We start from the raw sequence: 72,089 nt of genomic DNA on the forward strand, positions 1-72,089 counted from the left end.
GAACTAGATCAATTGAACATAACTTCAATGATTCTCTTTTCACACTCCCAAATCCTTACTTCAAATGCAAGAATTCCAAATTCGTGTCATTCACTGAATTTGTTAGATTCTAAACTTATATGCATTGATCCTCTTGTAATGATTATGCACAAAGTCAGAAAGACTTGACAACAATCATTACAGAGTATTCCAAAGGAGATCAGCTCCTTGGAAAGATCCTTCTCGCATTAAGTTTCCTAATCTTAAACAGATTGAAAAAATTCTAACTTTGAAACATTTCCAGATTCCATTTTGACTATCACTTCTGAACAAGAGTTGCCTCCTTACAGATTATGTCAATATGGTCCTTCCAGAATTATCACTATACTTCCAACTGTCCTTGAGCAACCAATCTTTGGTAAACCTTAGATTGTCCTCGACAATTGTTTAATCCTTTTAGTCATATCCAGTTCTAAATCTTTTCCCTTCTTAATGCCCTAGGCATTTGGAAAATTTTAGAAAGGATGAATATAGCACATGTAATCGATCCTATATCCGAAGCATATGGGAATCGATTCACGATGTCTCACATAAAGACTAAACCAGTCTTTTGCTATAACATTTCCATTTCAATTTGCCAAGTTCTCATAATTCAGATTATGAAAAGGGATGCCGTAATCATAATCGAATTTTAGAACGCAAATAATGGACTCATATACAAAATTTCCTTATGTTGAGCCATTCCAACATGAAATTCATATATATCCTTGACTAAATGATTAAATCCTCACGATCTAAGCTTATAGATTTGAGATGAAGTATAATTTCCTCTCCCTTAATTATAGCAAAACAACTCTTTCCAAATTGAAACTTTTGTTTTCTATAATTAACATTGCTAACTTGCAATACTTATCATAATTATAATGCTCCCACTAACATGATGATTATTAGCATAACATTTATGCTCCCACTAGCTTTGACATGTACTCAGAAATCAGCTGGATTTCTAGAAATCAATACTTCATTGACTTTCTTACCAAAGTTCATATTTCTGATGCTAGATTGTTTTGATAAAACTTTATCAAAGTCATACACCTTCCCTTAGATAGCACACTTGTGTGTCTAAACAATTATGAAGAGGGATGCCGTAATCATAATGGTTAGACCTTTTTGCTACTTCTCACAAGTCCAGGTTAGTGTGCCGGTAAACCACACACGCTCCACTAATGACTTTGAGAATGCAAATATCATAATTGTTATCTAGCTAAATTCTACTTAGTGAAAGTGTTTCCTCACCATCATTTTCATGAATCGGAGAGAAACCTTATGACACTTATATTTAATGGTGTATGTGTTCTTATCCATGTGAATTATCAAAACCATAGTCACAAGACAGGGATAATGATAAATCCAAACTCATATGGACTGAACTCAATCTTAATTTCTTGCCACCTGGCAGCTCAAGGGACTGCCATTGCTTCCAAGTTGTTGTGCAACCAATTGAGAACTCTAAGAACTCATATGCAAAGCCAACTTTAACTGGAATGGGCACAGAATATGTCAACACGATAGGTTATAAACCGCAAGTCGTGTGCTAGTGAAGAACTTCAGGTTCTATTCTTCATTAGTTCTTGAGACTTTCAAGACCTTTAAGACTCCCACTGTCCTCTTGACCTATAAGACTCCCTTGTCAAATATCCAAGAGATAGTGTGGATTCTAATCAAGACAAACACTTCACACAATTGGTCTTAGTTGGTCTTTGTTTTATCCAAAACATCACAACTTACCAATTTCAAATGTACAAGAGTAGAAAACTTTTACTCTTACATTTGACAAGTGTTTTAAACCTTCTTTAAGACATGTCACTCAAGTTACAATCTTGGAGTATGACTCTCAAAATTGTTTTTGGAACGAAGTATGACTCATCTTCATGATTTAACCATTTCAACAATTCAAGTTCCTCTTCTTAGTCATAAGAATGCACTAAGATTTCCTTAGAGAACTAATTGTGCTATGGTTTCTTAATCATTAAGATGATCACAAAAACTGATACTAAAGTACTCTCCCATCTTTTCAGATTTGAGAAACTTTTATCCTTCTGCCTAATTTGATTCTTCTTATTCGCTCTGCCATACATTGGAACCTTTTCCAATGTCTCAGAGTTACACTTAAGCTTGTGTGTATAATCATATTTACTGAGCTTTAGTAAACTATGACGAATAGTCTTATCAATCTTTTGTGGTGGACTTAATCAGTGCACAGGACTATGTACTCGATCCCTTAGTCCATTACTTGACTCACACATCCATGTGACCAAGTAATTAGTCTTAATTTTTCCAATACTTGAAAGTTCTCATTCATCATGCTATACAACTTGCATGATTCCAAGTTTCGGTCCAATTGAAACTTGGGTTATGAGAATCTTTCCTTATTTGGTAAATTTAGACATTACCACAAATGAAAGAATCAATTTCATATTTCCACTTTTGCTATTAATGGAATCATATAAGCAACAATTTTTCCTCAAATGCCATTGTAAGGATATTTTAAAATAAATAAAATCAAAATTTTTCTTTTATTTTAAAACTTTGCGGAAAAACTTATCCTTACAATCCATATGAAAACTTGTTGTTATCTACTCCTAAGCAATATCTCATAACTCCTAAGAAGTAGCTCAAGAATCCGATCTTCAAACTATGCGATAGAAATCCATCTACGCCATCAGATTCAGCATATTCTTTCTTTAAGTTCCTTCACCTTTCTTTGATTCTTAAAACATCACCATGTGACCCAGTCACATCATGTATCAAGAATCTCAGAATAGAAACTTAGCAGAGTTAGATAGTGGACTTTACCTGAAGTAGAGTCAAACTTATTGACTTTAACTTCCTTAGGTAAATTTGGCAGCTACGCAACCAACGCCCCTTCCTTTGGCAATATAAACATATGGACCCTTTGATAATGGTACACGGGAGTATCACAGACTTAGCTTTTCTCTTTACCATTTGGTCAACCGAGTTGACTATGGCCGATCCCTTTCCATTGGGAAGAGAATGCTTTCTCGGATTTCCTGTGTCACTATTGTCAATGTCCATCAAGTTTTAAGGAAGTTGATCTGAACAAATAGATAAGATCATTAAGGGTCTTGTCATAGCCTGTTTCATAGGTGTCCCAAAGGAACTCACTATGTGACTTAGAAAGTGATTGAACCACCAACTTTCTCAAGACTTTGACACCCAACTCTCCCGGCTTGTCAATATGTGACTACATCTCCAAGATGTGACCACACCTAGACCTTTCCTTGCCAATAGGGCCTGAGTGACCTTAAACTTTTCCAAGAACTTGTGGGTTAGGGAGAATAATTGGAGGAGGTGAATGAAGTATGATTTCCATAGGACATCATCTTCATTTAGGAAAGCTTGTTTCAAGAGATTTGGGAAGATCATATATGTCTAAACCAGACATCTTTTGGGAGATATTCAAGATAGTTGATTTTAAAGTCCTTAATATGACACCCAATATGAAATATTAAGGCTAGGACCCAACAAACTATTTTATAACTTAGAAGAGGGATGCCGTAATCCAAGCTATAAAATATTTGAAGGTAGGTGAATGACGATTCACCAATTTCCACCAAGATAAACAAAATGTATTATTAGGTTTTAATTGGATTTGAAACTCCTAGATCTTTGAGATTCATTGAACTGTTCAATGGCATGTTTCAATCTCGAGTGTGCCCTTCAGGTTTTGTGACTGGGATGCCGAGGATCGCAAAACAAGGTGTGAAGTAACCATGCAAATTACTTGGTACCCTTAAGTGTTTACCCCTTAATCGATGTGTCGGTAAACCACACACGCTCCATCGATACTATGATAAATATTAAGTCACCCTTTACCTACCTTGTTAAGTCCAAGTTAGTGTGCCGGTTAACCACACACGCTCCACTACAAAGTGTAAAGTGTAATTTCATGGATTAGCACCTTATTCACATTTTCCTAAGTAACTAAGATTGGGTATTATTAAGAGTTTAGTTACTTAGTATTTATCATTAATACTTTTAATGAAGGGAGAATTATAGTCCTGTCAAACCCGTTCGGCTAACGACCCTCCACCAGTCAAGCAAGCGGTGGGTGAGAGTGGACACCCATTAAGTGGCCATTTTATAGGCAACAACCTTATACCCACCTTATAGACCGGCTTCGTGAATGAGGCGTACTAGCGGTAAGACTGACTTTACTCTTATACATATATATATATATATATATATATATATATATATATATATATATATATATATATATATATATTATTAACTTATAATATTATAAAGTATAAGGTTTGAATTTTAACTCTTTAAAATTCTAAGGGCTAACTTGGAATTAAAGTATTCATAAGTGAAAACTTTTCAAATTTCAAAACTTGAGGGCAAGTTTTGAAACTATTCCAAACTAATTAATTCCATAACTTATGTGTTTAAAGTAGTTTTAATCCAAAAACTCTTCGACTTTAAACTAATAAAAGAATTAACTTTTCTTTATTTTATAACTTATGAAATTAATTCAGGTTACACTTTATTTATTTATTTATTAATGAAGTGACTCTTGAACCTCCATAACTTAAGGACAAGACTCTTCATCTTTTGTAACCATTGCCAACTTTTATGAGTTTTATGAAACTTAAATGTGACTTTTCATATAACTTGAGGACAAGTTACAAAAACACATTTTAGAATCAACTCTTAGATTAATTTGGATTGAAAACAACAATTTCACATAACTTCTATTAATCTAAGCAACTCATATAAACAAGATAATTCAAATCAAACTTTTCCATGTAATTAGAGTAACACTTTAAACTAATACAAAACATGAATCTATTGACAATTATCTTTAAAATTGGATTAGCATGAACATTACCACATCAAAAACAAGTTTATAAGTCCAAAACATCTTTGGGTAATGTTCCTAGTCCAATTCCAGCCAAAAAAGTTGAGTTTATGCTGTCTGGGGGTCCAACTCGTCGAGTGCATGAACCAACTCGGCGAGTTGGATCGATTTCATCACTTTTTAGGCATGGACTCGCCGAGTCTCCTGATCAGACAGCAAGAAATTCGATTTTTTTAAGCAGTTTTGCAATTATAACAAGAAAACAAGCCTAGGCTCTGATACCACTGTTGGGTTTTGAGCATTCTAACACTCCTATGGTGTACATGCAACCCTATAAACCTTGGATCTATGTTTTCTCTATTATACATGCAAATAAGAACTTTCCAAGGCTTTAATCCTAACTAGCATATTATGATGTTCTTAATCTACAAAGTACTAGTTAGATGACATACCTTTTGATGTAGCTTGATGTCTTCAAGATTTAAGAGCTTAGCCCCAATAGTGTGGAAGCCTCAAGTGGAATCACAAATCACCAAGACACCTTGGAAGACTTTAGAGAATATGGATACTTGGTTCTCTCTAGTGAAATTGGCTAGCCCTTCTTAGTGTACCACACTAGTGCCAATTTCACCAACCAAGGACATCTTTATATAGTGTGGAGGATTAGGGTTAAACCCTAATACCCATGACCTTTCATTTCCTAGGATCCATGGGTTAAACACTCCATGGACTATCCATGAAAGCTTAGCCCAACCTAAATGAACTTGGCCCATTCCATATATATAAGAGTCCATATTTAATTAGTTCCTTTTGATCACTTAATTAATTATAAATTAATTCTTGATCAATACTAATTAAATAATATGATTCCATAATAATATATTAGAACTTATAATATATTAATATTAATCATAAACATACTATTGTCAAAAGATTATCCATATAAATTGTGTCGGTGAAGTGCAACCCAAATGGACCATGCCGGGTCGGGTCAAGTCTTACCAATTATAGTTATGGACTTAGACATTAATCCAACACCTTCTTCTTGACAAAAAGAATAGGCGCTCCCCATGGCGAACTGCTTGGCCGAATAAACCCCTTCCCTAGCAGCTCCCTGAGCTGCGAGGATAACTCCTGCATCTCTGGAGGCGCAAGGCGATAAGTCGCCTTGGCGATAGGCGCAGCTCCCGGAACCAATTCAATACCGAACTCTACTTGCCTCTCCAGAGGCACACCCGACAACTCCTCTGGAAACACATCCAAAAACTCACGAACTATTGAGACCTCATCAACTGACCTCGGTCCATCTGAATCAACCCTCGCCATACACCGTAAGAACTCCCACACTAGGGTCTCGAATCGTCACCAATTGACGCTCGCAGTCTATCACAGCTCCATATCGGCTCAACCAATCCATACCCACTATAACACACACGTACCCCATCACGATTGGAACCAGATCTATCAGAAACTCCACACTGAAGATCTCAAGGACACATCCTCGAATCACATCCGAAGCATACACTGCTTGCTCATCAGCTATGGAAACTCGCAGAGGCCGATCCAACGCCTCTCGACGGATACTAATATGTTGACAAAAAGCTACTGAAACGAACGACCGACTCGCACCCGAGTCAAATAATACCAAAGCAAGCACATAACTCACAAGAAAAGTACCTACGCACATCATCATATAAGCATAAAAACTCAACTCAAATAAAAGATGAAAAGAGAATACATACCATCCACTACATCGGGCGCCGCGCGGACCTCTTCCGCAGTCAAATGAAATGCTCTCCCACGAGCCTTCGGGGCCTCGGCCTTCACCGGTCGAACCTCGGTAGCCCTAGCTGCAGGCGTAGATCCCTGCGCTGACCCTTGAAGAAGCTGAGGGAACTCGACCTTCCGATGGCCGGTCTGGTTGCAATGAAAGCAAACCGAAAATCCCTTGGGGCAATCCCTCGCGATATTCCCCTCCTTCCCACACTTGTAGCATAGTCCAGCCCTGCACGACCCCTCATGACTCTTACCGCACTTCCCACAAGTGCGGCCCTTTGCGCCCCCAGATCTCGAATCAGCGGGTCTAGCCCGCTTGGCTGCCGGCTGAGACTGAGCCGGTCGTCGATCTGCCCTCTGTGACTCGACCTCCTCCCTGGCCTGAGTCTCCAACTCAATCTCCCTCTTCCGAGCATTTGCCTGGAGCTCAGAAAATGTCCGGTAAGTCGAGTTTGCCATGAACTCCCTAATGTCTCTCCTCAGCACACTCAGATAACGGCTCATATGAGCCTGCTCAGATGACACCTGCTCAGGGCAAAACATCGCCCTCTCATGAAACTTCCTGGTGATCACTGCCACAGAATCAGTACCCTGCTTGAGGGTCAAGAACTCCTGAATCAACCGTTCCCTCTCCACCGGGGGAACATACTCCTCTCTGAACATAGCGGTGAACCTCTCCTAGGTCACCTCGGAAATCTCAGCCAAAGTGAAGTTCGCCGTCACGAACTTCCACCAATCCTTTGCTCCCAGGCGGAGCTGGTTCAGGGCGAACCGAACCCTCAAGTGATCTGGACAAAAACATGTATAGAAACATCCCTCGATGTCAGAGATCCATCTCATAGCGGAAATCGGGTCTTGCGTCCCGTCGAACTCTGGTGGGTTCGTGTTGCTGAACTCCTGGAACAACAACGAGTCACCTCCGTGAGGCCTGACAGCAGCAACAGCAGCAGTAGCTGCAGCTGCAGCAGCCTCAGTCAGCGCGGCATACCACTCATCAAAAGTCTCAATCAATGTGGTCTTGATGTCCCCAAACATCTCAGGAATCTCAGTCTGGATGGCAGCAGCCACCTCCTCGTGAATCAATCGACGGATCTCCTCATCGCTGACACCACTACTCTCAGGTGTGTGTCAAGTCCCAACCATGATGCCTCTGAAATACAACAAAAATTATCATAGACTCGATCGAGCATACACATGCCCAATGACGTAACCCTACTTGTCCTTCGTTTTCCAAAAGATTCTTACTTGGAATGCCCACTGATCCGTTGTCTTCAGTAGTATGGGCCCAATACTACTGACCACACCGCATTAGCATTCACTCCAAGTCCTCTTCCTTGGATCTTGGATTACAAGTACTCTATTCTCATGAGCTCCTAACTACTATCTACCCGCTCTCAAAGCATCTCAGCAACAGAAATCTCCTAGGCTAAGGCATCACAAATCAGGCCACTCTAGTCCTAATATGTATATCTAGCCTACTCTAGCATGCATAATGTAACATAACATATCTCATAACACATAATGTAAGGGTACTTTTGGGGATTCACCGTTCGGGCGCTGGCTGATCGTACACACGACTCTGCTCTATTTGTCTCAAAACTCTTTTTACTCTTTTCAGAAATTTTACCTCATTATTAAAATTTTCCTCAAATCCTCAGTTTGAGTTCAGATACGCCCGAAGATGCATCCGAATCCCTCAAACCAAGGCTCTGATACCAACTTGTAACACCATAAAAATTTGAAACAAATTTTCACTTTTGAAAACCATAAAATATCATTCACATTCATTTTAAAAACATTGTATCAACATTGTATCAGTACAAAACCCCAAGATCAGAATATATATAAACTCCAATGTGTGTGTGTACGAATCATGCCGGCGCCTTCCCATGCTCATCACTGGTACCTGAAACACATAACACAACAACTGTAAGCATAAATGCTTAGTGAGTTCCCCAAAATACCGCATACAACACATACACCACTCGAGGTTATAATACGACCCTCCGGTCGATGTGTCTCAGCGGGACCCTCCAGTCCCGTAGCTCGTTGGACCCTCTGGTCCGGTCATAGCTCATTGGACCCTCCGGTCCGGTCTATATCATCATACAACATACAAATATCACATAGCACATAATCTCATACATAACACATAAGACCCTCTGGTCATCGCATAATACCACTCTAGGTAACGTATAGTGAGAAGACTCACCTCGGTGTCTCGGTAAATATCTGACTCGGAAGAAGTGTGATTTAGCCTCAGTCTAATCACATAAAGTAATACTCTTATAAATACAACTGTACTCAACCCTAAAAGTCAACAAGGTCAACAGTCAAACTTTGACCCGACTCGTCGAGTGCATTAGGGCGACTCGGCGAGGCTACGCGTGTCCACTGACTCTCTTAGTCTCTCTCTTGGCACGTCGACTCCTCCCCTTACTCGACGAGTTACACCTGGCATGAATCGCGGGACCACCCCGACTCAACTCGCCGAGTCTCAAGAACAACTCGACGAGTTCTGCCTTGAACTCCAGTCCCCTGACTCTCCCTGACTCACCGAGTCATTCCCCAACTCGACAAGTCTACTCACTGAGTGATTTACGGGAAACCCTCATCCTACTCGCTGAGTCTGTTCTTCGGACTCGGCGAGTTCATGCCATGCACAAACTCCATAGGCCTCCTGAGGTCAGATCTGTTCCTTAAATTCATAGATCTGGCCTTCCCAAGCATGATAATCACGTAAAGTTCAGACCTTGACACTCATACAACATCAAAATGGTCTAACTTGGTGATTTAGCCCCAAAAATGACATCCCAAGCTCATGGCTCCCAAAATGACTCATAGGGCTCCAAGGGTTAAAGTCTCTGGACCTCTTTGGGTCCAGATCCAAGACATAAACTCGAGAAGGGACCAAATGCTCCACTCATTCAACCTCTAAAAGGGTTAGAAAACCCTAACACTAAGAATCAACATCAAAACTGAAGAAGGTCCGAGCAAAATACCTCAATATGGTCTCTAAGAACTCAGAAATCACCACAATCGCTCCTCCTCCAGCCTCCTCTTGCCTTGGTCACTTCCTTCTTGCAAAAATACCCACAAAAGGATCAAGAATGGCCTCTCATTCCTCACAAACGCTCTAGATCTCTTAGGGTTTCTCTCTGGGGGTTGGTGGCCGCAAATGACGTCCCTAAGGGACTTTAAATAGGTCCCAAACCATGGAAATTAGGGTTTCATTAAACAGCGTGGACTCGCCGAGTCCACTAATGAACTCGCCGAGTCCAGCTGTGAACTCGCATCCGAAATCGCGACCATACTCGGCGAGTTTAGACGCCAACTCGCCGAGTCTCCTCACAATTCCCAAAAATAAAAGAACAAAATAGGGTACCTGGGAATCCGGATGTTACACTACTAGTGAGTAAGTGGAAAAAAGACATTAATTGGACTGTTAAGACCTATGAAAAGCAACATACATGTCTTCAAACAAGGAAAATTAGGGCATGCAACTACAAGTTTCTCTGTGAACAGATTATTGACACAATGGAGTCAAACCCAGAAATACCACTTAGAGCATTACGTGAGATGCTTGAGAAGAAATACCAAGTTGGATTGTCAGACATGAAAGTTTATAGGGCGAAAATGAAAGCCTTGGAATCAATTAGGGGAGATTTTGCTGCTCAGTACTCGTGTCTAAGAGACTACTTACAGGAGGTGCAAAGTAGAAATCCAAACACCACAGTCAAACTTCAAGTGCAAAGTGAACCATGTTATGCATCTGAGACCAGGGTATTTGAACGAGTATACATTTGTCTTGGTCCTCTGAAAAGTGGATTTGCAGTAGGGAAAAGAGATTTACTAGGGCTTGATGGTGCATTCATGAAGGGTCCATACCATGGTATGATCCTAACAGTAGTGGTATGTGAATAATCATATTCTAGTATTTGATTAATATTTGACCATAGTTAATTGTTTGCTTATTACTATGTTTGACATGATAATTCAGGGTTTAGATGGGAACAACTGCACATACCCTTTAGCATATGCAATTGTTGAAGCATAGAACTTTAATTCATGGACCTGGTTTTTAACTAACTTAGGAGATGATCTTGGTTTGTATGCAAACTCCAACTTCACTTTCATATCAGACAAACAGAAGGTAAATAAAGTTCTCCATTCATTTTCATATGTATGTTTTACAATTCAATAAGCAAGTTCACTCTTTTGATGATTTAGGGGTTATTGCCTGCACTTGAGAAACTTTTCCCAGCAGCAGAGCATAGATATTGCCTAAGGCATCTTCATGAGAACATGAAATGTAAATGGAGGGGCAAGTAATTCAAGGATTGTCTTTGGAATTGTGCAACATGTACCACCATACCATAATTCAACAGTGCCATGGAAGAACTAAAGAAACTTAACAGTGAAGCATATAACTGGCTTAATTCTATTCCACCTAAGCACTGGTCCAGATCCTACTTCTCAGGTATATAATATTATGTTGATAAGTGTATAATTTTTAAATATAATCTAATACAATTATGTTTTATCAGGGAGGGCACATTGTGATGCTTTGTTGAATAATATGTGTGAGAGTTTAAATAGCAAGATAGTGAAGGGTCGTGATAAGCCAATTATCAGTTGCTTGGAGTTTATTAGGGAGTATACCATGAGGAAAATTGTCATGGTTCAAAAAGAAATTGACAAAGCTAATGGCCCATTAACTCCTACAGCCACTAAGACCCTTCAAAAAATTAAAGAAAGGGCAATACATTGTAGGGCAGTGTTCTGTGGCAATGGGAAGTACCATGTTGCAAGTGAAGGTACTAATCAGTGTGTGGTTAATATGGACCAACAAACTTGTTCATGTAACAGGTGGGAACTGACAGGCATACCCTGCAAACATAGTATAGCAGCTATATGGGATATGAGGCTCAACAATGAAAATGTTGGCATACCTGAGACATGGGTTTACCCAACATATTGGCTCAAGACTTGGAAAGAAATGTATGTCTTCAAAGTTGAACCTATTAATGGGAGGTTTTTGTGGGAAAAAAGCACATGTCCTACCAAGTTGGTACCACCAAAGTATCATGTCCCTATTGGCAGACCAAAAAAAAAGAGAAGAAGATCTGCAACAGAAGGTGATGGAGTGTCCACAAAATGGAAATCTGTAACATGCTCAAAATGTGGAAATTTGGGCCATAATGGAAGGACCTGCAAGGGATAATCACAGGCTGGGAATGGAACAGAAGAAGGTGCAGCAGGGAATACAACAGGAGAAGGTGCAGCAGGTAGCAGTGGTGGTGTAACAAAAGGAGTTGGGAAGAAGGGAAAAAGCCCCATGATTTGAGAATTTGTAGTTTGGTATCATGATCATGAAGGATAACTGTGCTTTTTTTAGGTATTTATTGTCGTATTACTTTGTTGTTATGTTTTGTATTTTGATACTTTGTTGCTATGTAGGATAACTATCTGTATGCCATAACACTATGTTGCTATTTTGGATGTCCCTTTATGTTAATGGTAAATGGTTATCTTGGATATTTAAAGTTTTGTCCCTTTTTATTGTTATATTGGATGCTACATGTATTGAATGGTATATTGCACATGTTGCAAATACCACATTTTCATTAAATTTGAACACCAACTGATAACACCACATTATGATTACACAACATATTGTAACTGGAATTGAAGGTTTTTCTTAATACAAATAACAATACAAAATACACATAACAAAATACTAACAACTTCATTACTAAACCTACACTTTATATATAAGGAGTGAAACAAAAAAAAAAAACCCAGCTAATAACTAGGTAAAGCTTCAATTTGCGATTTTGTTCTTCAAGTTTCATCCTAAACGCCATACAATCACAGTCCTGATCATAATCATTCACCCATCCTATGAACTTGCATAATGGTCCCTGAACCAATTAAAGTAGATGAAGAATTAGGGCAAAATTAGAGAAGATGAAGAACGAAATTAAAATCATTAACCTTACCTTTACTGTACAAGCATAGTAGAGTTTCCCATGGTTTCTTTTGCTATAAGATGTGCGAATCACTGCAGTGGCTCCACAATTGCATTTGATATCGATCATTGTTATCTATTTGGAAGAAATCGATCGAACGAGGGGAGGAGACGAAGGAGAGGATAGCAGAGGAAATAGGGTCGCAGTGTTTTCTAAGATTTTAAGGTTCAACGGCATTAAGAATGGACACAAACCCTGAAAAGACGAAAATGCCCCTGCGTGCAAGGCATGTGGGTAGCTTAAACGGAAGCCTTTAACGGTTAACGTGCATAGGGACTAACCGTGCAAGATAAATAACAACGAGGGACTGCCCGAGTTAAATTTTGAAAATAAGGACTAAACACGCTTTCTGGCATGTGCACGAGGGACCAACGGTGTAATTTACCCAAAAAAATATATTACAAAATTTAGTTACAAAAACAAATAAATTATCGGTTCTCAATGGATTGCTTTTCATTTATGTAAGAAATGTGTATGTATTCGGATATAGTAAAATCCTCATTTTAGAAATTCAATATGATGTAACTGTGTTTCTCTATATTTATATGTATGGGGATGCAATATGCTTATATGGACATAGTAAATTTATAGACAGTGAGAATTATAATGGAAATTGTCTACTGATCACATTGCTTTGTAAAACACAAAATGAACAGAAAGCTATTGATTTAGAGTTGGAAGAGAATTCATTGATGTTTAAAGATGAATTTTAAATAATATTATGGTCTCGTAACCATTATAATAGAAGAGTTTCATTTGATTTGAATCGAAGAATATATATATATATATCGGTTCCGACGGTTATCCAACAGGTAGCGGTTCTGAAAAATGAGAATCAGAACCGGTTAAGACGGTTCCAAAAGTTTTGGAACCGGAACCGGAACCACATAAGACAGTTTCGGTTCTGGAACCGGCAGTTCCGAGGCGATTCCGATTTTGAGAACGGGTACCCTGTTCTGTTGCTCACCTCTAAGTGTGAGAGGTTAAGAAGTCGTCCAACTGTTCAAGTATATAGCAAACGAGTTGAATTTACCCACTTTATAATGTAATATGATTATAAAATTATTCCATATAGTACACTATAGTCTAACATTTTTTTTTATTTTTTTTATTTTTTTTATTTTAAATATATTTTACACCTAATTTTTTTTTCTCAAAAGAGCCTCAATTTTTACTTATTTATTGTTATTTTATTAATGAAATCGGTTGCCACAGAATAAATTGAGTTTATTTCATAAATAAAAAAACCAATAAATGTGTCAAATCGAGATAATATATACATATCTAATTCATAGACTTCGTTAAAACCATCAGAATTTAAACAACTTCACTTATAAAGCTTAGGAAAAAAAAAACATCAAACAACTTATTAGTTTTTTTAGAAAAAAACTTAACACTAACAACTCCAAAACCACAAATTAGTTTACTCGTTTCATCGTTTTATAGCTATTAAAATCGTAACAAGAAATTAGTGTTTCATCATTTTATAGCTATTAAAATCGTAACAAGAAATTAGTGTCGAGTGAATTGACCCATAATGCGAAAGATTTTATTGTATTGTTCCGTAACAGTGTAATGTCCCAAAAATTAAGAGTAAAATTTTCATTTTTAAAACAATAAGTCATACAAATAAGTTTTTCCAAAACCAATCAAAGTGATTACATCATGTAAACATCAGAGTAAAAGTCATAAGTAGTTATTGCAGAAACTTTGCGGGATGCAATAGTCACGTCGGACCCTTCCCTCTAGAACCGAAAGTACTTGAAACCATAAACACGAAACCGTAAGCATAAAGCTTAGTGAGTTTCCCCCAAGATACCACATACAACATATACATACATAAATATAACAACACGTGGCTATGACGGGTCTGTATCAACCCCGAGTCCATAATGACTCTGTGTAACAACACGTAGCTGTGTCGGGTCTGTTTCAACCCCGAGTCCATAATGACTCCAAGCCCCGATTGGCTCCATGCATATAACATACAATCATACCAGTAATAGTCACGTAGACACATACAACCTACATATACAAATCAGTGGGCTGACATCGGTGCCTTCGACCCACAATTATGGTGAAAAGACTCACCTGAATCACAAAGCCGACTAAAACCCTAGCTCAAAGTCGTGCCAACCACAACTATCAACTGTCACTACCAAAAGATGGGTGATAAACACCTCCTAACAATCCACACAAGGTATACCTTAAGTCTACCTTCTAAAAATAGAAAATTGACCAAAAGTCAACGCATACAAAAAGTCAATAGTCAAAGTCAACGGACAACGTTGACTTTATTCAACCACCACGTCATGGCCTTCCTTGGCCACATCATAGCCCTTATACTACCAAACAAACGGGAAATTCCCAATCGCTACGTCGTAGCAACATATGGCCATGCCATTGGAGTTGAGATTCCAACAACTTAATGGATTAAGTTGTTTTATAAGATTTCAAAAGCTCCAAAGCTCAGATATGGGCATTCTATGGTCTAGATAGATAAAGTTTCCAACTTTATCGATCAAGACACCCAAAGAGATTAAGACCTCCAACCTTAGGTCCAAATAAGGCCAAATACCACAATGTCTTAACCATAAAGCTCTTATTCTGAAAAAGTCCTTAGCCCAACCACTCCAGAAGGGTTAATAATGTCAGATCTCTCATAAAGGTGGAAGCTTTATAGACATGTATATCCAAAACAGCTTGTTGTCCGTTTGCCATCTCACTCATTGTACAATGACAATTAATACATTAAGATTTAAATAAAAAAATCGTAAAATTTTCTAATATGAAGATGCTTCAGACTTCAAATGGTAATATAAAAAAAATGTAACACTTACCTTTTGATATGTTTCTATTTTTAGGTTTGTGTGTTTATGTTGTTGTTTATACTACACCCATTCTCACCTCTCATTGTTTCAGACACGAGCCTATTGTAAGCTAACCTCCACAGTATAGTTACGCATACTTTCTAATTTCTATAATATTATTATTATTACCATTTTGTACTTTTGGGCTTTTTTTCTAATCATGGCATTGCATTTTGAAAATCTACTCAATTATAGCTTTATTATTTCAATCTATTAGCTTTAGTTTCTCCAATCGTGTCATAAACAAAATTCATAATTAAGGCAACAGAAACAAATCAAATCGTTAATAAAACTTGGATCCAAATAACAACCAAAGAAAGTAACCTGAAGGATTGATCTCTGTTGAAAATGGGTTTCTATTTGCAGCGAAAAATGAATATATGAGTATCATTTTGCAATATTATGATGCATCAATAACCTTTCCACAGGAAATACTAATGTTTTTAGAAAGCCATAGTCATACAAAAGCCATGATTTATGCATAAAATAAAAACAATAATAGTAGCAATGTACTTATATGATACTTGCTTGAAAACAGTCTCGAGATGATCAAACAGGGGTAAAATGGGCATTTTTGTAAATTTAAGAAACCAAAGACAGCAAGCTTAGGAGTTAGGACCAAGTGCAGTTTTTTTTTGGATTTTGGTCCAAAGTGGGTTTTTTTTAGTTCCTGTTTTACCTATAAATCAATCTTCCCATTTTTATACTCCAAATTGCAATGGTTGGGAGTTGGGACTTACTTCCTGACTTCATGATTGAAGTAGGATTTCTTTTTGCATTAATGTCAAAGAATCATCATCATCATCATCATCATCATCATCATATTATATAATTAAGGGTATAAAGTCATACAAGGATCAATAAGATGGAGTGTTAGGTAAAATTCTTCACAAACCTAGACATCAGTAAATATGTATTTCTGTATTTATAACAGTTGTAACCTCCAGAAGAAGCCGGTGGATAAGTACACCACCATTTCCACTGTTGTTTATCAGCTGAAGGTCTCCATTTTAGGCGATGAAGGTAATCAAGAATAAATAAATAAATAAATAAATAAACAAATGAAGATTTTGTTACCATGTAAAAACAAGATCTTGGTGTGAAATCCATTTTGATTTTCAAGAACCACAGATCAACTCAAGATGAATATCTTCTACCTATCAAAATGAATTCAAATGTTTTTGGGATCATTCAGCATACACAATATTTGTAATGAATCCAAGAATTAAAACAATGAAACTGCAAGATGAATATATATTATTACCCTTCTCTTTCTTTCCCTCCCTCAGCTGCAATATGCTTTTCAAGATCCTTCTTTCTCCATAGTTGCCTCATTTTCCTTCATTAATTTCTTCAACTTCTTAACCCCCTTTTCAACCATACACCCCCTTATCTGTAACACTCAGTAGACTTCTCCCATCACATAGTAAAAAGCATCAAAAGTACATAAATAAAGAACTAATCATACCTCTGCTCCAAGTCCAAATCATGTTGCATTGTTTACTTTTTGATTTTAGATTTTTGGTCCCTCTGTATAGCTGATATTTGCAAATTTGGTCCCAAAAAGTTATCTTGCAGTTTTGGTCCTCATTAGAGATTCTTGTGACATTTTTGGTCTCTATTCCAAGTAAAATGCCAATTTTTGGTCCCCAAGTGGAGCTAAACTTTGCAATTTTGTTCACAAAACTATTTTGGGACATGGACCAAATATGTTACAAAGTCTTCAAAATAAGGACCGAAACTGCAAGGAAAGCTTTGAAAAAAAACAGCTTTACTGAGGGACCAAAAATGTAATTTACTCTTGATCTAAATTAATGTAAGAGTACACTGCAAAAATGTTCCCTTTGATTTGGGTCCAAAAAAAATTAGGCTTTCTTTTCACACTGTTAAATTCTTAAAGACAACCAATTTGCCCATACTTTAATTATTTGTATAGATGCACACCTGTCTATTCGAATTAGAAAATATTCAGCAGCTTTATGGGCCTCTGTAACAATGTGCATATGTTACCAACGCTCTCAGAAGAAAGAACAGAGTGTAACTATATGAAACTTTTGTTGCTGATTTGATTTATCTTTAACTAGAAAACTTGAAATGGGTACCTTTACATTCTTATCTAAAGCTTTAGCATATAACAGTTGTAATATATGAAAGATAATTTATAGTAGAAAATGAATCAAGCTATAAATTTTGTTACCATGTAAATAGAAGATCCTTGTGTCAACCAACTGGCATGAAATCCATTTCGATTTTCAAGAACCATGGATCAACCACATCTTTTTTACCTATCAAAATGAATTCAAATGACTATCTTTGTTATGAATTCAACAGTTAAACAAGAAAACTGCAAGATGAGTGATAGATTGGACCTTTGCTATTAGAATCACAAGGTTTGAGAACTGATCAATCTTAGGCCCAACCTCCATCATCTCGTTCTTTTTCAGAAAATAAACGAAAAAGACTTGCCACAATAAACTGGTAAAATACCCCTTTTCTTTGTTGTGATATGTCTTTGCTTTGCTGGAGAAAAAGTGTAACCATATTAACTATGAGACAAACGTACAACATAAATCAGAAAGAAAAAAAAACTATTAAAAGCCGAAATAGAAAGAAAGTGTAAGAGGGTTTTGGTAGATGTCACCACAGACAAAACTCAAGGGAAAAAAAAAGTTGCTGGTGAGAAAGTTTATCATTTTTCATCACCGCATGTTATGTTCAAAAGTTTATAACTTTTCAGATAAATTTCAAATGTTACAGGATATGGCAATCATGAAAGAAGTGACAAACCTTGTTCATGAAACATGGTCATTATCAAAATGGACAAAACAATACCTGCATATCTTCTATCCCTGTTAGAAAAGTAAAAGTTAGACAAACGTGTTTAAAAGTTGAAGCATTAATTTACACAAATTTGTAGTCCAAACTTGACAACCTAATTAAGGAACATTCAGAATGCATAAACTAATTAACATCTTATGTAATAAAGTAAGGTCGATGACTAACTATCTTACATAGGAGAAGGATTCATCTTCCTATATGACACCCTCAAGCCTTCAATGCGATCATTAAATAATATATCACAAACAAACGGAATAAGCAATTTAATTCTCATTGCTATTTCTTAAGTTGTGAGAGATATCAAGAATTGATTAACTGTCGTTGGAAGCCCTGAAATTTTAAAATCAAAATACATTTAAAAGTACAATGCTTCTATAATAAAATCAAACTCCAAATCATAATTGTTAACAACCTACCCATTGATTCTACCTGCTTTTACTCTTTATCAATGCCACTCCTCCCACATAAATCAATCACAAGGTTAAGTGAAGAGAAGATGTTTATTTAATTGTCTATTTACCTGCAGAAGAAGATTAATTGATCATTAGAAAACTTAATTTAATGCAAGATTCCAACCACTAAAGATATCTGCAAGCTTTCCCATAACCTCTATCACATGGTAATCTCACTCCATCAATATATATATATATATATATATATATATATATATATATATATATATATATATATATATATATATATATCAACTCTCAATTCAAATTTCCATTTCAAAGTAGAAATCATAAAAGAAAAAGAACCGAGTAGAAGAAATAGTACATCTTCCATACTCATAGACCAAAGTGACTTTTCTTTACTTCCATTGGGTGTTTATTTGTAGCTTAAGAAACTAAGCTCAGGACCTGAAAGACACATGCATGGTAGATTTAAACTTTCAAAAGCTATTTCCGTAAGCATCATTCTTCGATTAGTAAGATTCAATGAATATTAAATTATAATATAATTTAACTAACCTAAATTGTAATAAAAAAGATCACATTTTGGATATGTGTATCCAAGACCATCAAGAAAAAAAAGTTGGTTCCAAGATATCCTCCTAATTAATAAGGGAAGAAAATAATGAGTAAATCTTGTATGAAGTTTGATTTCAAAGCCAAAATGATAAATCTTGAAAATCTTATATGAATTTTTTGTCAATTTTTTTTTTTCATTTTTATCATTGTAAAAGTAAAATTGATAGGAAATGAGTATTGCTGGACCCAAATACCATTTAAGCAAGAATTTTATACGTTTTGTCTAGAAGGCCCAGTAAAGGGCAAAACAGGAAATTCACCTAGGTGGGCTAGGATTATAATAAACAGAGAGAGAGAGAGAGAGATTCCCTGGGCAATCTTTTTAGATTGTGTTGATCGTTTAATCAATTAGTCTATTTCATCATCTTCTTTCTTTTCAATCGTTCTCTGTTTGATCAAACCCTAATTTCTGTTCTTCATTAAAAATCAACTCTGAGAACAATATTATGAAAAAAGAATAACTTAAACTGTCATAAATTGAATATGCTTGAGACTTCAAATGCTAATATAAAAGGATGTAACACTTTCCTTTTGATATGTTTGTATCTGTATGTGTTTATGTTGTTGTTTATACACCACACCATCCATTCTCGCCTCTCATTGTGATGTACAACAACCCTTCAATACCTGCATATAAAATTAAATCAATAAAAATCTCATTTATTCATTTGAACTCAAAAGTAAAAGTACAAACAAACATCCTTTCATTCGAGTGGTAATGAGATTACAAGTTGCATCAAATGTCCAATTTGACATTTAAAGTCTAATCTTTAAGCAAAAACAACTTATAAAGCTACCCAAAAAATGTATAATTGTTTGTTGCTTTCCCTTGAATTCATAAAGTTAGTTTCTATTTATTGTGGTTTTGTCTTTGGCTGTTTCCTGTGACTATGTTGGTGATCCAAACCTGGTTTTCTTTGTAGAAATCAACACCAAAGTATTTTAAATTTGGCATATATAAATGTAGTCAGGTTCTAGATCTTTCGAATAAAATTGACAAAGCAAAAGAAAAAAAGTAATTAGAAGAGGGAGCCTTCCTTTTGGCATTTGACCTGTTCTAGTGTTAATCAAAGAGCCTTTTAGTTGTTCCCAGATAGCTCCTTCATCAACTATTAGAGTGTCAGGCATAAATTGTAAAATTATATCATCATCTGCAGCCAAGGGACAAATGGTTAGCATACGGGTTTTAAGAAGAAAAATATCTACCCCTCTGAAGTTGTTAATCTTAAAACATATATACTCTAGCAGCAATCAAAGTCAAACAAGTGTGGTATTTTAAAAGTAAAATGTCTGGATCGGTTAGATTTTCAAAGTGAAATTGTCTTAAGAGGACGAAAAGTAAGAAGTAAATATTTGTATAGGATAGATATGGAAATTATAAATGTTATATGTGGTTAGATTAGAATAATATAAATTCTCAATAAGGAAATAAGTAGATGTACGGTGTCTTACTCTTAATTGATTAAAGTTCAATGCATATACCAGGTTAGATTTTTAAAATATAGAGTTACAACTTAGAGTACGATGCTACAATTGGTTGTAATGCTATAAATGAAAACCAAAAACAAGCATGTTTAGTTTTTCAAAGTACAATAATGACTTAATACAACAAAATTATAGTACAATGTTTAGCTTTTTTCTAAGTGCTCTAAACTCAGATAGCCACAAAAGGGATAAATACATAAATATGAGCCTAATAACAATAACCCATGATGGCAATGTTGTTGTTAGCCAACAATAATATTGTAATAAGACTAAAATCGAGTAAACAAACAGACTAAATGCAATGGCAATGGATGAGAAACAATAACTTACCTAAATTGTAATAAAAAATTCACATTCTGTAGAAAACAAAATTGAGCAACTCATGTTTATTATATGCCACCTGTATACAAATCAAGCAGATACAAAGTCTAAAGCAACATAAACATCCATCCATGAATCCAAAATCCAATAAGATTACAGTAGAAGACTCACATCACCAACTTTTAACAGCTTCTGGTTGGCCAATGTGACCTACAGTTACAACCAAAGACAAAATACATTAGCACTTTTTATATCTATAGGATTCAGTTACCCCATCACTGAAGGTAAGAATTGAAGAATTGAAGTTAAAAGAGGACAACATAAACTATACAACCATATCATCATCATCATCATCATCATATTATATAATTACGGTTAGAAAGTCTTACAATGATCAATAAGTAGAATTGTTAGGCATTTCCTGTGTGATGTTCAGTTGCAGTAGTGTTTGCATATTATCAGCAGCTGAAGGCCCAATGCCCATCTATCTCCATTTTAGGTGATGAATGTAATAAAGAATAACAAGTGTGAACATAAAAAAGTTGCAAATTTTGTTACCTTGTAAATAGAAAACCAATATGTGTGATTGTGAAATCCATTTCAATTTTCAAGAACCACAAGCTGAACATCTTCTATCTATCAAAATGAAATCAGAAAGATGCTTTTAGGATCATTCAGCATACACTATCTTTGTTATGAATCCAACAATTAATTAAAAAAGAAAACTGCAAGATGAGTGATAGATTGGACCTTTGCTTCATCTCTGCTCATATCATCACAGCCATCAAAAACACATAAATCTGATGACCTGACATTTACAATGGAAAAAGGTTCTTTTTCAGAAAATAAATGATAAGACTTAAACTGGTAAAATACCCCTTTTCTTTGTTGTGATGTGTCTTTCCTTTGCTGGAGAAAAAACGTACACAGAACATCAGCTTCTTCTATGTGGTTCAAATCATATATAAATTTTGATAAAAAAAATCCAATTTTTGTACCCATTTTGCCGGATTTCTACATTTTCTTCAAAATCATAACAATCCTTGTGCCCAGCAGTCATATTTGGCTCTTTCTCCAACCACCCTAAAGCTGCAGTATATAAAAACACAATTAAATTTTAAAAGTAAATGTTAAAAAGTTAAATAAAGAAATATAAAAAAATAGATATAATACCTCTGATCAGTACCCTGTACAATCATCCTTCCATTAGAGTGGCAATGAAATATTTGACAGGTATGCCCCTCATCATCATGTGATATTTGAAGATTCATGTTTACACACCATTGGGTTGTTAGGAGTCTCACTACTCCAACTGGACCTCATGCAGCCAACCTGTTAACAAAAAAATGTTTAAAACATTAAAAAAAACAGTAATCAAAAGTTATATTTATGTAGGAAACTAACACCGTAACTTATTAAATCTAAAGAATTTATACCTCTGCTCCAAGTCCAAACCAAGCATCATCAAAAAATATTGAGTTTGCCTTGTGAAAAACACATCACTGGATCGATACAATGTTTCCTTTGTTTTTAGATTAAGTTACATTTTTTGGAGAGGTGATTTTTGGAAATTTTGTCCTCATATATTAAAGGTTGTTATAACATTTTTAAGCTCAGTTCCATGTGCCCTCCATTAGTCAAGTCCTTGTGCACAAACCCAAGTTTCCAAAAGTTGTTTGGTATAAACTTATAGAATAATTTCAATCTTGTATAAAAACATGGAGTCAAAGCTCTAACATCCATTTTTTTCAAACCTAAAATTATTAATATCAAGTGGTCACTCCCATTTGTATTTCATGTGTTGAGATAGATATCAAGAATTACCTTCATACCACCCAAAGCCATGGGAGATCTTCTAGCATATCAACTGATTAACTGTTGTTGGAACCCCTGAAATTTTAAAATCAAAATATAAAAACCCTAATAATATTAGCTTTTATGTAAAGATGTATTATAATAAAAACAAATTCCAAATCATAAATATTAACAACCTCAATCTACCCATTTATTCTACTCTTTATCCTATGAAGAATCAACAACTCCCACAGACATCAATCCCCAGGTTAAGTGGGAAGAGAAGATGTTGGAAGCCCTATTTCAATCAAAACTTCAACCCATAATTAGACAGTCTATTTACCTACACATGATTAATTAATTATTCATTAAAAATTAACTTAACACAACATATTTCCAACCACTACACACTTTTTTAGATAGATGCAAGCTTTTCCATACATGCTAATTAATTAATCTCACCCCATCAAATATAATTCAAATTTCCATTTCAAAGTAGAAATCATAAATAAACAAAAATAAGAACTGAGTAGAAGAAATAGTACATCTTCCATACTCATAGACCAAAGTGAATTTCTTTACAAGTTTTAGTTGCTTCCTTTGGTTGTTTATTTGTTGCTTAAGAAACAAAGCTCAGGACCTAGAAAACACATGCATCGTAGATTTAAAGTTTCAAAAATCATTGATCATACATCATTATAAACTAACTATATGAAGCATATAAGAAATACATGTATACCATAAGCATCATTCTTCAATTAGTAGGATTTAATGAATATTAAAACTTTTAAAATAAGTTGACTAACCTAAACTGCAATAAAAATTATCACAACAAGAAACAAAAGTTGGTTCCCAAAGACCCTCCTAATTTAGGGAATAGAAAATAATAACGAGTAAATATTATTATATGAAGTTTGATTTCAAAGCCAAAATGATTAACCTAGACATCAATAAATATGTATTTATGTAGTCATAACAGTTAAAAATATATAAGTATATAAGAAAATGAATTATGTTGTAAGCTAACCTCCAGAAGTACACCACTATTTCATGTGTTGCACTATTGTTTATCAGCTGAAAGTCTCCATTTTAGGTGATAAAAATAATCAAGACTAATTAATAAGTGAAGATAAAAAAAGATGCCGATTTTGTTACCAGACAGAAATATCCAATTTTAATTTTCAAGAACCGAATCATCTAAGTACAAACCCTCTACTCCATGGATCATCCACAAGATGAACATCTTCTACCTATCAAAATGAATTCAAATGTTTTATCTATTATCTATCTTTGTGATAGGATAGTTAAATATACTTAAAAGGGGTAAAAGGGTAATTTTCAAAAAGAAGTTTGTTAGAGGTTTGCTAATAAATAGATTAGAGGGGAGGATTGCATTGTTAGTCTCTAAAGTGATATTGGCTCATTGGCTAGGCCTTTGAGAGACGGATTCAACCCTGAGCATGCAATCATCCTATCAGGAGATTGTATATATTCTCCATTTTGTTTCATTCAATCCTCAATATCAATCATCCATTGATTCCTCATCACTTTGTTATGAATCCAAGAATTAAAACAATGAAACTGCAAGATGAATATATTATTACCCTTCTCTCCCTCCCTCTGCTGCAATATGCTTTTCAAGATCCTTACTTCTCCATAGTTGCCTCGGTAGACTTCTACCTGCACACAGTAAAAGCACCATCAAAAGTACACATTAATTACAGCTGCCTATCATTTACAATGGATAAAGGTTTTTTTTTCATCTCCTTCTTTTTCAGAAAATAGTTGACGTAAACTGCCAAAATACATTTTCCTTCTTGTGTTGTGTCTTTCTTTCCTGGAGAAAAACACCCATTTTGCCTGATTTCTACATTTTCTTCATAAGTTCATAACAATCCCTGTGCCTAACAGGGCATATTTGGCTCTTTCTCCAACCACCCTGAAGATGTATATAAAACGCAATTCAATTTTAAAAGTAAATGTTAAAAACTTAATAAAGAAATAAAAAAAAACTATACAATACCAGGAGCCAAATTGGATTCATGTACGAACACCCTTCCATTATAGTGGAAATGAAATGACACATATGCCCCTGATCATCATGTGATATTTCAAGACTCATGTTTACACACCATTGGGTTGTTAGGAGTCTCCCTACTCCAACTGGACCTCATGCATGGATTTTGCTTCCAACCTTTTAACCAAAAAAATATTCTATAATCTTTAATCAATAAACCAGCATAAACTAATTCAGAATAATCAAAATTCATCTTACTTTTTGTACAAGATCCAACAAATCCATTGCATAAGCCACACCCACAATGTTATCAATCCGATCCTCAAATACTTGCACCCTATCAGTCCAATTCAATAATTGTTGAATAAATCTTTCACGAAAACTTCCTTCTTTAACTAATTGTTTCAAGTTTACCCAAAATACTTCTGATGAAAATATACCAAACTTGCACCAGAATCAACCACATCCACATCTACAAGAGGAGTCTTATATAACATCCTTCACATGGGTTCCTTTTATCTCTAACACATGCATTTTCAGGAAATACTAAAAATTGGAAACAAAAGTGACATGAAATTTATGCATCTTGCTCCTCAATAGCCCATCTCAACTCTGCTACTCTGCAACCCTCAACATCAGCTTGAGTTCATCTTCTGTCACAGATGGCTCACTGGTGCAAAATTTAATTGGAAATCATTAATTTCAATGAAATTTAAAGTATTTAAGTTGAAGTAAATGGCTAACCTTTTCCCTTTTAAACCAACAACTTTAAGTATTCCCATTAAAAGAAAAGTTACTACTCTTCCAACTGGATATACTACAATTAAATTCCTATTTATTACTTGAGACATTAATTAATTTAATTCAAGATTTTTTCTGATTTACATTTGCTACAAATGAATCCCTCCTATAAAACAAAACAGAACACAAGGAACTATTATATTATACCATAACTCAAACAACTTTTGTTAATTAGAAAAGCATAATCACAATCAAAACAGCAAAATAGAGCAGTGAGATAAATTATTTTGATTACTTATAGAACCCTAGATCACAAGTTTAGAGGAATTCTCCCAAAACAACACACAAATATGAACATATTCCAAACAGATTCAGGAGAAGTCTCATGAAGAAAAAATTCGTATCTTGTATATTAAAAACTAGTTGTTGAAAAATTCAAACCTCTGTTTGGCTGTTGAAGACGTCATTAACTTCTTCTTGTTGTTCTTGATTATGACAAAAAACTCTCTCCGGTTATCCTATCATATAGCCATAGAACAAGATGTGTTAAATGATATTAATTTCACAAATCTAGAATCAATCCATGTGTTGATAAAATTAGTTTTCTCTTTTAAGTTGTAATGCGTCCGGTAAATTTAGTTAAACCGACATAATCAAAGTTTACAAAAAAAAAAATACGTCAACGAAAAGATAGAAGAGGAATGCAGGGTAATACTAGAAACCCCAATGAGAATAAAAAAAAAACAATTAACCTATGATTCTTTCTTAATCAAACATAAATTTTAATTTTACAAGAAAATTAAAATATCATAATCACTACTAGAAAACCCTAGAGAAAACTTACATCGATCTTGATAATTTCTTGGACTAGACAGGTGAATGAGAGTCTACTGAAAAGGTTGGGGGTGTTTTGGTCTGCTGCAGTGGAATTACATAGATCGCCATGGGTCTCTGAATATTTTAATTAGATTTGTTGAGAGCGGAATTACCGAAGAACGCAACCCTTGTGATTTCCATCGGTATTTAGATCTCCGGCAAAGAATGGCAGAGCTACTGGAATCGCTATGTGTCTGTGCCTCTTTGGGGTGTTTTGGGTTTGTTGGGAGTGGGACACCCGAAGAAGAACGTATAAATAGCGGGAATACTAAGCCAACCTTTCAACTTCTAACGGTTAAATTTTATAAAAGCTTTCCAAAATTAAGATCAAGATCTTGCTTATAAAGAAAGCGATATATTAAATCTTAGACTTATTAATATGTTAATTCTTGTTTTGTTGAGAAGAACTTAAATGAAATAAAATGTTTATTTATAAATGGTTTTTGGTTGTTGCAATGTTCAATCAAAGATTTTTGTTTGATTAAGAAAGAATCATAGGTTATATATACATTTTTTCAATCAAAGATTATATGAAATTAAATATATAAAAATTTACACTTATTTTGTTATTTATATGAATAAAATATTGAAACTTCTTTGCAATCAAAGATTATATGAAATTTTTTTCTACATATATATATTTTTTTCTGAATGGCAGCTTGATTGGTTAGGTGTTAGTATTACTACTCAAATTTTTGTTAGCACCAAGGATCAAACTTGTCATCCTTATCCTCGCAAACTATGAGGCTATTACCAATTAGGCTATTCCTAGTTGGCTTCTACATGTGAATTTTGACTTAGTGAGTGTAGTTTTTCGGTCACATACGGTGAGTGAAAGAGTGTCCAAATGGATCCATCAAAGGTTGAATGATATAAAGAAGAAATTAATGTTTTTCCAAAAATGAATGAGTCCTTATGCATTTTGGTCCTTCTTGTATAAAGTAAAACTCAAAATCTTAATGATCATGAGAGGTTGAAATTCTGAAATAAAATTGAGATTTTATGTAATATGTTGAATGTGTGAATCTCATATATTTATTCACATTTTCAAGAAACGAGGACCAATTCCCATTTCAATGTCATCTGACAGGAGCTCAAGAAACCACTTCTAGGTTTCCTTATTTTCAAGTGCTGCCACAGCCATTCAATATGATAGATATGATTGTTTGTAATGTTGCAAAACTCGTTAGGTATTCCCAGTGCGGTCGACTAGCGTCTAATGAGTATTCGATCTAGGCGATGAGCACTCGATTTTGATAAATTATATGAAATTAATTTTAGAAAATTATATATATATATATATATATATATATATATATATATATATATATATATATATATATAAAGCTTAGTAAAAATTATAACAAACTGGTTGAATATCAATAACAATTATAGATATTTTCTAAAAACCAAATCGAAATTTCCGAGTTTTCCAGTTATTTTCAATTTTGTCTGATTTTGATCGAGTTTGACTGATTCTGAATTTTTTGGACGATTCCTAATTAGGCGCCTAGGCCCATACCCGATTCGATTAATTGGTCGCCTAGGCCATGTTTTTCAACACTGGTTGTTTGCATCCCTACAAACAACTGCTAGCAGTTGACCTCTATATATACCCTTCAAAAAAAATAGCCATCTACTTATATTACCCTCATACAACCTTTAATCCAACCATCCTTCACTCCCCTAAAGCAAACATGGAATTTAGAAAAAGTAAGTTGTAACCCTTCTTTACTGCATAACTTGTCACAGGGTTCTTCAATTATAAAGGGTTAGAGAATTTCATATCTAAATTTGGAACTATTTTATAACATCCATGGTTCTCATCATCGACAAGAAACACTGGGATATTGTAACAACGCGTTATTTCAAAATCAGTGTATTAGTATAGATTAACTTGTAACTAGTTATTTTTAAAGTAATAAAGAGAAATTTTTAAATATTATGTACATTTACATAATCGACCCTCAAAAATGAAATGTTAAATAAACTTGTATGGGATGAATAAATTGGTATAAATTGTATCAAGGATTCCAAAAATATAAAGAACTCCCAAATCCGAGTTATAACGAAGGAGTTATGACTAATCGAATATCCGCGACAAAACTGACAAAACAATGTAAGCGTAAAAATTAAGTTTTCAATAAAATATTTTCTAACCTTAACTATCTAAATGAAAGTTGTATTATACGCTAAACCATGAAATTTTGTAAAAAGAACATCAAAATCTGACTTTGTATAAAGAAGTTATGATTTTTCTAAGTTTCGGAATGGCAGTAGACAGCTAAAAACTCGAAATAAAGATCAAGTGATTTTTAGCCGACACAACCTAAATGAGAATCGAAGCTCTCATCAATAGTAGTACAATAGTAAAAAGACAGACGAAACAGACTTCGGACGAAGAAGTTATGAATTTTTAATGGATTTTCCTATCCCGGTCTGTTAAAAATAATAATATTAAAAATAAAGTCAAAATTAGTCGACGAAGTCTAAACGAGAGTTGTAAATTATATTCTCGCCTACGTGTGCATATAAAGAACGTCAAAAACGGAGCTCATATGCAAAATTTATGAATTTCGGAATTTTTGGCTCAAAAACCGAGAAATAGTGGAAAATCGGGAAAATTCGCATGGACAGCATCCGGCCACGTCACCTCGCATGCGAGGCTGACTCTTCCCCCCCCCCCCCTGTGTCCTTCTCTAATTTGTCTGATGTGCTGTCCAACCGAAATCCGAAGAGTGCCAGACGCACGTCGCCTCCTCCTCTCACCCGAAGCGCAGTCCACTCCAGCTCCGACGCGTGGCTTTGCAGTGGCCCTTCCGAGCGTGCCTCGTGTCCCCCTCATCTACGAGCCGCGTCCCTATATAAGGATACGAGATTTCCCGATTCCTACACCTTTTCACCCCAAATTTCACACTTTTTCACACTTTCTACCCCCACAAACTTATTTACACCCCCCCCCCCCCCGAAGCCCCGATATCATATTCAACACTTAAAAGATATCCTGGGGAAAAACATGTTACACTTTTCAAAGGAATAAACTACAGATTTCAATTACAAATATGCTTATAAACTCACCAACGTAATTGTTGACACTCTTTTCAAAACTACTTGTATTTTTAGGAAATCGCTAAACAGGTATCAGCAGGTTTTGAGGAAGGCAAAGTTTATTTAATTATGTTTGTAAATTATACTTTTTGGTGTCAAACATACAATAAGTTAAACACAGATGTAAAGTTATATTTCATGAATGTAATGGATGTTGTACTATGATTACTGTTATGCTTTGTTGTGATATTGAACATGACGTCCTCCGCCCCCGAATGTTTCCGCCATTTCGGTTTGGGGGTGTGACAGATTGGTATCAGAGCATTGTATATAGTGAACTTAGTATATCAAACTATAAAATATATATAAACTATAAATACTTTGGGGCTAAGAGCTCTGACTACAAGTATACTTTTAAAATATAAGTATTTTATAAAGAAGTATACTAACACTTACAGAAATAGTATCACAATAATAACTACATAAAAGTATTTATATGTTGAACATTGCAGTCAAACCTGAGCAGTTATGTAATCATATCTAGGATTAATATAGCCTGATCAACTATATTGATTTGAGATATGACCAACATGTGTTTGGGAGTGATGGTAGTGTTACAACAAGTCTAAAACTTACCCACTACATATACAGAAGAACTGTAGAACAGAACATGAAATTAAAATACTATAGGAGTATTTTGTAAAACTACATTATTTTTATGCATCTTACCTTTAAGATTCTTCGCATAGACTTCATGGTTGCATACAATTTACCTGGAGATCCCTACAACCAACATGATGCAGGTTGGAATGAGGATGCACCTCAAAGAAGAGCTATTTGTTGCTCGGTATCTCGTAGTCGTACCTCCCAAACTAACCGTCTCACTCGGGAGTCTCTGTTCACTTCCTATGCTTGTCTCTCATCTCTCTTAATAGCAAACCGCATTTGTCCCGTTCGATTTGGGGTGTCCTGAGCTCGGTTATCAATACCTCGGGTGCGCCAGACCATGACTGGGAGGGCCCGGTCAGTTGGTCCTCTATGACTAAGATCGAAAAGACCTTGGTTCCTACCGTAGTGTGGTCGTATCCCCTGTCAGTGACTCTATCTCCAAATATCATGTGCCCAAGGGGGCATGGGGCCACCGGGGCCCACACGATAAGTCGGTACTCTGGTTTTACATGGAGGATTGATGACATCGAATTCTGCATCCGAGTCATCATCACCATTGCCCTCTGGCTCTTCCTCTTCGAGGTCCACTATTGACTCGGCGGGTCCATTTGCAAGTTCTACTCCGTGTTCCTCCTCTGGTTCTTCCTCTGAGTCTCTTTCTGGGTCGAGCCACCTTGTTATTCCCTGACTAGGGAGATATAGGTTTCCTGGCTAATGATACTCGTCTATAGTGTATTGCACGAAGGGGTATAAATAGTAGAAACAAATAGCATACCAATTACTCCTATAGTACTTTAATTTTGTTTAGGTTCGGTTTTATAAGCTCTTTGGATAATTAAATGGTAAGTTTTTGATTCATTGTCCATCATAATTACTCCCGAACACATATTGGACGTATTTTGAATGAATGTAGCTGATCAGGCTACATTCACCCCCAATACGACTACATAACTGCTCGAGTTTAATAGCGATGTTCAAATCCTCCAAAGACTTTTACTGTTCTTGTTGTGTTATTATTCTAAAATGTACACAAAGGTATGTATTTTAATTATTATGTTATGAGTTTTTTAGTCTCATTGTATTTATAGTTGCATATCCTGCGTTATTAGATATGCTAGTTCACTACAAACAATGCTCTAATACCAATCTGTCACACCCCCGAACCAGACGGCGGAAACATCCGGGGGCTTGTGCGTGACTTCATCTTGAAATATCATTATAGATTATATAATTAAAACATAACATCATCATCATCACACATGTAATATAACAACATTCATTGTTTACATCGACTATTGTATTTGAATATTACATGCCAAAATAGTAAGAGTATGATGAAACAAAATATAACACAATATTCATTAGTTTGTTCCGTTCATCCCGCTTCAACGGTTTCCTGATAATACAAGTTATTTTGAAAACTTCAACATATATAATGTTGGTGAGTTCATAAGCATGTTTGTGAAAATGATTTGTATAACTTTGAAACCACCAGAAAATCTGATATTTTCTGCAAACTGTTTAGTATGTTTGTGTTAGATCTTGTATTAATGCATGTATGTTTTTGTTTATTTGAATAAAAGGGGTAAAAAGAATGTTGATGGAATGTAATAAGCATGTAAAGAGAATGTTCCCAGACAACCCGATGTTGTCTGTAAAAGAGAAAGCTGCCATACCAACCCCCGAGGTTGAGTACCAGTATGAGAATGTTTCTGAGTAATCCAAGAGAAAAGAGAATGGTCTTCCGTAAACTTCATAACGTTAATACCTCTAAGTGAGTTGTCATAATCATACTAAATAATGACAATTTCGCCTGTCTTGGCGTTGTTGGACGCCGGTTTTGATTTTTGATTATAAGGTTTTCGTCACCCTAGACTGAGTTAGTCTAACTGTAGCGAACAACTCAGGTGTGGGGTGTCATCCCCGTATAGATCTATACACAAATCCCCGTTCTCCCTCCAAGAGACTCTAGTTATAACTATAGATCTATACGGGTGTCATCCCCGTATAGATCTATACACAAATCCCATATTTTCTATTGTATATGAAAAGTAGTTTTATTCCCATAAAATCGTTCTATTTTGTACACCAATGTTTTGTATTTGTAAAACTTGTAACTGAAAGTGTGCCTGGCTTCACCAGCTGTTATTGAAAACTGTAGTATACCATTGTACTTTGTATTTTGTAAGCTGGTACTTTGAAGATGTACTTACGTTTAGTTGTTTATACACTAACGTGTTGTTAATATCTTTTTAATGAGTTATTATAACAATACTAAGACATGAACGCCTGAAACAAATGCCTTGTGGGTTTTTAAACTGTTGATAACAATTGCCACTCATTAGCGTGTATGCCTGACTGTAGCTAGCAGCCTGAGTGCGCGGTTGTCAATCCCGATATAGATCTACACACAACTTGTTTCGATCCCCGGGCTGGAGATTCTGGTTATAATGTCAGGACTTTACCTTGGTTGTCTAAAATGAATTAAACAACCTGAAATGAATGTCTCATAAAAAGCATATAAACGTTACATGTATATTAGATATGAAAACCCAATCATTCTGAAATAAATGATTGACAGTATGTTCTTGAATTAGTATTCCGAACATGTATTTGACAAGTGTAAACCCTTGTTATGTTTTGAATCAAAACCCTTGTTTTATGTAAAACAGTGTATTCTAGTATACTTGAATCATGAATAATTGTTCTATGTATCATAAATTATACCTATTATAATTTATATGTACTTTATTAATTGGTAAATAACTATTTTTGCATGTAATCCTTTGCTCAACATGTTACAAAGGGTAATTAAACTGATGAAATAACTTTTATATTTATATACATATACAATTTTATATATAAGTAAAATTTAAACGACCTTCGGACAAATAACCGGTACTATAAGTCCACATCCAAACAAGGAAAATGAGCTAGAATGAGTTATTAGTCCTAAGCCTTTTAAATCTTATTTATATTAACATATATATATATATATATATATATATATATATATATATATATATATATATATATATACAAATATGAATATTTGGGAAAAATATAAGTTTATAAAAGAGTTTAATATTTGAAGTATTTCTGATGCTTTAAAATAGTTTTATCGTGATTTGAAATCATTTATTTATAACACAAAGTTCTTGTGTTATACTTGTATTTCCCCCCTTAAAACAGTAGAAATTATGAAAATACGGGGTAGGAACTCACTTGATAGATGGTGAATCGGACAGAATTTCGTTTCACGAAAAGGAGTTTATTTGTCGAGAAACCGGCTCAAATCGGGCAGAGTTTTGACAGGAGAGAGGTTACTTCTCGGGAATCTTGGGGCTTTGCGGCTTACTTCGGGCTCGAGTCTTGATACCGAGGCTTTAGGGGTTGTATATGAGCTTATGGAAGTGGAAAATATGAAAGAGGGTGAAATTTAGGGTGAAAAGTGTAAATAAATCCGGAACCCTCGCATGCCTTATATACGCCAAAGCCTCAGATCTGAGGCTTATGCGAGGCTATGCGAGGCTGACAGCTTGCGAAGGGAGGCAGCTTCCGTTCGGAGGTGGTAGGATCAGATTGGACCAGACCTCGGTCCAATGGGAACAAGACACGTGCGAACGGGGATCCGAGGGGCGTGCGAGGGTGAGGTCTGGTGTGTCTCATGCGAGGTTGTCCGAGTGGGATTTGTCCGCGGAGTTGGTCGCATTAGGAGGTGGCACGTGAGGTTTTTGTCCAATCAGAAGATGCCACGTGGAGGCTCGCATGCGAGGGTGACGTGGCAGTTACTGTTCATGCGAAATTTCCCGGTTTTTCTTATTTTTCTGCCAAAAACTTGTAAAATTCATAACTTTTGCATACGAACTCCGTTTTTGACATTCTTTATATGCACGCGTAGGTAAAATTATACTCTACGACTTTCGTTTAGACTTCGTCGGCTAATTTTGACTTTATTTTTAATATTATAATTTTTAACAGACCGGGACAGGAAAATCCGTTAAAAATTCATAACTTCTTCATCCGACGTCCATTTTTGTCTGTCTTTTTACCGTTGTACTACTAATGACGAGACCTTCAATTCTCGTTTAGTTTATGTCGGCTAAAAACCACTCGATCTTTATTTCGAGTTTTTAGTTGTACACTGTTATACTGAAACTTAGAAAAATCATAACTTCCTCATACGAAGTCAGATTTTGGCGTTCTTTTTATGAAAGTTCTCGGTTTAACATAAACCAAAACTTTCATTTAGATTGTTAAGGCTAAAAAGCCTTTTATTAAAAATTCAGTTTTTACACTGAATAGTATTTTGCCGGTTTTGTCATGGATTTTCGATTGGTCATAGCTTCTTCGTTATAACTTGGATTTTAGTGTTCTTTATATTTTTGGAAACCTTGTTATAGTCTCTATCACTTGGTTTATCCCAGTTGAGATTATTTTATAATTTATTTTTGAGGGTCAATTATGTAAATATACACAGTATGCCAAAATTTCTCTTTATTAATTTAAAAAGAAGTACAAATTGACCTACATTATTACATAGGTTTGAAATAACAATTTGTTATATTATCCCCCCGTTAGAGAGAACTTTGTCCCGAAATTTACATTACAGATAGACTAGGGAAAAAGATGTGGGTATTTCTGTTGCATTTGATCCTCCCGCTCCCAAGTGAATTCTGGTCCCCGCTTTGCATTCCAACGAACCTTCACTATCGGGATGCGGCTTTGTTTGGTTTTCTTAACTTCCCTGTCTAGTATCTCTATGGGTTCTTCCACAAAATTGAGGCTCTCGTTTAACTCGATTTCCTCGAGTGGTATCACAAGAGTCTCGTCGGATAGACACTTTTTCAAGTTCGAAACGTAGAAGGTAGGATGAATGTTACTTAGTTCTTGGGGTAATGGAAGTCTGTAAGCTACAGGGCCGATTCGGGCAAGAATCTCGAATGGTCCTATGTACCTTAGATTTAGTTTGTCATGCTTTCCAAAGCGTATCATGCCTTTCCAGGGTGAGACCTTTAACAAAACGCGGTCACCAACATGGAATTCCAAGGGTTTTCTCCTTTTGTCTGCGTAGCTTTTCTGTCTATCTCTGGAAGCTTTTAGTCACTCCCGAATTTGTACAATCCTCTCAATAGTTTCTCGAATAATTTCTGGACCAGTGAGAGAGATGTCAGGAGTTTGACCTTTAACTAGCTGTGTGTCACCCACTTCAGGCCAGCATAGAGGGGATCTGCACTTGCGGCCATAGAGGGCTTCAAATGGAGTAGCTTTTATGCTAGTGTGATAAATTTTGTTATAAGATAACTCAAAAAGGGGTAAATGAATATCCCATGCCTTTCCAAAGTCTATCACACAAGCTCGTAACATATCTTCTAATGTTTGAATCGTCCTCTCACTTTGTCCATCGGTTTGCGGATGGTAGGGTGTACTCATGTCTAGCCTAGTTCCCAGAGAGTTTTGTAAAGACTGCCAAAAATGAGAGGTAAATCTACTATCTCGGTCCGAAATAATAGATATTGGCACACCATGCAGTCTAACAATCTCCTTGAGGTATGTTCTTGTTAGCTTCTCCATCTTGTCAGTCTCCTTGATTGGTAAGAAGTGTGCGGATTTGGTTAATCTATCGACGATTACCCAAATAGTATCATAACCACTTGATGTCTTGGGTAACTTGGTTATGAAATCCATTATAATCCGCTCCTACTTCCATTCATGGATTACAAGTTGTTGTAATAAACCTGAAGGTTTCTGGTACTCTACCTTAACTTTGGCGCAAGTAAGGCACTTGCCCACAAAGGTAGCGATTTCGGCCTTCATGTTAGGCCACCAATATAGTTTCTTAAGGTCCAGATACATCTTGTTTGGACCTGGGTGGATGGAGTATCGGGTTTTGTGTGCTTCATTCATAACCACATCTCTGTAACCACCAAACTTTGGTGTCTAGATTCGGTTCATGAAATAATAGACTCCATCATCCCTGACTTCGAAGTTCTTATCCATTCCTCTCAGGGTTTCACCTGCCACGTTTTCAGGTTTCAAGGCTTCAAGTTGAGCTTCCTTGATCTGCGTGGACAGATGCGAATGGATTGTCATGGTCAATGACTTTACCCGGCGTCCCGAGTATTCTTTTCTACTAAGGGCGTTAGCTACTACGTTTGCTTTACCTGGGTGATAAAGAATTTCACACACGTAATCATTCAGTAGCTCCACCCATCGTCGTTGTCTCATATTCAGCTCTTTCTGATCGAAGATGTGTTGGAGACTTTTATGGTCCGTGAATATTGTGCATTTCGTGCCATATAAGTAATGTCTCCAGATATTCAGAGCAAACACCACTGCTCCTAGTTCAAGGTCATGTGTTGTATAGTTGACATCATGTGTCTTTAACTGTCTTAAGGCATAGGATATAACCTTTCCTCTTTGCATAAGAACACATCCAACCCCTTGATTAGAAGCATCACAGTACACTACGAAATCCTCTGTCCCTTCAGTGAGAGACAGGATCGGTGCACTACACGAGGCTTGCTTCAGTGTTTGGAACGTTGTTTCTTGCTTTTTTCCCCAGCTAAAGGTTACACCCTTTTAGGTCAGAGTAGTAAGAGGCTTAGCTATTCGAGAGAAATTTTGAATGAATCTGCGATAATAGCCAGCAAGACCTAAGAATTGACGGATTTATGTAGGTGTTTTGGGTGCTGACCAGTTTTCAATTGCCTTTATTTTGGAAGGGTCGATGTGTATTCCTTCTGAACTGACCACGTGACCTAGAAAATCTACCTTCCTGATCCAAAATTCACACTTTGAAAACTTCGCATAGAGCTTCTCCGATCTAAGAGTTTGTAATATTTGACGAAGATGTTGGTCATGTTCCTCTTTGCTTTTTGAGTAGATAAGGATATTGTCAATGAAGACTATAACGAATTTGTCCAAGAATGGACGACACACTTTGTTCATTAGGTCCATGAACACTGCAGGTACATTCGTCAATCTGAATGTCATCACTATAAACTCGTAATGACCATAACGAGTTCTAAACGCAGTTTTGGGAACATCTTCCTCCAAAATTCGTAACTGGTGATACCCGGAACTTAATTCTATCTTCGAGAAGTAGTTCGCCCCTTGAAGTTGGTCGAACAAATCATCAATGCGAGGCATAGGGTATCGATTCTTGATGGTAAGTTTATTCAGCTCGCGATAGTGTATACACATGCGGAATGATCCATCCTTCTTCTTTACGAACAAAACTGGTGCTCCCCAAGGTGAGAAGCTTGGTCTTATGAAACCTTTGCTTAGGAGTTTGTTAAGTTGGTTGGATAATTCCTGCATTTTAGAAGGTGCAAGATGATAGGGGGATTTGGCTATGGGGGTAGCTCCAGGGATTAAGTCGATTCGGAATTCGACTTGTCGTTCAGGAGGCACCCCTGGAAGATCATCGGGAAATACATTAGGAAAGTTGCAAACCTCGGGAATGCTCGTGATGTCTTTCACTTCTTGCTTTTTGTCTACCACGTGAGCTAAGAATGCACAGTACTCCTTGCGAAGGTATTTATGTGCCTTGATGCAAGAAATGATCTGAAGGTTTGTTCCGGGTTTGTCGCCATAGATAATAAGAGTTTCGTTAGTTGGCAAGTTCAAACGAATAGCTCTTTCATAACATAGGATGTCGGCATGGTTGGGGCACAACCAATCCATAGCTATTATGATGTCAAAACTTTTGATAGAGACTGACATAAGGTCTATTGGGAAAGACAAGTCATTTAAAGTAAGGATACATCCTATGTTTATATCGTTGGTGGATTTGGATTTCCCATTAGCCATTTCTACTGTGAAAGTTTCATTTAGTGGTTGGGAGTTTTGATTTAGTAGATGTTTAAAGTTATGGCTCACGAAGCTCCTCTCAGCACCACAATCAAAAAGAATGCATGCATAAGTATTGTTGAGAATGCACGTACCCGTGATCACTGCAGGGTCTGCCACCACTTCTTCGTGACCCAATGCTAGAATTCTCCCAACCCCACCGACATTTCCAGCTTTTGGACAATCTCTCTTGAAATGCCCCACATCACCGCATTGGTAGCATGCTCGACCTACTCCAGCGGCAGGTACTTGGTTAAGGGGTTGAGGTGGTGTTCTACAGAATTGGGCAGTATGCCCTTTCCTGTTACAGTTACGGCACTGCATCTCTGGGCAATTTCCAGTGTGGTGAAAATTGCACTTGTTTCATTTAGGGAGGTTACCAGCATACGGTTTAGTTGGTGTTGGGTTGTTAGGGGCAACAGCAGGCACAATAGTAGGTATGGTAGCAGGTACAGTAGTAGCATGGACTGCCACTATTTGTTGCTTCTTTAAAGGTTCCAGAGGAGATTTGCCCTTCCTTTTGTTCCAACCCTTGTTGTTGTTGTTGTTGTTCTCCCTAGGTTGTTCTGGGGCAGTAACCATAGAGTTTTGACAGTTTATGTGGTCAATAAGTGACTGTGCCAGTTCCTTGGCACAGTCAAAGGTGACAGGCCTAGATGCAATCACACTTGCCTATATCTGGGGTGACAGTCCCCAAATATACCTTTCAATCTTTTTGCTCTCTAGACCAACCATTTCCAGACACAGAATCACCAAGTCACAGAACCGATTCGTGTAAGTTGTTATGTCTGCACCGGCCATGGTAAGACCCCAGAGTTCTTGTTCCAGTTTCTGAATTTCCCCTCGCGGGCAGTATTCTCGCATCAACATGGTTTTTAGGTTCTCCCAGCTTATAGTATTAGCCACTATCAAAGTCAGTGACTTAACATGGCCATTCCACTATGTTAGGGACCTATCTATATACTTGACCTTAAAGCAGGTCTATAATATACCACAATATTGCGAAAGTATCGACATCAAACCGACCTACCGAAAATAAAAATTTCCGCGGTCGTATTGAAAAGTATGAAAAATAACACTGGAACATATCCATAATCCCAAAACTTTGGAATGGAATGTTTGTGAAAATTGTAATAACTCTTGTTGAAGTAAAGTGCTTATTCTTTTATTAATACTTGATTTTGTACATATCCTGAAAGTAGTATATACATTCAGTATATTAAACTATAAAGTAGTGTAAACACTACTTGCGGCGGTTGCTACGACGGTTACAGGGTTCCGCTTCGTCTTGCGGTTTCCAGCGCCTTTCTTGGGCATCTTGATGCTCCCTTAGTCCTCTGATCTCTGATTCAGCAGCATTAAGTTGCCTTTAAAGGGATTCAGTATGGTGTTGGGTATCATCTTGCATCTCGTCAAGACGAAAGATATCTGCAGTGTTAGCCTGCGCAGCCGCATTCACTTCTAGGATTCGGTTGATTGACATCCTTGATTGATCGAATTGTCGGGCTATTCGGTTCACTATAAATGGAAGAGCTTTGTCGGTTATTCCTCCTTCTAAGATGTGATAGAAACCCCGTGCCATTCCGTAGGGAGGGCGTTGGCCGTCTTGTAGACTCCAGTAGTTTATATATTGGCCCCACTCAGGTATGGAGACTGCTTCCCCTTGCCTTGGGGGACGTAACCCCGGGTTGCAGACTTGTGGCTCTGTATCCGTACCACTTGACTCGCTGTCCTCAAAGGGTTCTTCGTCTGAGTCTTCTTCTGGATCCTCCTCCGGATCCTCCGCTACCCATCCTTCATTGCCATGATTTGGAAAATAAGGGTCCCCTGGTAGATGATGTCCTGCCTTTGTGTCTGTACGAGAATAAGGTTATGAGAAATGCCTGAAAAACTAAAGCGTATTGATGTTTAAAATATTATTATAGTATTTTATGTTCCGTTTTAGAGTTTCTTCTGTAGTTGGTAAGTTTTAGACATGTCACAACACTACTGTCACTCCCAAACACATGTTAGTCATATCTGAAATCAGTTGTAACGACCCAATTTTTCAAGTCCAAAAGTTTCATTTTCAATTAAACACTTTGTAAAACATTTGTAAATAAACAACATTCGACCATATCATTTCTTAAAACATATTTCATGTCTGTAAACCCAAAACATAAGTCATAATAATGTCAGAGTACAAATCCCAGAATATCTCATGATGCGGAAAACGGGATTGTGTGTATGATGTGCTGCTACCACGCCAGCTCCTTCCTCTTCGCTGAAGAGGTACCTGAAACCAAAACTGTAAACTGTAAGCACAAAGCTTAGTGAGTTCTCCCCATCGTACCACATACCATACAATCATATAGCATACATACTGGCGGGCAATTCTAGGGTGCCCGACCTACCCGGTACGACCATTCTAGGGTGCCGACCTACCCGTGCGGCCATTCTGGGGTGCCTTCCTACCCGTGTCAAGCCATTCTGGGGTGCTGACCTACCCATGTCAGGCTATTCTGGGGTGCTGACCTACCCGTCGGTCCTAACAACCGCACTTGGGGACTATTTCCCTCCTACTACCCCTATCACATATAACATATCATGCCAGCATACAAACATACCATCACATACTGTCAGACATATCTGGGGTGCCTGACCTATCCTTCGGCCCTAACAACCGAACTCTACTACTATCACATATAGCATATCATGCCAGCATATAACATATCAAGTAGTAGCAAACCTAGATGATATCACAAAGACAATCATCTAACATACAACTCCTACTCGTGGGCCAACATTGTGGCCGTAGACCCACCACTACTGGAAGGTAACTCACCTCGAAAAGTAGCTGCTGAAAGTCTGCTTGCTAGATGACTGACTGCTGCACCGGCAATCTTCCGGCTATAAATCCATAAACATAGATTAGTCACTCCTAAATACCCTTAGGTCAAATCACTGACCTACCCCTGGTCAAAGGTCAACTCCTTGGTCAAAGTCAACTTTCAGTTAACTGGACTCGCCAAGTCATGGCACAGACTCGCCGAGTCCCTCTCCTACTCGCTTCCAAATCCTCACCAGAGCATCCATCTTGAGGATTTGGGGTTTCTGGGACAATTGTTACACGTTAAATTGCTCATCCCGCGTGCAGCTACGAAGGGTTGGACCTTCTACACTTAAACCCCTCTTAACTTAGTAACCGTTCATATGACTTGCCGAGTTTGAAGAACAACTCGTCGAGTTCTAGGTAATCTTCAAAGGAATCACCGAGTTGTTCATCCAACTCTTCAAGTCTAAGACCATCTTCATAGAAGTCACCGATTCTACTTTGGAACTCACCGAGTCCCTACAACCCTTCTCCCATACAAACCAAATCTAAGACATGCAACAGTTCCAAACCATAGATCTAAGCTCCTAGGGTATGCTTATCACGTAAAGTTGCAAACTTTACGTGCATGCATGGCCATAAGAGCTCCAAAATGCAATTCCAAGCTCTTTAGGAGGTCATACACTCAATAGCGACCTCAATCACTTCAACAACAGAAACTTTACACTTCTAAGGTGTCCATAAGGTCCAGATCTGAAGTCCTTTCAGAAAATAGAGCATAACTACACAGAGTTTGAGGTTTTAGGGCTTGAAAACCATCAATTAGGGACAAAAGGGGACCTAATGAACTAGTGATCAAGGTAGGAACTTTTCTACCTAAATGGAAGCTTCTCACAGTGTAGATTTCGGATCTACTTCCCTCCTTGCACTCTTCAACCTCCTCCTTCTTCTTTTAAGCTCCAAACTTCCTTCACCAAGCCAAAAATCACTCACAAGAACAATATGGGGGCTAGGGTTTCGCTCTACAGCTCTCTGGAAGTGTTAGGGAAAAGGGAGGCCGAGTTAGAGTGTTTAAATAGGGTGCAAACACCCGGGTTAGGGTTTTACTCGTCCAGCATGGACTCGTCGAGTCTGGGACCCGACTCGCCGAGTCCCTCACTTAAATCCCATGCAAAAATCGCTCCTACTCGGCGAGTCGGGCCTCCAACTCGCCGAGTCCAAGGCAAAATGAGAAAAATACCTAAATAGGAATCGTACCATGAATCCGGTGTTACAAATCTACCCCACTTATCTTAGACTTCGTCCTCGAAGTTTGATGCCCGTTCCTGAAACAATTTCGGGTAATGCTCCATCATTTCATCCAACGGCTCCCAAGTCCATTATGAGCCCTTCCGGTGCTGCCATTGCACCTTCACCAGCTCCAGTCTCTTGTTCCTCAGATCCTTCGACTTCCTGTCGAGGATAGCCACAGGCCGCTCGATGTAATTCAGGCTGTCATCAACCTGAATGTCCTCCAAGGGTATCATCGCTGAGTCGTCCACCAGGCACTTCCGCAGCTGGGAGACGTGGAAAGTGTTGTGGATCTGACTGAGTTCGGCTGGAAGATCCAGTCGGTACGCCACCTTGCCCACCCAGGCTACAACCCTAAACGGTCCAATAAACCTAGGACCCAACTTGCCCCACTTCCTGAATCGGATGACGCCCTTCCAAGGCGACACTTTCAAGAGAACCATATCCCCGACCTGGAACTCCAGGTCTAATCGGCGCTTATCGGCATAACTTTTCTGTCGACTCTGAGCAGTCTGAAGCCTGCTCCGGACCTGCTGAATCTTCTCTGTCGTCTTGAGCACTACTTCAGTGCTCCCCCTAACCCTTTGGAAAACCTCGCCCCCAGCATATCGGGGTCCTGCACCTCCTCCCATACAACATCTCGAAGGGAGGACGGTCGATACTCACATGATCACTGTTATTATACGAGAACTCCGCCAACGGAAGGTAGGTATCCCAGCTACCTCTGAAGTCTAAAACACATACCCGCAGCATGTCCTCCAGAGTCTGGATGGTCCGCTCACTCTGACCATCCGTCTGCGGGTGAAAGGCGGTGCTAAAATGCAGACGAGTACCCAACTCGTCGTGGAATTTCTTCCAAAACCTGGATGTGAACCGCACATCCTTATCTGAAATCACTGAAACTGGCACTCCGTGCCGTGCCACCACCTCCCTGATATAGATATCGGCCAATTTCTCGGCTGAGATACTCTCCTGAATCGGGATAAAGTGGGTGCTCTTGGTCAATCGATCGACGATGACCCAGATCAAATCCACCCCCCGCGCGGTCCTGGGAAGCTTGGTGATAAAATCCATCGTGATGTCTTCCCATTTCCAAAGCGCAATATCCAACGGCTGCATCTTGTCGTGCGGTCTCTAATGCTCGTCCTTGACCATCCTGCAAGTCAAGCACCGCTCCACGTACCATGCCACATCCTGCTTCATGCAGGGCCACCAATAGTCCAGACGAAGATCCCTATACATCTTCGTCGCCCCGGGATGAATGGAGAACCGGGATTTGTGTGCCTCCTCCATCAGAATGTGACGCATGCCTCTATGATAAGGGACCCACACCCTACGGTGAAGAGTTAATAACCCTCAGCTATCATAGTCGAAGGATGAAACATGCCCCACAATCCGCTCACTCTTCCGATGTTCCTCCTTCATAACCTCCTGTTGAGCCTCCCGAATCCGCTCCAACAGCGGATTCACCACTGTCATCCTCAGGCAGATATCTCGGATTGGCGCTGCCTTATGGCTAAGCGCGTCAACCACCACATTGGCTTTCCCCGGATGTTAAAGGATCTCACAATCATAATCCTTCACAACATCAAGCCACCGACGCTGTCTCATGTTCAGATTCGGCTGATCCATAAGGTACCTCAAGCTCTTGTGGTCCGTGTAAATCGTACAGCGAACCCCATAGAGGTAATGATGCCAAATCTTGAGGGCGAACACCACAGCCCCCAGATCCAAATCATGCGTCAGGGAATTCGCCTCGTGAGGCTTCAGCTACCTCGACGCGTAAGCAATAACGTGCCCTCTCCGCATCAACACTGCGCCCAAACCCGAGATGGACGCATCGCAGTACACAACAAAATCCTCTATGCCCTCTGGCAGCGCTAAGATTGGCGCCTCGCACAATCTCTGTCTCAACGTCTTAAACGCCGCCTGCTGCTCAGGCCCCCATCGGAAGACTACGACCTTCCTCATTAGCCACGTCAAGGGTACAACTATCTTGGTGAAATCCTGGATGAATCTCCGATAGTACCCTGCTAACCCCATAAAACTCCAAATCTCAGATGGAGACTTCGGAACCTCCCACCTCATCACGACCTCTACCTTGGCTGGATCCACTGAAATCCTGTCCTGGTTGACAAGGTGCCCAAGAAACTGCACCTCGCGCAACCAGAACTCACACTTGGAGAACTTAGCATATAAGCTCTCCCTCCTCAAGGTCTCAGCCTTCACTCAGCGATAGGTTAAGCACCTCTATACGAACCATGAGACACCCCTCTTCATACAGGGCCACCAATACTCTTTCTTCAGATATAAATACATCTTAGTGGCCCCCGGATTGATCGAGAACCTCGACCTATGCGCTTCCTCCATCAAGATGGTACGTGCCCCGCCCTCATACGACACCCATATCCGACCATGAAAGGTCATAAGCCCTCGGCTATCGGTGACGAACTCTGATACCTGTCCGATAACCCGTTCTCTCTTGCGGTTCTCCGGTCTCACGGCCTCATCCAGGGCCCCTCGAATGGTGTCCAACACCGGATTCATCACAGTCAATCTCATTCATCACAGTCGGGGCGCTCTCCGCCCTACGACTTAGGGCATCGGCTACAACGTTAGCCTTGCTCGGGTGGTACAGGATGTCACACTCATAATCCTTAACCATATCCAACCATCTCCTCTGGCGCATGTTCAGGTTGGGCTGATCCATCAGATACTTCAAACTCTTGTGGTCCGTGTATATGGTACACCGAACCCCATACAAATAGTGACGCCAGATCTTGAGGGCGAACACCACAACCCCCAACTCCAGATCGTGCGTAGGATATCTCGGCTCATGAGGCTTCAGCTGCCTCGATGCATATGCTATAACATGCCTTCTCTGCATCAGCATCGCACCCAGACCTGATATCAGCGCGTCACAATATACCACAAAGTCCTCCATTCCCTGCGGAAGGGCCAACACTGGGGCTTCGCACAACCTCCGGAGAAGTGTCTCGAATGAGGCCTGCTGCTCCGGGCCCCAACTGAAAGTCACGCCCCTTCTGGGTCACCCTGGTGAGAGGAACTACAATCCTGGAGAAATCCTGAATGAATCTCCGATAATATCCGGCCAACCCCAAGAAACTCCTGATCTCCGAAGGGGGTCTCGGTACTTCCCAGCTCATCACCGCCTCAATCTTGGCCAGATCGACCAATATCCCATTTTGGTTGACGAGGTGCCCTAGAAACTGGACCTCCCGTAACCAGAAATCACACTTGGAGAATTTGGCGTACAGTCTCTCCTATCTCAGAACTTCGAGGATCTCCCTCAAATGCTCCTCATGCTGCTCTCTGGACCTCGAATACACCAATATATCATCAATGAACACGATCACCGGACGATCCAACATCGGCCTGCACACCCTGTTCATGAGATCCATGAACGTTGCCGGTGCATTGGTGAGCTCGAAGGGCATCACCACGAACTCGTAATGCCCATAACGAGTCATGAACGCTGTCTTCTGGATATCCTCATCACGCACCCTCATCTGATGATATCCAGACCTCAAATCAATCTTGGAGGACCAAGACACTCCCTGCAACTGATCGAACAAATCGTCGATCCTCGACAAGGGGTAACGGTTCTTGACCGTCAGCTTGTTCAACTCCCGATAATCAATGCACATCCGGTGTGAGCCATCCTTTTTCTTGAAAAAAAGGATCGATGCTCCCCATGGCGAGCTAGTCAGCCGTATAAACCCCTTTCCCAACAGCTCCTGGAGCTGCGAGGATAACTCCTGCATCTCTGGAGGTGCAAGGCGATAGGGCGCCTTGGCGAAAGGCGCTGCCTCCGAAACCAAATCGATATGGAATTCCACTTGCCTCTCGGGCGGCACACCCGACAATTCTTCGGGGAAAACATCCGGGAACTCACGCACTATCGGAACCTCATCGACCGACCTCGGTCTCTCTGCACCTACCCTCGTATCCACCACATAAGCCACATACCCACTACAACCCTGATGTAGACTCTGCCTCACCCTCGCGGCTGAACAAAACGCCGACCCAGAACGGATACCCTCACCATAAACCGTAAGAACTCCCCCACTAGGGTCTCGTACGGTCACCAGCTGCCGCTCGCAGTCGATAACCGCTCAAAATCTGCTCAACCAGTCCATGCCCACGATGACACAGACATCTCCCATAGCAATCAGGACCAAATCAATCGGAAACCCCACGCCGAAAATCTCGAGTACACATCCTTGAATCACATCAGTGGCATACATTGCTTTCTCGTCAGCTATGGAAACTCCCAAAGGTCGAATCAATGCCTCACAACAAATACTGATGTGCTGACTAAAGGCTAACGACACAAAAGACCGACTCGCACCCGAGTCAAATAACACTAAAGCAGGCACATAACACACAAGAAATGTACCTACGCATATCACAATATAAGCATACACCACAAACTCAGAATAAACATAAGAAAGAATACATACCAGCCACAACATCGGGTGCTGCACGGACCTCCTCCGCTGTCAACCGGAAGGCTCTCCCGCGAGCCATCGGCGCCTCGACCTTCACCGGCTGACTCTCTGTAACGCGAACAACATCAGGGACAAACCCTTGAGAGGCTCCCTGAGCTGACCCTTGCAACTGCGGACACTCGGCCTTCCGGTGTCCGGTCTGGTTGCAGTGAAAACATACTGCAAACCCCTTGGGGCAGTCATTAGCCATATGCCCCTCCTTGCTACACTAGTATCAAGACCCTGCCCTACAAACCCCATCATGAGCCTTTCCGCACTTGCCATAAGTGCGGCCCTTCTGGTTCCCAGTCTTCGGATCGGCGGGCTTGGCCCGCTTGGCTGCCGGCTGGGACTGTGTCGGTCGCCGATCCCTCCCTTGAGACTCCGCCTCCTCCCTAGCATGAGTCTCCAGCTCTATCTCTCTCTTCCGAGCATTTGCCTGAAGCTCGGCAAATATCTGGTATGATGAGTTCGCCACGAACTCCCGTATGTCCCTCCTCAGAATACTCAAATATCGGCTCATACGTGCCTGCTCGGTAGACACGTGCTCATGGCAGAACATTGCCCTCTCGTGGAACATCCTGGTAATCACTGTAACGGACTCAGTACCCTGCTTGAGGGTCAGAAACTCCTGTGCCAAATGCTCCCTCTCCATCGGGGGAACGTACTCCTCACAGAACATAGCGGTGAACCTCTCCCAGGCCACCGCAGCAAGCTCAGCAGACGAAAAATGCGCCGTCACAAACTTCCACCAGTCCTTCGCTCCCAAGCGAAGCTGGTTCAGCGCGAACCTGACCCTCAAATGCTCTGGACACGAACAAGTGTAGAAACACCCCTCAATATCAGAAACCCATCTCATCGCAACAATCGGATCCTGCATTCCATCAAACTCTGGTGGCTTCGTGTTGCTGAACTCCCGGAACAGCAACGAGTCACCCCCTTGCGGCCTAGCAGCAGCGACGACTGCAGTGGCTGCAGCAACAACAGCATCAGAAAGAGCAGCATAACGTTCATCAAAAGTCTCAATCAGAGTGGTCTTGATAGACCCAAACATCTCCGGTATCTCAGCTCGGATGGCCGCAACCACCTCCTCATGAATCATCCTGCGGATCTCCTCATCACTAGTACCACTGCTCTCAGGTGTGTGGCGTGTCCCAACCATGATGTCTCTCTGAAATACAACACAACAAAATATCAGAGACCCGCTCAAGCATACTCGCACTCGATAACTCAACCCTACTTGATCTCTGGTACTCCAAAGATTCTTACTTGGATTGCGCACAGCTCCGGTGTCTTCAGTAGTACGGGCCCAATACTACCGTCCACACCGCATCGGTATACACCCCAAGTCCTCCTCCCAGGATCCCAAATTCCAGGTACTCTTCTCTCACTATGCATAGGCTACTCTCTAGCAGACCTCTCATAAGGTCCTCGTCGCTATCTATTCCCTCTCAAGCATCTCCTAGCAGCAATCTCCTAGACTAAGGCATCACAAATCAGGCCACTCTAGTCCTAATGAGAATACCTAGTCTACTCTAGCATGCATAATATACCACATCATATCTCATAATCACATAAAATAAGGGTATTTTGGGAAATCACCGTTCGGGCACTGGCTGATCGTACACACGACTCTGCTTTGCTCTTTTCAAAACCTTTTACTTCTTTTGAAAAAATTTGTTTTTATTTAGAAAATTCCTCAAATCCTCAGTTTGATTTCAAATGCGCCCAAGGGTGCATCCGAATCCCTCAAACCAAGGCTCTGATACCAACTTGTAACACCGTAAAAATTTAAACAATTTTTTCACATTTCCAAAGCACATTTCCATTCATAATTATTATAAGAATCTCAATATATCTCATCTCAGTTCATAAAACATATCCCAAGATCAAAAGAACATATAAAACTTCGTGTGTGTGTGTGTGTACGGATCATGCCGGCGCCTTCCCGCGATCGTCACTAGTACCTGGAACACATAACACAAAACATTGTAAGCATAAATGCTTAGTGAGTTTCCCAAAATACCACATATAACACATATTAGCCACTCGAGGCTATAACTCTGTGGGCCCTTGGGCCCTAATTCTGTGGACCCTCTGGTCCTAGCTCTGTGGACCTTCCGGTCCTAACTCTGATATACACACAACATAAATCACATAGAAATAATGCAGTGCAACACATCACATAGATAGCATACAATAACTCCATCGCACGGCTCTAATTACCACTCAAGGCAAATTATAGTGAGAAGACTCACCTCGGGTTTCTCGTTAAATCTCTGACTCAGATAAAATCTGGTCTAGCCTACGCCTAATCACATGGAATAAACACCCTAATCAATACCACTCTCAAAGGCTAGACTAAACTCTCTCCTGGCACTCTCAGAAGGGTAAAAGACCATTATACCCCTCTCATGGCTCAACGACCCAAATATTGACCAAACCCTAAAAGTCAATAAAAGTCAACCTTCTCCAGGTTACGCTGGGTGTACCGGGCAACCTCACAGAAACGGGGGAACGCGACCCCTATGCTCCGCGTACTGGGATTACACCCGGCGTAACTCCCAGTTTCAGTCTTCTTTGATTTTTGGGTCTTAATTAGTTAAGACTTGCGTCCAAATTCCAGATCTGACTTCTCTAATACGACTTAATCCATAAAGGCGGTGACTTTAAGCCTTTGCATGGTTGTGGAAGTCACCAACACCCAACCCACTCCATTTCCAACCTTTAAAGGTCCATATCTCATGCATGAACAACTTTTGACAACCAAGACTGGATTTTTATCACATATCGACCCTAAATGAGCTAGCATGGGACAGATCTCAGCTTCCAAGAACTCAACAACTCATAAAGCCATAAACTTGGGGGACAAAAACCCTAAAACAACCTTCTTATGAAACAAACAGAAAATATGGAAATCATGAAGCTTTATACCTCAAACTGGAGCTTTTCCCACAGCTAAACTCGGATCTACAAGCTTGAGTCCTAACTCTTCCTCTTCCAAAGCTTTCACTTTACTCTAATGGCTAAGAACACACCAACAAGCTCTCCAAGGCACTTCCTTGCTATATGAACGAGATCTAGGGTTTTGAGAAGATAAGGCTCTGGAGAAAGGTGGCCAACAAAGGGCCATAAGGTTCTTTAAATAGGGAGGCTTAAAGGATTAGGGTTCCTTTTCTGGGCCGGGTACGCCCCGCGTACACATTGGTACGCCCCGCGTACATGACAATGCTTCACGATCAGAACGCGGACAAGTACGCTGAGCATACACCCCAGTACGCCCCGCGTACCTGTCAACCAATCATCTTTTTATCAAGGGCTGAATATGACAATTACTCAAAGAAGAAGGTTCACAAGGTATACCTGATTTTTGAGATGTTACAATTTTCCTTAACAAAATTAATTTGCGGTTCGAGGCCTTACCCCACACCTTGTGAGGACAGCCCCCTCGACCTCGTCATTTGCTCGAACCAAGATCAAACTTGTTTTATATAAGTATACATTTTGCACCTTCTAACTTGTCTAAAATCCAGACATGAGGATGTGACACTAAAATAACCGATAAACATTAGCGATGATGTCATCGCCACAACTACTTTCGGTGTCTGAACGACCCAAAATTAGCATGGTCGATCAAAAACGGACCAACGAGCAAAACTCATAACTTTGCCATTGACCTACAATGTTTTCGGCTATTCATAGTCGTTAAGGGGCCAAAAATGGCACTTTTTTATTTTTTGAGTAGTATTTAACATTATTTGAGTTTTTGTAGTTTTGGATTTCAATAGCTTTTTGTTAGGATATACTTTCCTAATCTATTTCGAATTCTAGATTAGTTTTTTTTGGCTGTTACGTTTTGTTTTCCTAGAAAGATCGTCTTTGACGTTATTAAAACCGAACCCTAATTGGGATTCTTTGGTCATTATTGTGTTTGTGGCTATTTAAGTGTGTCGATCTCTGCATCATATTATAATTCATGAAAATTATTATTTTGATTCTTATTATATATAATTGGAGACGATAAATTGGCTTAATTATGCTTAATAATGTTCTAAATTTAATTTTCCAACAAATTGGCTTAATTATGCTTAATAATGTTCTAAATTTAATTTTCCATTGTCTTTTCGCATACTAATTGAGTGTGTTTGAAATATAGAGTGAATCAAATACCAATAATTCAATACTGATAGCAACTTTAAAGATTGATAATGATATATCATAACTTAAAAAAAAATCTTTATTCCATGGCCCACCCTACACAATATACCAAAACTACTTCAATCACCATGTTTTTTTTTCCACAAGAAAGTGGATCGAGTGTTCCCATTTTTGTCAAAAACACATTGGCATCAAGTAAAACATCTTTACAAATTTGTACTTAGATTACCACTGCTATTCCATCCTTCTTGAACTTGAACTGAATACTGCATATTCCAAAGAACATCTTCAATCGATGGACGCACATTCACATCTTCATTAAGACAATTTATTGCTATTTGAACAGCTGTTTTCATGGACTCATAAGCAAATGTTCCTCTTATCGATGAATCCGCTGCCTCTTTAAGTTTTGTTGGAGACTCCATTAACCCAATCTCTAGCTGAAAAGTTTTTTTTTAAAAAAAAAAACGCAATATAAAAATCTATTTGCTTATTCCATTCCACCCAATCAAACAAACACTAGAGTGGGAATAAGATTACCTCGTTCTTGAGCTCAGTTATCTCATCCTCTGAGTCGACCGGTTTTCCTGTAATGAGTTGGAGGATGATGACTCCAAATTGATATATGTCATCTTTTTCTAGATTCATAGGCCTAAAAAATAAAGAAACGATTACTAAATCGATAACAACCGAAATGTTTTTAAAAAAAATATATAAACGAAAAAGCGGATGTTGTACCTTTGAGAAACTTGGGAAGAAGTATCATGGCCATGTAAAGGGCTTTCAGAACCAACCTTTGATGATAATGAAATATTGTAACTACTGATTTTAGCAGTTAAATTATCATCCAACAACACACTTTGAATACTCAAATCATTCCCAAAAATCCCATGTTGAGTTCCCGTATGCAAGAATTGAATTCCTCTTGCGATTCCCATTGTGATTCCCATTCTATGTGGCCATTTCAAGATTTCTTTCTTTCTCCAATCTATCAAAGTAATCGAAACAATATGAGTTATGATTTATTCTATAATATATGTTAGTATTATATTATATTATATACCTGTAAGATGATCTCTCAAAGATCCGTTTGAAACATTTTCAAGAACAACAAACACGGTACTACCCGAATTAGGATGATCAACATATGACACGATGCAATGACCAAGAACACTCACGAGATGTCGATGTCTAAGCTTAGAAATCACTTCCATATGTTGTTGCAAGTTTTGAGTCGAATGTTTTTGTTTTAACTTTAAACATTTGATCAACACTATTGTTCCATCCCTTAGCCACCCTTTATAAAGCTACCATAAAAATAAATTATAAATAAGTTTTACAAAAATAAAACGAATCGGATCAAAAGAACAGGAGAATTAAGTAGTTTACTTGTGCTTGAGATCCTTCTCCCATTAAATTTGAAGAATCAAAGTTGTTTGTTGCATCTTCGATTTCTTCGAGTGTAAATATGGTGTATGGTGGTAGACCTAGCGCCGCTGTCCTCATCGTTTGGGGTCTACGCCCTGTAGAATACATACAGATACATATATGTTATATAGATAAAGTGTTGTCTGAATAAATGATGATTAAAAACTATGAGGACACATTTGGGTTTAAATGAAAGTAAAAGAATAAATTTAAATTACTAAAAGGGAAAAAGCTTCTCTATTTGTTTTTAGGACTTGATTCTAAAGACGATTATAACCTTTTTCTCATGATAGAAGATTCTTGGAAAAAACCTTTACTCATAATATTATGCCACAATCCCACACTTACTATTTTACCTTTTTGTGCCCATTAAACTAAAAGGTGACCAACACCTAAGTCATCTTTTATTATGTCCACATAATTCATATAAAGATAAAATGTAAAATTTTTGATAAAAAAAAAAGTTATAAAACAAGTACAAAGTATAACACGCATAACAAGGAGAGAGTTTTACCATCTTTTGGCACTGAAGAAGGAGTACGAACAGCATTCTTGTCGAGAGCGAAACTATCAGATCGGAATTGTTTTGCCCTTTTTGCAACTCGTCTTCTATAAATACCCAAAATCAACAACCCAATCAATCCCAAAATTCCCACAATACCCCCAATGATACCAAGAACAACCCCAAGCTTCAAAGTAGTCTCCTCTTTCTTACTTTCACCATTTCTCTTTGGAGGCAAAACAGCTATCGCTTCTTTTTGACAGAATTTTTTGGGATGTTGATACTTTGAAGTTGAATTCGTTAAACAATTCCATGTGCTAATAACTGTTCGATTCGTTGATCCAATACAAGATGGTAATTTCCCAATCAAAAGATTATTAGAAAGATCTACAAACCCTAGATTTTTGGTACATGTTAAGTTCGCAGGCAATGCTCCACTGAATTGATTGTTGCCTAAATTGAGATACTGAATCGAAGAGAGTGAAAACAAAGAGGAAGGAATGGGACCCACAACTTTATTTGAGGAAATATCAAGTCTTTCAAGATGAACAAATTTCACAAAATCCGAAGGGATTTCGATCCTGATTGAATTGTTTCTCAATGTGATCGACACAAGATTGTAACTCAAAGAAGGGTATTTTGGACCTAAACGATTACTACTCAAATCAATAACTTCAAGATTCTGCAATCCCTTTAGATCTGGTACACTCCCATTAAACAAATTATTTGACAAATTAACAACAGTGAGATTTTTAATTGTCGAAATGGTAGATGGGATCTCACCATTAATGAAGTTGGAACTAAAGTTCATAACTTCAAGACTCCAAAATCTATCAACCTTAGGGGGTAGGGTACCCCACAAACCTAGGGATACAAGTGTCAATTTCTTTAAAGTTGAAAGCTTTGTAAGGTCAGTAAAGAAAGAATCGATCGAAAAACTGGGAGAAAGTGGTTTTGTTTTGTTTCCAACGATGGTTAATTCAGTGATGCGATTACCTGAACAAACAATCATTAGACTTGGATTTGAAGGCAGAAAGCAGAAATTTGTCCAGTTTCCCCATTCTTGAAGAACTTGTGGGTACTCGAGTTTTTGTTGAACTTGAAAAAGGATTCTTGAATCTCCTGTATTCAGTTGTGAAAACAAAGACGGAAGCGAAATGAGAGAAAAGAAAGCTAGAAACACTAAATTACTTGAAATCCTGATGAAGTTTTCCTTCATTTTTGGTCGATCAAAGATTAAAAGTTGAACTCCATGGATCTTGTTTTGAGCTTTGTGCAATGAACGAAGCAGTGGAATCAGTGTCAACTGAAAAGCCAAAAAATTGAACTCTTTTGAGGAATTTATTGTTTCTGGATATGGTTTACAGCTAAAATGAAGATTTTTTTTTTCCTTTTTCTTTTTTGCAAAGATTTAAACTTTTTGCATGTAACTATGGTGAGGAAATCGATTGGCGAATAGAAGGAAATGATTGAAAAGCAAGAGCTTTTGGAAGAATGATGATATAAGAGAGAGAGAGAGAGAGAGAGAGAGAGAGAGAGAGAGAGTTTTGTACGTGTTGGAGATTCTATAGCCAACATGGCTTGTTCCAAAGTCTATCTGTCAATTGATGTATTATAATTTTTAAAGACAAAAAGGAATATATTTAGTCGGTCCAGAAAAAAAGAAATTGAATAAAGTGAATTACATATGTTTTTAAAATATCATATTTGTTTTGGTATGGTTTCAATTAATGCATATAATGATATAAAACGACACTGATGTAATATATTCATGTGAATATAAGTTGATTTGAATTCTATCTATTATTATCATGTCAAATTTTAAAAGTGTATTAAGCTTTTCTCGAAATATATTAGGAAGAATGGGTTCAAAGTGATATATTTAATTGGCTGTTTATAACTTATTAATAGTTTTCATTTGATGAAATGAATTTTATTTTAATAATAAGGTCTACTGACATAAAAGTTCTTAAGTTTTGTAGTTTGTGTTGTTTTTGTCCCTATAACGATTTTAGATGTGTTTATATCTAATATTTAGGAGAAATTGTTCAATTTTTTGTCGTTCAAGCACATTTAACCTTGTACAACATGTCACATTAGCTTATAGCAGGTCACAACCACCACCACAATCTACCCTCCTGTCACCACCAAAAGCAACCACAACCCCTAGGTCGATTACCTACTTGTGCCACAATCCTTCATCGTCGGATCACAACAAACCAATACCATTTTTGAATCTACAAAATTGTTTGAACCGCCATCCCTCAGCCACCAAACATGTATTTTGACCACCGGGGGTACCTAAGACACCCTCCCTCCACAGGAAAAATGAAACCCCCTAATCTATCCCTTCGTCGGAAAACGAAACTCCCTTTCGATTTCACCACAGCCCCTACCACCACCAGAAGAAACCACCACAACCCCTTCATCTCTACCTTACGACAAACACAAAAGAGGCGTTGACAACAAAACCACCACCACCATTTGGAGATCAAAACAAGCGACAAGGGTACCGACTAGAGGTAGTATTGGCAGCAGGAATGGCTAGGGTTTAAGATGAAGATGTTGGCAGCAACAGCTAGAGGCGGCAACGACTATGGGTCACGATAACAGCCGGAGGTGTGGTTTTCGGGTTTCCGAAGGATGGATGAGGGTAGCATAGGTAGCTCCAGTGGTCGAAAGACAATCATGGTTGGTAGGGTTTGATGACGGAGCGAAGGTGGTTCCATCGGTGTGTGCAGATCCGAAAATGGGTTTTTGGTTTTCCAGCAGTGGAGGACAGTGATGGTACCACTGGTTTCTTGAAAAGGATATAGAGAGAGAGAGAGAGAAAAAAAAAAAGAGTACGGAGGTAGAAGGTAACCGACTAAGGGGGTGGTGACCTGTTGTAAAAGGTCAAATATGCCCGAAGGGAAAAAATGAACAAGTTCTCTCAAATATTAGGCATTAATGCACCTAAATCGACGCAGGGACAAAATGATTGAGAGTTACCCAAAAAATAATCAATGTTTTTGTTAATCTATCATTTCATAGGAATTTGGTAATGATAGATGAATAAAATAATTTTGTAATCTTAAATGCATAAACCATATGTGTAATCAGATATGAATACTATCGTAATTCTAAACTAATAAAACACAATTTAAAGATAATATTCATATCAATACATTATAAACATGAACTTATAAAATACATTGCATAAATAATTAGAATATGTATATCTATTTATAAATGGAATAACATAAAATAATTACAATTTAATCATAAATAAATAACATATAATCACGCATAATTACAACCAAACATCATAATACAAATGACAAATGAATAAAACATATAATTATAAATGAATAACACATATAATCATCTATAAATACAATCCAACATCATACAATTTCCTAGTTTCCTACTATTGCTCCACCTTATAACTTCCCATGTAATCATCAATGAATGACTACAACTTACGTGTGAATTCATCACCCTTTATCCTCTTCAGTAAGCTCTAATGCATATAATCATCGATGAATACTACTAAAGACCTTTAGTATTCATGTCTTCTTTCCTAACTAGATAAGGACACTAATGATTATAACCAAGGTAATCATCGAACGTCAAAAGTTCTCTCGTCATCGATGAATCCAAAAATATTAACTTCATGTAGGATATGCATGCCCACAATCAAAAGCTCTTTTTCTTCTTTTGAAGTTGAATTGCATAAGATTAAACGTTGATGTTTAATGGACACCTTAAGCATGAATACAAAGCAGTAACGGTTTTCATTATTTCAAAGAATCGCGACCTAATAAGAAAAAATTAGTAGTATAAAAAATCATAAGTCTTTCACAAACAAAAAAAAATCATAAACCATATGTTCATGTATAAATATAAGGAACAAATAGATTGAATTTGCCATAAAATAATATATTCTTCAACAATATAATGTTCTATTAATGAAATTATAAAACAAAAGTCGGATTCATAGGTTTTGTTACTAAAATTTACGTAAAGTGGTTTTCTAATCATATTTCCAATTAAGGAGGAGTAACTTTCTTGTTTGACTTTCTGTGAGAACGATGGTGTTCTTGAATTAATGTATATGAGTTTTGATTTTTTGATTTCTCACATAAGAACATTGATGAGGTTATGCAAAACTTTTTAATACGGCAGATTTTTAGGAATCTTGTTCTAATCGGAATACCCATTGTACCCTTAAAGTTAAATGACATGTACAAGCTTTGGAGCCGTGACGAGACCATGACAAAAAAAATTAGAATCTTGAAATTTAGTATATAATTGTTTAAGTGTCTACCCAAACTACAAGATCAGCAATCAATTCTTTATTCCATCAAAGTTAATGTCATGAATTATTTTACTTAATGAATGTAGATTTTAGTTTAGAGAAATTAAATATCCTTCTACTTTTTGTTCCTAAAAATCTTCCTACCCAATTAAATGATGAGATGTGTTAGATTTAATGTTCATTTAATGATATCTAAATATAATAAAATAAAATTAAAAATTAAAAATTAAATCCTACCCAACTTTTAGTTACCTACTTCATGCCTACAATAAATTAATCCTCAAAATAAAAATAAAATTAAAAATTAAAAAATATCATCAACATTAATATGAGAGAGAGAGAGTCTGCACAAATATACCAAGATTGACGTTTTTTTTACCTTGTCGTTGTAGTGGATTGGTGTTCTTGCAATCAAATGATAATTATGAAATTAGATAGAATTGTTTTGTGCCTATGAAAGTAAATATCTTTATTTGGCGGCAATCTTTTAAAAACCAATTTTTGGTTGAACGGTGATTGGTTTTTGATTCAACCGATTCGACCGCCAGGTCAATCGATTTCTATAATCTTTATATATATTTTTTTTATTTTCCTACACATACATACATATATAAATCAAGAATTTTGCGTTCACAAATTCATACATTAAAAATATAAAACAAGTTTTAGATCAATCCACATACATTAAAATAACACATAACTATAAGTTTTACATCAACCCACATAAATCAAAAAACAAAAAAAAATATATATATATAACACCGAAACAAAATATAATCCACATATATAAAAAAAAATAAAGTATAATACCGAAACAAAATATAGCTTTAGATAAATAAAACGCATAAAAAAAACTTCATAACATTTACCATATGTTTTTATTTAGAAATCTAAATAGATGTGAAAAGACCACCAATGTTTATATTGCAAAATGGTTATTTTTCATGTGTTTTTATTCAATTTAACTGGTTCAACCAGTTTAGTTCAACCAATTCAGTTTAACCTCAACCATGTTTTTGTAAAAACTGGCTGGTTCGTTCCGGTTAAAAAATAGGCATAAAACCAGTGATAGTTGAACCGTTTACTTCCCCAATTTCCGGTTCAATCGGTTTGACCGGCCTTTTGAAATCGATTTTTAAGTCTAAGCCTAAAAGGTTTGGATATTCATTCTTTTCTCTTTCTTTTACGTTTAAAATAGTGGAAACAATTGATCATGTCTTGCTTTTGTGCGACGATGCTTCTTTTATTTGGCAAAAGGGCGTTTAGATGGGTGGATTTGGTTTTACCATGTATGACTCCTACTCGAGAATTATTTGTATGGTTGGAAACGATCTCTCTTTCTTCTAAAAAGAAGGCGCTTTGGAATCAATTATTAGACGATTCTATGAGTGATTTGGAGGTTCCGTAATGGTGTTATTTTTGGGAGCCACTCCCGACAATTTTTTATTTTTATTTTGATGGTATAGTTGATTTCTCGTTTAATAGGTTTGCGATTATAAACAATAAAAAAAATGTTAGTTGGGTTGATTGGTTTAAAATCTAATTATAGTTATTACTTTGTAATTTCTAACTTCTTGTTAGTTTGGATTATAAAATTCAATTGTTAAAAAAAAAAACCAGTGCTCTATCCCGCATAATCTAAGTTATAAGGTTACACAGAGTGTGGCAGGAAGTTGATGCGGGAACCAAACTTGTACCTCGGAACACAACACCGAGGGTGCAGGATAGCGAGTGCGAGAACCGGATGGAAGGAAAAGACATCGTGTTCTCTCTCCAGATTTCATTAACCGATTTTTTTTTTTATTTTTCTTTCAAACGGTCTGATTTCAATATATATATATATATATATATATATATATATATATATATATATATATATATATATATATATATATATATATATATATATATATATATATACCAAACCAGTCCAACTTTATCACACAATTATTTTTATTAACAAAATAATGAAATTGAAAAATAATGAAAAATGATTATTTTCTGTTTTGGTGGGAAAAAAATAAGAGAAAAACTTACATGATAGGCAAAAACTGAAAAAACCTTTTTGTACACATCCTGGGTCTAAGTATACTAGCAAAACTATTATTAAATTATATAAAAATTTACTCGTGGTTTCTTTTATAAAAACTAAAATATAGCAAACAATCGAAAATCAAAAGTTTTGTATTTTAAAAAATATGAACCCCAGCTTATCTAGTTTTATTCATTATTGATCATCGTATGCATTCGATCATAATTAATAAAGAATACCTTGTCTCTTGAATAATAATTTACATATTCTCTCAAGTAATCATAACGTTGTATTAAAATATGTCATTAACAAAGTTTTTTTGGTGCATATAACTCTATAAACCAAAAATCTCAATTAAGTCTATTAGAGCAATCGGTATGAGTCAATCGAGATGTAACGTTGGTGACATGGCGTATGGCGACGACGTCTTAACGGGGGACACTGCCCCCCTGCTCGTTGCAACTCGTCGAGATTGGATCTCGTTGGTGTCACGACCAAATGAAACGAAGAAAATGTTACCATTTGCAAATGTTTTAATTGCAACGGTTTTTTAAAAAAAGTTAACTATTAAAAAAAACAATTTACCCTATAAATACCTACCATTTTATAAAAAAAATTCACACACTTTCTCTTCTCCTCTCTACATACTTTCAATTATCTTCAAAAAAAAAATATGGATCCTTTCGACTCGTCCTATGATTCAGATGACGATATTTTTTTTTTAGGATGATGTATCATTATTACACTACCGACCTGCTACAACCAGACTCAGCCCCGCTACTAATAAGACATGCGATGTTAAACAGAAATGGCGAGGAAGGACACGAACATCTATATCGCGATTACTTTGCGGATAATTGTGTATACGGGGCGAAAGACTTCAAAAGAATAATTCGTTTGAGTAAGGATGTGTTCTTACGAATCGTCAACGCCTTGAAAAATCGGTATCGTTTGTTTACTATACTTTTATACAAAATAAATAAAAATGTACTACATGTTTCTTTAATTTTACAACATATGCAATATATTTTTAAACTGTAGTTAATTGATGTTTAGGTACGAATTTTTTCAATTAAGATATGATGTTAGAGGTAGACAAGGGTTTACAACGTTGCAGAAATATGTTGCGGGCATTCGTTTGATGGCTATGGGGGAGTCACCCAACACCATTGACGACTATATGGGAATGTCCGAAAGAACCGCAAGAGAGAGTTTGTATACATTGTCAAGGGGTGTTGGTGAAATTTTTGGAGACGTGTATTTGCGGAAACCTTCGTTGCATGATTTGCAAGAATTGTATGCGACGCATGAAGAACGCCATGGGTTTCTCGGAATGATAGGAAGCATTGATTGCACACGCTGGAAATGGAAAAATTGTCTAGTAGCATGGAATGGGCAATACGCAAGTGGTCATCACGTATCACATTCGTTGGTGTTAGAAGTTGTCGCTTCTCAAGATTTATGGATTTGGCATGCATTTTTTGTGGTTGCAGGTTCCAACAACGACGTCAACGTTCTTGATCAGTCGCCAATCTTCGACGATCTTTTGAATGGAAAAGCTTCGGATGCTCTTTTCACGGTGAATGGAAACGAATACAAATATGGGTATTACCTTACAGATGGAATATATCCTCAATATTCCACATTCGTGAAGGCATTCCACCACCCGGTTGAAGAACGAGACAATTTTTTTAAGAGAAGACAAGAAGGAGCACGTAAGGATGTGGAACGTGCTTTTGGAATGCTGAAGGCGAAGTGGCATATAGTCGAACATGCAGCACGACCATTGGATTTAGAAACTCTACGATATATCATGTATGCATGTATCATAATGCATAACATGGTAGTAGAAGATAAAGGGCGAAATATTACACACTACCCAACGAAGCCCAGACACATTCAGTTTCAACTAGGAACAACAGATTATTTGCATCGCATTGTTGACATTCAAGACCCAAATAAACACAGACAACTTCGAGGGGACTTAGCAGATTATATCTTCTATGGTAACAATAACGATAACAAATAGCGTTGTATTTTTTTTTTTTTTTGAATTTGGATGTTATTTCTTTTTTTGTTTTTGGATATTATATGTAACTTAGTGTTTATGTTAATTTTAATCTTTAAAAATTTTTAATTGTTATTTATAATTTTTAAACATTATGTTTTATTTATTATTTATATTTAAAAAATATTTGTCTAAATTAAAAAAAATCGAAATAAATAAAAAATAAATTATAAAATGGAAAAAAAGTTGGTGTCATAACAAGATACAACATGTTGCCCATTTCCCCACTTGGTGGTATAACACCATTGATGATGTGACATGTGATATGACACCAAAATGATGTTACATCTAGTTGCCCACACCTTATGGTCTTATAGTATTTTTTTTCAAAAAGGTTAATTATGGGTTACATAGAATCGGAAAACTATTTAAATGAATGAATTATTATTATTATATAAAAATTTACTTGTAATTTCTTTTTATAAAAACTAAAAATATAATAAATAATCGAAAATCAAAAGTTTTGTATATTAAAAAATATGAACCGCAACTTATCTAGTTTTAATGTTTTATTTATTGTTGATCATCATATGCATTCGATTATAATTAATAAAAAAAATACCTTGTCCCTTGAATAATAATTTACATATTATCTCAAGTAATCATCACATTGTATTAAAATATGTCTAATTGACACCTAGGGTTTGATTATGCAAGTTTAGAAAGCCTTGCAAACAGAGGACATGTTCTTTTTTTATTATATATTCACATTATTTCTAATACCTACACACAAATATATATATATATATATATATATATATATATATATATATATATATATATATATATATATTTAAAATGGTCCCATTAAAAACTAAAAAATGTTTTAAATATCTTTATTTATATATATATATATATATATATATATATATATATATATATATATATATAAAGATATTTAAAACATTTTTTAGTTTTTAATGGGACCATTTTAAATATATATATATATATATATATATATATATATATATATATTAATATTATAATAATTAACTTTATGTTTATTTATTATTGAATAAATGTTAATATATATATATATAAATAAAAAGTAATTGTTGATATGACAGTGGGGATCATTTTTGAAAGACGAATATTATTGTACTAATGTGAATAGTCATTGTAAAGTTGATGTAACACAATTAAAAGATTAGTGTCCTTGCATTGATATGGATGGTCTAATATGACCAAATCATTGACAATGTTTTTTTGACGCATATAAATGCCTAACTCTAGAACCAAAAATCTCAATTTGAGTCTATTATATTGATTTTTTTCAAAAGGTTAATTATGGGTTACGTAGAATGAAAAAAAAAACTATGTAAATAAAGAGTTGTTATTATTATTATTATAATTAAATATGTCGATCATTGGAATGAATGTCCCTACCATTTTATATCTTATATGCGAGTTGGGGTTGAGCAACTTGAACATTTGTTTGTGAAATGTGAGTTTGCACCTAGGATTTGAAATATGACTTTTTACTGATCGGATATCCTTCAAAAGCAATTAATTTCGGATAGTGGAAGGGTTTTTATTCGTGGGTCACTTGCTTATCTCCTCTAAAAGGTCTTGGCGTATGTAGTAATTTCAACTACAATTTGGTATATCTAGAGATTTATAAACGATATAGTCTTTGTGAAAATGTAACAACGACTTTCAAAGGGGTCAGTCTTTTCCTTCACCCCAGATTAAAAAAAAAAGGCGGGGAAGGGCGTTGCAGATGTCCGGGACGGACACGACTTCTTCTAACGCTAGAAGACCACTGGAAGACACCCTGGACCAGAGCATGTCGTGAAAGAAGCACACTGGGCGGGCGTGCTTCGACACTCGATCAGCATATCATTTATATGTTTACCAGGAAATACCATCAAGAGACCAGCTGTGGGCTTCCTCGAGAACCTGCTGCACATCCGGATGGAGAGGATGGCCATTATAGCCCTTCCTGTAAAGTTCTCCTTGCTTAGCAAAGAAGCGAAATGCCCCGTCCCCCCTCTTTCTTAGAATTCAACATCTCTTATATGTTCTTCATTTTATTCGCCCACTCTTCATTCAGGAGGGAGAAGCTTGTGAAGAAGGAAGCTTATCCCCGCCCCAACTGAGGACAATCGAACAGCTACAAGCTAAGATGAAGAGTCTAAGTGACGAGCCTTTTAATGTCGGGTTAAGGCAAGGGAAGCGAGAACATTCAAGCGGAGAGAGATTGTTCCCAGCATGGATTCTGCTGGTTTATTTACTAAAATAAAAGAAGAATAAAGTATAGGAAATAATTGTAGACCAATATAGAAGACTATGAATCTGAATTTCTAAATGACAAACCTAAAAACCGGTGACGAAGAATCTCTACTTAAGATAATGAACAAACTTTTCAATATTCTACTCAATGAATACAAACCTATTCAATTATACGATTAATAGGGCACAACTTCGTAATAGAGAAGTTCATAACACTTTAAAATTAATTTGATTGAATATATATTGAAAATTTTTGGAGTTGATGAATAATTATATAGTTTGCATATAATAGGAGTCAAAATGAGCCATTTTTCTCAATAGAAACGTTTCTGACCTCGCGTCCCCAATATTCCGAGTTTCCGACCATTTTAACGAAGTGCTACGGCATCAGAGAACCTGACGAAATGAAGTATTCAACGTCGGAGTTCTGCCCGCGACTTTCCGAACTTTTTCCAGAAACTCTTGTAAGTTAAGTTGCACTTACTACAATTTTAAGTGCAACTTATATTTATATTCATAGTTGTTATATAAACTTATAAATAAGATTTATCGGTAATTCCAATCAAAATACTGATCGAACTACTTACGGGGGTGATGTATAGGCTTGATCTAGTGAGGTATTTAAAGTGAATTTTCCAAACATTATATTTTGTATACCAAATAGATCCTACATTGATATGATCTTACATGGTTATTCATTATTTTATAGAACTCAATATTTCTTTTTGAAAGTTTCGGAAATGATTAACATAACCTTATAAATATGAACGAATACTGAAATATAGTAATATTCGTATTTAGGTCATTTGGAAAGGGAAAACTAAAGTGTTAGTATAGGAGCTAACTTTCATGTTAATCTTCCACCTCAATTAGGTGAGCGCGTAGTTACTTTCATGAGTACAATTTAATATAATTATTGAATACTTAAAAGATTAAATATATGTTAAAAGTTGGCTATTTGTATTCTATGTTGATAATATACTTTATATGTGAATTAAATGTCTATTATTTGGAATATGATTATATAAGTGTTAAAAGTATATATACTTATACACATGACAATCTTTTTACAAGTATTATTACTTAAAAATTTAAGGTATAGCGAATACTTACTGGTTAAATTATGTGTTGAATATTGTAACATCCCAAAAATTTAACAAATTTAAAACTTTTCAAAACAACCATTTTGTCTAATAGAAGTGTTACAAAACCATTGTTTCAAAACATTATTTAAAATTAGAGTCTCCCAAGATCCAGTTAGTTGTAAAACCAAGCATGTGTACGGTCATGCCTTCGCCTTGCCACAGTCCACTCAAGTACCTAAAACCATAAACTAAAACTATAAGCACAAAGCTCAATGAGCTCCCCCAAAATACCAACACAAAACAAATAACACAAATACAATAACAACATACTATGGGCCCAATCAACCATCGGGTTAGAATACCCCAGGCTCTCAACCATCGGGTTGGAATGCCAACATACTATGGGTCCAATCAACCATTGAGTTGGAATACCCCAGGCCCTCAATCATCGGTTTGGAATGCCAACATACTATGGGTCCAATCAACCATCGGCTTGGAATACCCCAGGCCCTGAACCATCAGGTTGGAATCCTAACATACTATGGGTCCAATCGTCCTCATGATGGAATACCCTCAGGTCCATTCAACCATCGGGTTGGTATGCCCCGGCCTGTTGGCTTACGTACAAAGCAGTAAAGCCTCAGCCACCGACCAAACTTGTGCACATATAACAAATAATCATATAACAGTCTATAACCAGTCAGACAGATCTACTGATCACTAAGTATAGCACCATCCTATATAGCCGGATACCAATCTATCTGGTCACTACAACACAAAAGCATACATAACATGATATCAAATCCAATAGGCCGACATTGGTGCCTTCGACCCGCAAGTACAGTGAGGAAAACTCACCTCGCAGACTGAACATAATTGATGAGGACCGACTCTAAATCTCAGCTCCAACCAACACCTATTCACCAAATAGAGACTAAACCTTAGATACCACTCAAAATACCTCAAATACCCCCTTAGGTCAAACTTGGTCAAAGTCAGCGGTCAAGGTCAACAGTACATGTTGACCCAACAGGCCGTGTTGACTTGGAAACACGTCGTGTTCTTCCTGCATCCAAACAGTCGGGAAAACCTCAACCAACACACAGTGTTGACTTTCAAACATGTCGTGTTCGCCCGAGTTCCAGCAACTTAATACATTCAGCTGCCTTTTTTACTCCAAGAGCTTCAAAGTTCAGATCTAGACCAAATGTGATTAAGAAGGATAAATTTTCCAACTTTATCCATTGGGGACTACCAAAAAGGTCCAAAACCCAAACCATAAAGCTTGATAATGCAAGGGCTTAACCAATACACACTTAATCCTTAAAGTCTGAAGTCCATCCTTTCTAGAAGTGCTTCTAACACCTAAACCATCCCAAAGGTTGGTGCTTTTTAGACATGCATTTCCAATGCATGTCTTGGACCCATATTAGGTCAAAATAAGGATTTATGACCTAATCTTTATGCATGGCATCAAAACTTGATTATAGACCAGATCCAAGACACTACTAGGTCACCTTGACCTGGAGATTCATAAAGATGCAAACCTAATGAGATCTAACCATTCCAACATTCAAGAACAAGAAGCAAAAGGGAAAAAACCTAATATCTAACAACTTTGAATGATAAAAATCAAGTCTTGGACACTTACAAAGGTCCAGAAGAGTGCCAAGCTGAAGAATGGGGGCTTGCTTGTTGGATCTTTGCTTCCTTCTTCCACCTTCTTCCTTCTTTAACTTCAAAAACACCAAACTAGCTCAAACTAGGAGGGAAAGATGATTAGGGTTTCTTTCAAGGCTTGAGGGGCTGATGGGGGTTGAGGGTGAACAAACCATAGCCTCCACATTCCTTTAAATAGGGAGCAAAATCCAAAAGATTAGGGTTTCATTCTAGCCATCAACACGATGCGTTCCAAGAGGCAACACGTCGTGTTGTCCTTAATGAGATTCGGGTTTCCTCGTATTTGGACATGCCGTGTTGGTGCCTCCAACACGCCGTGTCAAATCCTCAAAAGGTGATTCATTCCCAAAATTGCTCCTCAAATTTCCAAGTGTTACAACTCTCCCCCACTTAAATTAGATTTCATCCTCGAAATCATTCCTTAGTATCTCCTTTACCGAACTAAACGATCATGACTAGACTCCCTGAATCCTAAAAATGGTTGGGGAAGTCACGCCACTCTGATGATCGCCCACCCTTATTGATGTCGAATCCAAAATAGAAGATATCATGAGCCCTAACGAAGAATGAATCTCAACTTTTCCTTAAGCCAACGAGTATCCAACCGCCATACCTGAAATTGAAAACCCTGAACAACGTCGGACTCCAAGACAAACAGAACCAATCAAAACTGCTCCCTCAAAGACTCATCTTCACAACCCAAACCTAACAACCTATACGGCCTGAATGAATTTACAGATACCCGAGAACATATACCCCAACCACCTGCAATATTCTTGATAAAAGTCGAACCCAATACACGATGGCCTTCCATTAATCAAGCCCATTCTAAGCCGAATTCTCATACTGATGACGGACGAATCCTCGCTCCTTCTGAAGTTAAATGATAAAGGACAACCATCTGTACTCAACTCCAAAACCAGGAATCCAATACCTTATCTGAAAAGAACCCGAACACATCAGTTATGAATTTTCCACTAATCCCAATTACATAAGATGCACCCAAATCCTTTAATTAACCCGTGACTCCGTGACACACCATTCCAACCACTTCTCCTATGAGTAAGGATGAGAATTCCAGGAATTCGACATTTTCCTCCAATCCTTAACAATTCAGGTGTACACTCATCAAGCAAAACACTTGATACATTAATGAAAAACTTTTGATTTGAGACCTCAAGACCGGTTCCCAAACTTAATAATCAACCCCTCATAACAGTATGCGAGCAAACGGGGTTATAATATGCACATTCTGAGAGATTTTATGATATACGTCCGATACTCCCAACAACCTTTAATTGTTCCCTCTATCCAAACCAGCTGATTGTGTGTCTCCCGATTTCGATCAATGCACCAAAACCGAAAGTACAATACTTATATGAAATCAACAATCATGATCAATGGGACCATAGGCTATGTCTGGTATGCTCCCGATATTACACTGATCTTGTCGACATTACATCATTTACCCAACGCCCCAGGCCTAAAGATACTCACCTCATTCCATCGCCTTGCAGGGACCTAAACAACGTCCTTCTCAATGCCAACCAAGCACAATAATTCCGAAATCTTACCACGCATAATTCCTTTCACAGAACAACCTGCTACCAATGCACAATCCTACGAAATCATGGTTACCCACGACTTGAGAAAAGGATAATGGTTGCACCCTTGATCCGATTCAAAGGCTATCACCTAGAATAACCATGTGAATAATTCGATCCAAGCCCCAATGCTATCTTGTCCAACCCACATACACACAATGAATTACCACAATGCGTATTCTTCGGGAACCCATAACCTCATCCAAAAAGGGCAGAAATACCAAAGTTCTATCGAACAACGAACCTCAATCATTAACAGAAGACATCATCATGATTGATCGAAACATGATTCCATATTTGATTGAGACTAAACGGGTTCCACTAATATGCAACCAACTCGAGAAGACTTCTGAAGTAATCCTGAATGCCACCCAACCCAAGCCTGCTATGAACCAAAATTCTACACCGTCATTGAGGGTAAGCATACCAAGAGGCCAAAGGAGCATAAAACATACTAAATTTGATGATAAGTTGACACATCCATAGGACTTCAATTGCCACACTCAAAACCTTCAGAGAACCTTTGCTAAAAGACAAACGATATGACCAATAATCGTGAACACATGACATTAAATCGAATGAACCAAAACCCAAGCGGGGCTGAACGCACCAAATTCTGAAACTAATGCCTTGATCGATCTCTACCCAAGATAGACTATAATTAGAAATTCTTACACCCAGCTGACAATTTCCTTATCATTTCATTGGCACCCCCAAAAGGAATCAATATTTGCAACGAGCTCCATGATCACCCACTTCCTGATGAGCGACAAACCAGGTGTCTCATGTACCCATGCATATGATCACCACCTACTGTATACCCCTTCCTTGACCAAACCCTGAACCGAGGTCCCACATACTCGCACCGCGAGTCCCTAAAAACAATCCCTCAATACCACGAACGCGAACAAATCGATGATCCTCCAAGCATAATACCCAGTTCTCCCCCACCTAGGGTTCAAGTTACCACCCACTAGTGTTAAAAGTAACTATAACTCAAACCGGCTTAGCCAGGCACAACCATCCCTAACCTCGGGAATGAATAATACACGCAGGATGATCTTCCAGATAAGGATCAAATAAATCCAAAGGGAATTTGGAATTTCAACTAAAGTTCTCCAAAATTCCCAACCATGACCACTTAACATTAAAGATACCTAACAAGAGCATAAACCAATACCAAATTATGATAAAAAAATATACACTCCTTGCCTGTAATTCCAACCTCTAATCCGATACCTGACCTGCTATCATTCAAGAGCACAGACCCTTGATCACATCACCAACATCCATATCATATCAACCCACATGTGCACTACCACACTGACAATCTGTCTCCAAACACCGCAACCAACAGTCCCCATACTGGGTTACATCCCAACACTGAAATTCACAAGCCTGATCACTCCTCCTCCGAACCCGGAAGACTGAAAGGACAAAATTGCTGCTATTTATAGCGACATACCAAACCATCAACCAACCATTCTACTTCCAACTGCAATCCCCAAATCGATTATAACGGTCGATTCATCCTTGAGTCCCACGACTCGAATGCACGGCCTTGAGCAAAACCCTTGAGACCTCAAAACCAACAAGCTCATCCATGACTGAGCAACCATAACCAAAGATCAATAGATACGGAGCTATTGCTACGAATAATGGTATCAAACCATGCTAATCTCTCCATGATAGTCTTTAGAATCCACAAAACTTTCCTTTTATCGGCTATGGATCCTATACTTTCCGTAGTACGAGCCTAATACCACCTTCCACACCTATCCATACTTTCCTCAAGAATCATCTCGAGTCCTCTAAGACCTATTAATAATAATACTTTCAATACCTGATCAATAGCGGACAATCACGCTAAAATACTTCCTCTAAGACCTCTAAGACGTATTCATAATAATAACCTACTCAACAGCGGACAATTGCGTTAAAATACTTCCTAGGATCCCCCACCTCCCCTGCCATCAATTGTTGAAGAACTCCTCATAATGCCAGTTAGCTACTTCATAAACATAATCACATGTAATAAAGCTCAGATAATCCTTCAAGTAAAAGACTAATCCCTACAACGGTTAGACTCATACGAGAGTTGCGTAATAGGGTCAAACCCATCACACTGAGATTATTCAATATTTATTACATGTGACTTAACATATTCACTGTAATGTTAAATCACATCAATTAAGAGTCCCACAAAGCACAAAGCAAGCAACATTTGAGCATTGAAGTCGACTAGCACTAAAACATAATAAAATCAAACGGATTCTCATAAGAAATTCCAATCTATATCTCCCAGCATCTCGAATACACACTAGCATACCATACACTCTATCGTCACTCCCTAGAGGAAGATTAAACATATTGCGACTGGCTGGATGACCCCACAAAGCTCATCCTACCACTATTCGTTGGTGGCATATAACTATTGCATGAACATTATCACATACTAAACAACTTAAACAATCATAGGCTAAAATATTCAATCCTACAACTGTTGGACTCAGACAAGAGCTATGTAGCAGTATCAAATCCTTTACCCTAAGATCATTTAACTCATGCAATATGTGACTTAGCGCAATCACTCACTAGTTAGCACACACCTGAAAGAATCATACAACAATCAATAAGGTATTCTACAAGAGATAAGGCATCATACATCAGGCAATTATATCATACAATTCTTGAATATCCCTATCCTATTACTAGCATGTTGTTCTAACATAACATAACATAATCTGAAACAACCCAAAATACGACCCAAATTTTTTTTTTTAATATTACTAAAAATCACATCATCCAATGTCATATATAACAAGAACCATGGAATGAGTACTCAAAAGTCATAGTAACTGTGTCAAAACAAGAATGTATCAATCATAACAAAATGTCTCAATAAAACACCCAGGATGAAACTGAAGCTGTGGTGGGTGCGATGCCATCAACCCGAACTCTTCCCTTTGCTAGCGGAAGTACCTAAAACCAAAACTGAAACTGTAAGCACGAAGGTTAGTGAGCTCCCCCAAACTACCACATACCATACAATAACACATAACAACTATTGGGCCTTGCCCACTGCATCATGCCGAAGTCCGGAAACTGCATCTGACCGAAGTCTGGAACTAACCAGGGACTTGCCCTCTGCATCGCACCGAAGTCCGGAACTGACTGGGACCATGTCCCCTACATCGGACCGAAGTCCGGAACTAACTGCATCAGACCAAAATCCAGAACTGACCGGGACTGTGTCCCCTGCATCGGATCGAAGTCCGGAAACTGAGTAAGCATAACATAGCATAGCATAACATATCAACTAACATAAACACATATACTGCATACTGCATCGGACCGAAGTCCGGAACACCTAACACAAAGACATGCTTGAATCACAAACACATCAAGCACACTGAAATACTGCATCAGACCAAAGTCCGGAACAACTGCTAACTAGTCGAGCCGACATTGTGGCCATAGACCCGTTCCTAATGGAAGAAAAACTCACCTCGTAACGCTGGCTGCCGGGATGCTAAATCTGAAACTGCCTGACTGCTGCTCCGGAACTCCCGGGCTACAAATCCCATAAACACTAAATCAAATACTAAATACTAATCTTAGGGTAAAATGACTATTTATCCCTGGTCAGGTCAGCTCCTGGTAAAAGTCAACTTCCTGGTCAAAGTCAACTTCCAGTTGACCGGACTCGCCAAGTTGGTCCGTTAACTCGCTGAGTCCCTATCATTTATTCTAGTCCTCTACCCGATTCTACTAGTCGAGTTTGGCAAAGACTCGACGAGTTCTTCTTCGATGCTAACATCGAGTCTAACTTCATTCGACTCGCCGAGTGGTATGAACAACTCGGCGAGTTCTCCTTCAACATATGAACACGTCCAGTTTGTGACTCGCCGAGTCGTATAAACAACTCGTCGAGTCCCAAGCATGCTATTACTATACAATCGATTCTAATCGATTTCGATGCTTCCAAATCATAGATCTGAGCTTCTAGGACTGGTTTTAGACGTAAAGTTTCCAACTTTACGTGCATGCACAAGAGTCTGAGGCTAAAATACCCAAAATAACCAATACTAAGCACTTAGGGTTTGGAGCAAGGCCAAGATTGCATAAAGGTGGCTATAATGAGCTCCTGGAATTCAATAACGTCTAG

General features: G+C 37.6%; 3 protein-coding genes and 2 long non-coding RNA genes across 8 annotated transcripts; 2 read left to right on the plus strand and 3 right to left on the minus strand.

Moving 5' to 3' along the window:
- Window positions 1-10,180: 10,180 nt before the first annotated feature.
- Window positions 10,181-10,700, plus strand: LOC145098066 (uncharacterized). The gene is made up of 2 exons (XM_079035742.1): window positions 10,181-10,555; window positions 10,644-10,700. Exons 1-2 carry the CDS (start codon window positions 10,181-10,183, stop codon window positions 10,698-10,700), a joined length of 432 nt encoding a protein of 143 aa, XP_078891868.1.
- Window positions 10,701-11,035: 335 nt separating this feature from the next.
- On the plus strand, window positions 11,036-11,990 carry LOC145098067 (uncharacterized). Its single transcript, XM_079035743.1, has 3 exons — window positions 11,036-11,123; window positions 11,191-11,810; window positions 11,874-11,990. The coding sequence occupies exons 1-3, from the start codon at window positions 11,036-11,038 to the stop codon at window positions 11,988-11,990; spliced, it is 825 nt and encodes a 274-aa protein (XP_078891869.1).
- A 4,381-nt stretch (window positions 11,991-16,371) lies between these two features.
- Window positions 16,372-23,120, minus strand: LOC145099958 (uncharacterized). Of its 3 annotated transcripts, none has more exons than XR_013704725.1 (19): window positions 23,045-23,120; window positions 22,394-22,552; window positions 22,219-22,309; window positions 22,097-22,129; window positions 21,971-22,028; window positions 21,779-21,856; window positions 21,610-21,685; window positions 21,392-21,430; window positions 21,230-21,299; window positions 20,467-20,565; window positions 19,355-20,041; window positions 19,161-19,243; window positions 18,813-18,903; window positions 18,557-18,713; window positions 18,333-18,394; window positions 17,915-18,065; window positions 16,810-17,830; window positions 16,623-16,702; window positions 16,372-16,540 (listed from the first exon to the last, which is right to left on the minus strand). It is a non-coding gene; the product is annotated as an uncharacterized LOC145099958 (long non-coding RNA). The 3 variants fall into 3 exon arrangements; XR_013704726.1 differs by having other exon boundaries at window positions 18,378-18,394; window positions 18,800-18,903; XR_013704724.1 differs by having other exon boundaries at window positions 18,800-18,903.
- A 930-nt stretch (window positions 23,121-24,050) lies between these two features.
- On the minus strand, window positions 24,051-26,921 carry LOC145099959 (uncharacterized). 2 transcript variants are annotated; one of them, XR_013704728.1, is made up of 8 exons: window positions 26,617-26,921; window positions 26,214-26,290; window positions 25,446-25,701; window positions 25,290-25,368; window positions 25,038-25,208; window positions 24,822-24,953; window positions 24,619-24,694; window positions 24,051-24,264 (listed from the first exon to the last, which is right to left on the minus strand). It is a non-coding gene; the product is annotated as an uncharacterized LOC145099959 (long non-coding RNA). The 2 variants fall into 2 exon arrangements; XR_013704727.1 differs by having other exon boundaries at window positions 25,290-25,701.
- A 24,130-nt stretch (window positions 26,922-51,051) lies between these two features.
- On the minus strand, window positions 51,052-54,480 carry LOC145101066 (putative LRR receptor-like serine/threonine-protein kinase At1g14390). The gene is made up of 6 exons (XM_079038230.1): window positions 52,933-54,480; window positions 52,380-52,513; window positions 52,054-52,297; window positions 51,729-51,978; window positions 51,531-51,642; window positions 51,052-51,430 (listed from the first exon to the last, which is right to left on the minus strand). The coding sequence occupies exons 1-6, from the start codon at window positions 54,137-54,139 to the stop codon at window positions 51,197-51,199; spliced, it is 2,181 nt and encodes a 726-aa protein (XP_078894356.1). The 5' UTR covers window positions 54,140-54,480; the 3' UTR covers window positions 51,052-51,196.
- Between the last annotated feature and the right edge of the window lie 17,609 nt (window positions 54,481-72,089).

Source organism: Lactuca serriola, chromosome 4 (genome assembly GCF_051521515.1).
Source record: "Lactuca serriola cultivar US96UC23 chromosome 4, Lser_US96UC23_V15, whole genome shotgun sequence".
In the NCBI taxonomy this organism is placed as follows: Eukaryota; Viridiplantae; Streptophyta; class Magnoliopsida; order Asterales; family Asteraceae; genus Lactuca; species Lactuca serriola.

What these genes read in the sequence shown, in the direction of transcription:
- LOC145101066 (XM_079038230.1), bottom strand. Translation starts at nt 54,139, where the DNA reads ATGAAGGAAAACTTCATCAGGATTTCAAGTAATTTAGTGTTTCTAGCT. An exon ending in TTCTTCAGTGCCAAAAGATG is followed by an intron (nt 52,514 to 52,932) that starts GTAAAACTCTCT and finishes TGTATTCTACAG; the next exon opens with GGCGTAGACCCCAAACGATG. An exon ending in TTTGAGAGATCATCTTACAG is followed by an intron (nt 51,979 to 52,053) that starts GTATATAATATA and finishes TTACTTTGATAG; the next exon opens with ATTGGAGAAAGAAAGAAATC.
- LOC145098066 (XM_079035742.1), top strand. Translation starts at nt 10,181, where the DNA reads ATGGAGTCAAACCCAGAAATACCACTTAGAGCATTACGTGAGATGCTT. An exon ending in GTATGATCCTAACAGTAGTG is followed by an intron (nt 10,556 to 10,643) that starts GTATGTGAATAA and finishes ATGATAATTCAG; the next exon opens with GGTTTAGATGGGAACAACTG.
- LOC145098067 (XM_079035743.1), top strand. Translation starts at nt 11,036, where the DNA reads ATGGAAGAACTAAAGAAACTTAACAGTGAAGCATATAACTGGCTTAAT. An exon ending in GTCCAGATCCTACTTCTCAG is followed by an intron (nt 11,124 to 11,190) that starts GTATATAATATT and finishes ATGTTTTATCAG; the next exon opens with GGAGGGCACATTGTGATGCT. An exon ending in TGTCCACAAAATGGAAATCT is followed by an intron (nt 11,811 to 11,873) that starts GTAACATGCTCA and finishes GGATAATCACAG; the next exon opens with GCTGGGAATGGAACAGAAGA.